This window comes from Staurois parvus, unplaced genomic scaffold (assembly GCF_062004578.1).
Source record: "Staurois parvus isolate SC_StPar_1 unplaced genomic scaffold, SC_StPar_1.0 ptg000439l, whole genome shotgun sequence".
Lineage (NCBI taxonomy): Eukaryota > Metazoa > Chordata > Amphibia > Anura > Ranidae > Staurois > Staurois parvus.
The window spans coordinates 2492892-2559804 of record NW_028318235.1 but is presented as its reverse complement, the minus strand read 5'-3'; the positions used below and the strand labels follow the sequence as shown (position 1 = coordinate 2559804).

General features: G+C 43.4%; 1 protein-coding gene and 1 pseudogene across 2 annotated transcripts in view; both read left to right on the top strand.

The window, feature by feature from the left end:
• The first annotated feature begins 10592 nt into the window (after positions 1 to 10592).
• LOC149454037 (axin-1 pseudogene) lies at positions 10593 to 18913 on the top strand (annotated as a pseudogene).
• A 21830-nt stretch (positions 18914 to 40743) lies between these two features.
• The window catches only part of YJU2 (YJU2 splicing factor homolog), a 71723-nt gene continuing 45553 nt past the window's right edge, over positions 40744 to 66913 (top strand). The window contains exon 1 of one of the 2 annotated variants that reach the window (XM_089687873.1): positions 40744 to 40912. In XM_089687873.1, coding sequence (XP_089543999.1) covers positions 40889 to 40912 — 24 coding nt within the window. In that variant the 5' untranslated portion in view covers positions 40744 to 40888. The remainder of the gene's footprint in view (positions 40913 to 66913) is intronic. The other variant, XM_089687874.1, reaches the window with a different exon arrangement.

Genomic DNA, 66913 nt, shown 5'->3' with positions numbered 1-66913 from the left:
TTTTCTGCTAGGATGTGGAGAGGCATAATGGCCTTTGCAAGAGCATACTCACCAGTCCAAATCCCTTCCAATCTGATTCTAATCTTTTGGTCCCCAGTAATCATCCATGACACATATGTATACCTGGTCACTACTATCGGAACATGCTCGTTGTGTCAAGATCATATGAATCATGGTCATAGCACCCCATGGAATCTATACTACAGAAATCAAAGGTGAAAATAGCTACATGAGTGTTGGATGAGTTGTACCAAAATATAGTGGTGTCACCTATTTTGGTGATAGCCACCTGTTGAACCTCTGTCAGACTCATTAGAAAAAGGATATACAACATAGTTGTCATGGTGTAGATGACCCCTTTTCCTCAGGGTTTGGGACTTTCTTGCATTGGGAGGCGTGTATCCAAGTGTTCGTCCCGGCCACCTTGACAGAAATGGCTGTGGTCAGCAGAACTTGGAATGGACCATCATATCTTGACTCAAGGGAATGTTTCCTCATAAATGTCTTTACTAATACCCAATCTCCGGGTAATAGGCTATGAGTTCCTGTATCTGACTCAGAATCTGGAATGGAGAAAACACTTGGACATGGATACGGGTTAATTCACGTGATAATACAGTCACATAATCAGTTAAACATCAGATTGTAATTGCAACTGTTGTGGAAAATAACAACCAAGTCTGGGAGCTGAGCTAAACAAAATCTCATAAGGGGATAGGGAGTGTTCTCCCCTTGGTGTGTATCTGATACTAAATAGGGCAATAGGCAGACTGTTTGGCCAACTCATGCCAGTCTCTTGGGCTATTTTTAGCATTCTTTCTAGTTTCCCACTACTTTGGGGGTGATAGGGGGTATGGAACGCCAGAGTGACTCCTAATGCAGCCCATATTTCTTTGGTTACTGAAGCTGTGAAAGCGGGGCCCTGGTCAATCACCTCTGGAAGCCCATATCTGCATACAACCTCAGTGAGGAGCTTCTTCGCAGTTGTTTTAGCAGTCATGCTAGTTACAGCAAAGGCCTCTGGACAACTGGAAAACATGTCCAACACCACTAGGGCGTACTCAACCGCCCACTCTTTGGCATCTGGATATGGTCAATTTGTATCCTTTGAAAAAGGGTATAGGGGTTTGGCCAAGTGTTTCTGTGGTGTCTTCTCTGTGCGTCCCGGATTGCATTTTGCACAGATGGCACATGTTTTGCAAAAATTATTTGTCAATGTGGTGATTCCAGGCGCTATATAGTACTTGTTGATGAGAAAGTTCATGAGGCTCTTTGACAGATGGGCTGCTCCGTGTGCCCACTGGAATACAGCTGGAAACATATTCCTGGATAAACAAAGCCTCTTATTACACTCAAACAGACCGTTTTTGAGAACAGCTCTTCTCCGGCTTCCTTTTTCTTCTGAACTTGCTGCTTCTTGGAGTTCCTTGAGGTAGCTTCTATCCACAGATAAGGTCTGTAGGGTGAATATTTGTTCCCACTCTCCGGTCACCTCTCCTTCCATTTTTGGTGGTCCCATGGTGGTCGTTTTGCCGCCAAATCTGCCAGATTATTGTCTTTGGCTTCTCGGGAGTTTAGTTTCCCCTGAGCTTTTACCTTCAGAATAGCCACTTGAGTGGGCAGAAGGATTGCTTCCAGCAATCGTCCAATGGCTGTTCCATGTCTTATGGACGTACCTGCCGCAGTCATAAATCCTCTTGCCTTCCATATGGGTCCGAAATCATGGGCCACCCTGAAGGCGTATCTGGAGTCTGTGTAGATATTGGCTCTCTTACCTTCTGCCATCTTACACGCTGGAGTGAGGGCTTGAAACTCTGCTTCATGGGCATATAAAGTTGGTGATAATGCTCCTGCTTGTAGAATTTCAAATTCCGAGGTCACAGCATAACCTGTGTGGTACTTGCCTCCTTCATCTGCATATCTGGAACCATCAACAAAGAAAGTGAAGTCTGGATCCTGCAGAGGAATTTCACTCACTGTAGGGAGATGTGTGGTTTCCATGCGTATCATTTCAAGGCAGTCATGTGGAGTATTGCAGGGGTCTCCTTCTTCACCTTCGCCTTCTTCTACCCCCTCGAATAATGGCAGAAGGGTGGCTGGGTTGAGGGTGAGACACCTTTGGAGGGTCACATTGTCAGGAATGAGGAGGGAGATTTGCAACCATAGATGTCTGGCCGTGGACAGGTGTCGGGTTGTACCCGATTCAGGATGGCAGCAATGTCATGCGGCGCCAGGAGGACAAGTTCATGTCCCAGAACAATATCAGAGGTCTTATCCAGCAGAGCTTGAGCAGCGAAGACAGCTCTTAGACATGAAGAACCACCCCTAGCTACGGGGTCCAAATGGCAAGAATAGTACCCAATGGGTTTGGTTTGCCCTCCATGTTCTTGAGCTAGGACCCCCGTGGTGTGGCCTTGCTTTTCTGACACAGTTTGAAAGGTTTCTCATAATCTGGAAGTCCCAAGGCAGGAGCGGTGGATATTGCTTACTTCAGCAGAATAAAATTGTCCAGGGCCTCGCTTGACAAGGTAAATGGCACAGACTTGAGAGCATCATAAAGTGGTTGCATAAGGACCGATGCATCAGGGATCCATGCCCTACAGTAGAATATGAGGCCAAGAAAGGCGTGGAGTGGCTTCTGGCCTAGTGGCAGTGGCAGGTTCTGGATGGCCTTAACTCTTTCCTTCGTAAGATGCCTTGTTCCATGTGAGAGGCAGTGGCCCAAGAACATGACTGTTGTAGAGCACCATTACAACTTCGTTTTTGAGGCCTTACAGCCTTGGTATGCCAAGAAACATAATAAACTCTCTGAGGCTTCTTCAGCCATGGGCAGGTCATCAGCTCAGAGGAGAAGGTCATACACATATTGAAGTAGGACCACTGCCGAATGTTCCTTTTGCCACGTGTCCAGTATGGTGGTCATGGCTTTGGCGAACTGGCTCAGAGAATTTTACACCCCTTGTGGCATAACTGCCCTGGTTTATTGCTGCCCCTCATGGGTAAAAAACAAAGAAGTATCTGCAGGAAGGATACAAGGGAACGCTGAAGAATTTGCCAGGTCCACCACGGTGAAATACTTTGCTGTTGGAGGTACCCCTGTGAGTAAAGTGTGGGGATTTGGGGCGATAAGTGTCTCTAAGACAGTGGCTTCATTCACTGCTCGGAGGTCCTGTACCATCCTGTACTTCTCTGGTTCCCCTTTGGGTGTCTTCTTTTTCACCGGGAACAAAGGTGTGTTGGTAGGTGAGGTAGAAGGTATGAGTGCACCATTTGCCACAAGGGACTTGACCTGCTTTGAAATGGCCTCGGATTGCGCTGGTTTCAGTGGGTACTGTGGTTTCCTGGGTAGGGGGGCTCCTGGCTTCAATTCCACCATTTTTTTTTCTGTTGCAATACCTGTTCTGTCCACTGCTCTTTGTGGATAACTTTGGCTACATTATACCAAGCTTCTTGCTGTCTTCAGCAAATTTTCGTCAACTAAGACATCTTTCTTCTCTTTTTTTTTTTTGACCATAGCCTAAACCTCCTTGTCTTTAATTCCACATACTTTTCCTCTTCTCTCTGTGCAACCAGGTCACATGGTAACATTCCTTTCTGGGGGTCTTATCAGCGTCTGACCCATCTCCTCCCCCCTTCTCTGTCCTTCCTAACAGAAATCTAAGACACTTCACAGGCTGCTGTCCAGACTTTCCTTAACCCTTAACAAACCCCAACCTTCTGTTAAGAATGGCAAACATTAACTCACAGACACACATTTAGGACATGACATAGCAGTCTATCTTGGTGGGCTATGAGTACAGATCACTGAGTAACTCTTCCTAGCCCCAAACATGGCTAAGGCACCCCGCTGCCACACTACCGTGACGAGTACCTGACACCTCCTCTCTTGTGGTCAACACACAAGGTTACCACACACCCAAGAGAAATTATGTGTCAAAACCCTCAGTAGGTCCACTCCTCTTCCACCTCAAGACTGACACATAAAAACAAACACACAACAGAGAACCAGGCAACAGATAAGCAATGCAGGTAGATTTAAATAAACTCCGGGCAAGCAAGGTTACCTGCCTTTAGTGACCTTTAGCAGCCGTACTAGGCACAGGAATGAATCAACAACAAAGACAGGATAAGCACTGGTAAGATAGCAAAATATATCTTACCATGTTCCAGAGCTGATTAGTCTCTGTCCCGTCTGGTTTGATGGATTTTACCATATCCATCACAAGTACTGTCCAGTCAGTGGCACCAGTCAGTGCTGCCAGTCAGTGTCGCCCATCAGTGCACATCACTTGCCGCCTATCAGTGCCAACTATCAGTGCCCATCATTGCTGCATATCAGTGCAACACCATCAGTGCCTCCTCATTAGTGTCACCTCATCAGTGCAGCCTATCAGTGCCCATCAGTGCTGCCTATCCTTGCCACCTCATCAACGCACATCAGTGAAGGAGCAAAATTACCTGTTTGCAAAATTTTATAATACAAAGAAAAACTTTTTTGCTCTTTTTTTGTTTATAGTGAAAAAAAATAAAACACCCAGTGGCGATGAAAAACCACCAAAAGAAAGCTCTATGTGTGTCAAAAAAATGATAAAAATGTCATATGGGTAAAGTATTGCATGACTGTGCAATTGTCATTCATAGTGCAACAGCTCTGAAAGCTGAAAATTGGCCTGGGCACGAAGGGGGTAAAAGTGCAAGTGGTTAAACAGGACCATCACAAGCCTTGGTAAAATCTAGAAATCAATATTAAACTACACACTATGTAAATGGATTTCCTAGGCCGTATTTTCCAGTGGTCCAACAGGACAACCAGTAAGTCTACGGGTCCACTTCTAACTTAAAATAATGAATCATTAGGCACATTTTTCCATTTGCAGATACAGAACCTGCTTGGCTCCTAATAGCTGTATGTGCATAGTACACAGTGTTAAATCACTCTTACTAGGCCACATTTTTAAAAAGGACCCCAACACTGATTTTGAACACTAGAATTCAGCTTTGGAGTATCAATTATTCCCAGAAAAAGCCCGCAAAAGATTGTTTTGCCTATGTTTGCAGTAATTATTTGCAGAAGTTTAAACAGGACCCATTGTAAAATCTACAAATCAACATTTGAATGTTTCTTATTCCCACATAAAAAGCCCACAAAAGATGTTTTTTTTTTACATTCACAGTATTAAATTATGTGGGCTGGATCCCAATGTGAACAGGTCCTGTTTTAAAATCTAGAAATCAGCATTTTAATATTATTTATTCTCACATAATGTTCACAGTATTAAACTATTTGAAAATAGTTGCACTGTCCTTTTAAAAGTCAAACAAAAAAGAAACAAAATTGTGAATGATTGAACCATCAAAAACAATTATCTAAGTGCAAAAACATGTGAGAATGCAATGTTGCCCAATAACTGCTCCACCTTAAATATACAGTATATATATACACACTGTGTGTATATATGTTTCTATACTGTATTTATATATATAATATTATATAAATTCTGCTCGACTTAAAATAAACCATGTACAGTATATATATTAAAAAAATGACAAATAGAAAGAAAGTCCAGCCACAATAAAGTACATATATCGTGTTACCAAAAAACATATGCACTCTTTGAACAATATCAATATCTTTGTGATAAAAAAGATTAAATATATATAACACAGTAGTGCAAAAATGCAGTAAACTGAAGCATTCGAAAACATCCATGTGTTCAGTGAAAATCAAGTAATAGCAATCCACTGTGTAGACTTCAGTGCTCCAACACCACAAGTCTACACCACCTCTTGACCAGATAGTTTGACCTCCTAATGCTGAGGTCAAATGGCACTTGTGGATAAAACCATGCACAGGTGCAAGGTCACCAGGCAGCCATACGTATGGATATCATCACTCCACAACACTCAGGCATCAGATTGTGACAGCAGTTTAATAGAGTGCTCAATCCCTTTTGGATGATGTTGCCAGTACCCCCACTTTCACAATTGTGTTATGGTCCCAAATGACATGGAGGAAAGTACAGCTATAGTGTTACTTTTATAAAAACGCTTTGTTTAATTTAAAAATCCTCACAAATATCATAACAGGAACTGCATGTTTCTGTGAAAACACGCTGCTTAGCTGAAAGCATGTGCGAAATTACATCACAACCAAGTTGCAACTCTGAATGATGGCCTTAGAATTATTGCTTTCAGATGTGGGGCTGTAAAAATGTGAAATAGACTCCCTCAAATTGGAGTATGTTTTATTGTTTCTTTTGCCTTCTTCTGGGCCAACTATGGGAATAGTATTTTATATATGCACTTCTTCTGGGATAGAACAGCTACCCACCTACTGGTAGATGAAACCCTTCGCCATATTGTGTCAAACTCCTGGCAGTAGGCCCACTCACAACATCCCTGGCTGTAGAAATTCATACTGAAGCATTAAGGAATGTCCACACACGAAATGTATTTTCCGCACTTCACTGTAACTTCTCAAAAATGGCTGTGACATCTGACATCGCATTGACATACTGACAGAATTCTTTGTCATGGAACACTATACACAGAAGCAGACATTCTGTAGCTGTCATTTAGGCACAGAATGCCAGCATATAATCTGTAAGGCATCATCCCTTTGCACCTCTCTCCTTTGGAGCACCACAGAGTTTGGACTACATTTCCATGTGTACATACAGCTTCCATCACTGAGTAAAATCAAGATGCCCTTATTAGTATATGGTATCTCCCAATGTCACACTATATAGTTTTGCCCAGCCGGGCATGCCCCTAGATGGCATTCTCACACTCAGGTGTACTAATACTTGTCACGGATCCACGGTCGCCGCCACCAACATGCGACAATTGCACAACCGCGTGACACGCTTAACAAGGCCCCACCCAGCTGCACCCTGCACAGCGATTGTCCAGCTAATGGGCTACAATCGGTGCCTGCAGCCTGAATGCGCTTGTTACTGGGTTGGGTTAATTACGCAACTAACCCTTCTACTGCCACCACCGTCTTGAAATGTACAGAGAAGACGGACTCTGTCAGAAATACACTATAATGATTGAAAAGTCACCTGTCCAATATGGTCAATTGGGCAGGGAGTAAACAAACACAGTAGAGTCTCTTCAAAAGGCAGGAATTCGTGAATTGCAGGTAAGCGCTTAAAAACAGTTTAACACTTTCAGAAAGAAAGATTTATTACTAAAAGAGTCAAACAGGTGCAATAAAATATTTACAAAGAGATGTCACAAAAATATATATATATGTATATAAAGACACAGCAAAGAGATAATTAGGAAGGAAGTTACAGGGTTAAGTTACTTGCCCTTAGCCTGGGTTTGCAGATCCAAGTTGCAGAGCAGGACGATTCTTTATCTCCTCCTTCAATGTTAGCTGGAAGATCTGTGTAAAAACTCAAAACTTCCAGGCTTGCAGCCTGTCCTTTTTAAAATCCCTCTGCCAGGGTGGGGGGTGGCCTTGAGTCTGCCCAATACAATATGTTGGGCAGGATGTCAGTGGACTCTCAGTTAAAACTAACAGCTTCATAATCCCTGACATGAAACATAGGGGAAAAAAACTTGAGAAATGTGCAACTTTCTTTCAAGCTACCTTATCTGTTTTATGATGGGTGAACCTACACAGTTTTGGGTCAGTGCTTGCCAGTTCTCTGAGAAATGCTGGCCTTATCAGAACGTAGGTGAGAAAGGTTATATTTTCCCCAGACTGCTGGCACTAAACCAGGGATGCTTAACCTGGGCTGACCCACACCATCTGTCAGGAGATAACGTTTGCCTCTCAGGACTGCAGGGAAGTAGGGAATGAGGCTGAGGAATGAGAAATATCTCGGATAAAAAGAAAAAAAAAGGGAAAAGGAGAACTCCGCGTCCAACTCTGATGAGCAAGTTTGCTACAATACTCACTTCAGAGGACTCTGGCCTGTCCTGAAAGGCCTTTGCATCCTGCTTACAGTTCACAGAAGATCGTAAAATCGTTAGGGGGACTACAGCCGTTCCTACTGAGTGTTAAACCACCTCTCTTGAGGTTTCAATCCTGTTAAGGGACCTTGACAGTAGCAGACTACATCTGAAAAGCTTTGGAGTGTTTAGCTCCCATGCCCCTTCTCACTAGGCACCTCTCTTTCTGGCACTTATATGGACACTAACATCACAGAAAGCATCACTAGAAAAAGGTTTTCTCTAAAAGGGACCTAACACCCTATTACCACTTTCCCTATACCATGCTATCATGTGGAAGTCATTGACCTTGAACATGTATGCAGATCAATATTTGAGAAGTAAGAGAAAAGTTAGATGTCCACATCGGCATACTTAATTCAGGCCACTGATACAACATTTTGCAACAAGATGGTCAGGATGACAGTTGGTAGGCCAGGGTACCCCATCTATAGTTATATAGGAAATCTAAAAATAAGAAATAAAATAACTATATTTAAATTACATAAAAAAAACTACCTCTAAAAGCTATTACTTCAACTCTCACTGACCAGCTACACATACAGTTCAATAACACTTATTACTTTCTGTATATGTACACCATCAAATTAAATAAAGAAAAGTGTTTTCATAGTGAGTGCTGGTGACTCACTGGCACAAGGACAATTCTATGTTTTACAGGTGACATACAGTCAGGTCCATAAATATTGGGACATCGACACAATTCAAACATTTTTGGCTCTATACACCCCCACAATGGATTTGAAATGAAACGAACAAGATGTGCTTTAACTGCAGACTGTCAGCTTTAATTTGAGGGTATTTACATCCAAATCAGGTGAACGGTGTAGGAATTACAACAGTTTGCATATGTGCCTCCCACTTGGTAAGGGACCAAAAGTAATGGGACAGAATAATAATCATAAATCAAAATTTCACTTTTTAATACTTGGTTGCAAATCCTTTGCAGTCAATTACAGCCTGAAGTCTGGAATGCATAGACATCACCAGACGCTGGGTTTCATCCCTGGTGATGCTCTGCCAGGCCTCTACTGCAACTGTCTTCAGTTCCTGCTTGTTCTTGGGGCATTTTCCCTTCAGTTTTGTCTTCAGCAAGTGAAATGCATGCTCAATCGGATTCAGGTCAGGTGATTGACTTGGCCATTGCATAACATTCCACTTCTTTCCCTTAAAAACCTCTTTGGTTGCTTTTGCAGTATGCTTTGGGTCCATCTGTCCATCTGCACTGTGAAGCGGCGTCCAATGAGTTGTGAAGCATTTGGCTGATTATGAGCAGATAATATTCCCGAAACACTTCACAATTCATCCGGCTGCTTTTGTCAGCAGTCACATCATCAATAAATACAAGAGAACCAGTTCCATTGGCAGCCATACATGCCCACGCCATGACACTACCACCACCATGCTTCACTGATGAGGTGGTATGCTTAGGATCATGAGCAGTTCCTTTCCTTCTCCATACTCTTCTTTTCCCATCACTCTGGTACAAGTTGATCTTGGTCTCATCTGTCCATAGGATGTTGTTCCAGAACTGTGAAGGCTTTTTTAGATGTCATTTGGCAAACTCTAATCTGGCCTTCCTGTTTTTGAGGCTCACCAATGGTTTCCATCTTGTGGTGAACCCTCTGTATTCAGTCTGGTGAAGTCTTCTCTTGATTGTTGACTTTGACACACATACACCTACCTCCTGGAGAGTGTTCTTGATCTGGCCAACTGTTGTGAAGGGTGTTTTCTTCACCAGGGAAAGAATTCTTCGGTCATCCACCACAGTTGTTTTCTGTGGTCTTCCAGGTCTTTTGGTGTTGCTGAGCTCACCGGTGCATTCCTTCTTTTTAGGAATGTTCCAAACAGTTGTTTTGGCCACACCTAATGTTTTTGCTATCTCTCTGATGGGTTTGTTTTGTTTTTTCAGCCTAATGATGGCTTGCTTCACTGATAGTGATAGCTCTTTAGATCTCATCTTGAGAGTTGACAGCAACAGATTCCAAATGCATATAGCACACTTGAAATGAACTCTGGACCTTTTATCTGCTCATTGTAATTGGGATAATGAGGGAATAACATACACCTGGCCATAGAACAGCTGAGAAGCCAATTGTCCCATTACTTTTGGTCCCTTACCAAGTGGGAGGCACATATGCAAACTGTTGTAATTCCTACACCGTTCACCTGATTTGGATGTAAATACCCTCAAATTAAAGCTGACAGTCTGCAGTTAAAGCACATCTTGTTTGTTTCATTTCAAATCCATTGTGGTGGTGTATAGAGCCAAAAATGTTAGAATTGTGTCGATGTCCCAATATTTATGGACCTGACTGTATATCCTGCTTCTTCAGAGTGCATCAGAGGTATCAGAAGAGTATAGTGCAATTTTTAGACATATATATATGTATATAGTTACATAGTTAGGTTGAAATTAAATCTAGTATAAGCAAAAGAATAAACAAATACAAAACCTCCATATACAGTATCCTTTAGTTCAGTGGTCACTAAATGGTGGAGCACGGTCCGGAACTGGACCGAGGGACAGTCCCATCCAGACCACAGCCAAGCCATCGCCGAGTGCCCTCCCTCAGGCTCAGACTGGCCATAGGGCACACCAGGCATTTGGGCACACGGGGCTTAAGATGAGCGGGCCACACAGTGGGAGGTAAGCGGCTTTGCTAGATGAGCTGTCTCTGCTGGATGGGCTGTCTCTTTGCTGGACTGGGCTGTCTCTTTGCTCTCAATCCAGCAAAGAGACAGCCCAGTCCAAGAAGGGACATCCAGCAAAGAGACATCCCTGTCCAGCAAGGAGACCTCCCATCTTTGCTATATATTTTCTGTGTTGTGTTAGGAGCGCTGTGTTATGTTAAGGGGTGCTGTGTTATGTTAAGGGGTGCTGTGTTACGTTAGAAGCGCTGTGTTATGTTAAGGGGCACTGAGTTGTGTTAGGGGTGCTGTGTTGTGTTAAGGGGTGCTGTGTTGTAGTTAGGAGACGCTGTGTTTTGTTAAGGGGTGCTGTGATGTAAAGGGGGGCAGTGATATGAAGGGAAAAGAGGACTTCTTTAAATAGGGGACTGTGATGTAGAGGGGACTACAGTGTGAAAGCTACGCTAAAGATCATAATGTACTAGGGGACTGTGATGTGTTATATCGCTAACGAGATTCAGACCTCTGCTGGAAGGACATTTTGTTGAACTGACCTCCGTAAATTTTATAATATAAATAATAATAATAATCATCATGTTGTGTACTAGTCCATGTGCTTTTTGCCAAAGGATTTTAGCACAAATATCCACCAGTTAGAAGCAAAAATATGGGAGATCGAAAAGTATCCTTTCAGCTCTGTATTGTACGTGAGGGACTGCACATAAGCAGGAGCGAGCATCAGGCAGAAGAATTGAGTACTGGCTGCTGGGGGAGCGAGGAATGACATAAGTAAAAGTGCTTGTTATGGGTATTCTAGGGATATAAAAATTTAACTGTTGCATTACCAGGGGAATCCCACTGCAAGGGAATTTCTGTCTTTTCCCCGAAGTTCAGCTCTAGAGACAGTATACTCAAATTTGCCGAATGCCATGTGATTTTTAATGTCATTTAATTAAACATAACAATATACACACACACACATACAGTTGTGTTCAAAATAATAGCAGTGTGTTGAAAAAAGTGAATAAAGCTCAAAATCCTTCTAATAGCTTTTATTTCCATACACACAAATGCATTGGGAACACTACACATTCTATTCCAAATCAAAACATGAAGAAAAATATATCAAATTTGTGTTGTTCCTCTAAAAAAATTTAAGAAAAGTGAATATTAGATTATTCAAAAAAATAGCAGCGTTTGTATTCTTCTTTACAAACTCAAACATTCACTATATAAACTGAAAAACGTTTGAAGATTTTGCTTTCCTTTGAATCACTTAATATTTAGTTGTATAACCACTGTTTCTGAGAACTGCTGTACATCTGTGTTGCATGGAGTCAACCAACTTCTGGCACCTGTGAACAGGTATTCCAGCCCAGGATGATTGGACTACATTCCACAGTTCTCTATTTCTTGATTTTGCCTCAGAAACTACATTTTTGATGTCACCCCACAAGTTTTCTGTCAGGAAAGGACTCGCCAATGGTCGTGGGACTCACCTGCCTTGTGGGCTGCAGTACCAGGGCTGGCCATCGGGTGCTCTCGTCAGCCAGAAGCTCACTCCTGCAATCAAGCCATCACCTGAGGCTGATTGCAGGAGGTGTATTTAAGGAATGGCCAGGCCTGCAGTCAGGGCCTTGATGAATTGTTCCCATGAGCCCCTGTACCTGCATCCTGCCTGATCCTGACTCTGCTTGAACTCTGCCTGACCTCGGCTACTCCTGACCAATCTTCTGCCTACTCCTTGTACCTTGTCTTCCCGTTTGCTACCGGCCCGCCTGACTACGTTGTGCTCCATATTTATATATATTTATATATATATATATCAGTTAAGGTTTGGGTTTGTTGCACCTTGTGGTACGTATTTGTGTTAGTTTTGGGTTTGGTTTGTTGCACTGCATTTATGTTTGTGTTGCCCATAATAAATTATATTGTTTTACACGCTATACCTGAAGTCTGTGTTTCCCTGTGTCGGGCCACACACCTCTGGTCATACCCGGAGCCCTGACATTACATCAAGGCCAATCCTGACCAGAAGTGGCTGCACAGGGAAGCAATATTGGCTTGTAGTTGGGAAGGATGCATCCTGAGGAGGTTGTGTATTTGTCTCTGCTAGTCTTAGATGAGAGATTATGCCTATCAGACTCTCATTTCCTAGTAGATCAGGGCATGGAGTTCTCTCAGGTGCAACCGTTGATTCAGGCTTGTGCGCAGTTGGCTTCATCTAGTACCCCTGAAAGCAGGGATGACTTTTTACCGCCATTTAGTGCAGACCAAGTAGAGTCACTGGTATGATTATTGGAGGATGATGCGGATTACTTCTTGGAGCATTATTCAGCATGTTCACAACAGGTGCTAGTGGATTGTATAAACGCAGTGCAGTCTTTGGTCAGACAGGCTTTGTGTAAGCTGAGCTTTGTTCAACCAGTACTGCAGTCATGGTCAGATTTGTTACACCCAGCTTCAGTCAGCTTGCAACAACCCCGTCCTACTTCTAATCATTCCTCTGCTCAAAGCTCTCTTCTTCCATTTCCCATAGCACCCCCAGTGACAGCCCAGTATACCCTGCTATCTACCACATGTCAGTCCCCTGTTCCCATTCGCTGCACCTATCCTGCCTTTAACCCTGTAAAGAAGTCATCTGTAGAAGCTGCTCCCTCTGTTTACAGACCTGCGTTTACTTACAGTGCTCCAGTAACTAAAACCAAGAAGAAGCGAAAATTCTTTCCAACCAGTACCATCCTGCCAGTATCCAAACCGGTCAGCCTGCTGTCTGAGAACCCGCCTTCTGTTATCCAGCCTGGTGCCCCGTTGCCCACTGTTCAGCCTGATGCCCGGATGCCTGATGACCCAGTGTACACTACCCAGCTGGATGACCCGATCCAGCCGGGTGCCCGCGGTCCAGCCTGACGCCCCGGTGCCCGCGGTCCAGCCTGACGCCCCGGTGCCCGCGGTCCAGCCTGACGCCCCGGTGCCCGCTGTCTTGTCTGTCCTATCTGATGACCCGGTGCCCGCTGTCGTGCCAGATGACCCGGTGCCCGCTATCGAGCTTGGTGACCCGGTGCCTGCTGTCGTGCCAGATGACTCGGTGCCCGCTATTCTACCAGATGACTTGGTGCCCGCTGCCTCGCCTGATGGCCCGCTGCCTCGCCTGATGGCCCGATGCCTGCTGCCTCGCCTGATGTGCCTCTGCCTGCTGCCCAGCCCGATGGCCCGGTGCCCGCTGCCCAGCCCCATGTGCCATTACGGACTGTTTGGAGCATCCTGAGGCCCCCCCTTTAGGGGGGGGTCCTGTCAGGGATGGACTCGCCAATGGTGGTGGGACTCGCCTGCCTTGTGGGCTGCAGTACCAGGGCTGGCCAGCGGGTGCTCTCGTCAGCCAGAAGCTCACTCCTGCAATCAAGCCATCACCTGAGGCTGATTGCAGGAGGTGTATTTAAGGAATGGCCAGGCCTGCAATCAGGGCCTTGGTATATTGTTCCCATGAGCCCCTGTACCTGCATCCTGTTTGCTTCCTGTCTGATCCTGACTCTGCTTGATCCTGACTCTGCTTGAACTCTGCCTGCACCAACCTCGGCTACTCCTGACCAATCTTCTGCCTACTCCTTGTACCTTGTCTGCCCGTTTGCTACCGGCCCGCCTGACTACGTTGTGCTCCATATTTTTATATATATATATATATATATATATATATATATACTGTATATATATATATATATATAAAATCAGTTAAGGTTTGGGTTTGTTGCACCTTGTGGTACGTATTTGTGTTCGTTTTGGATTTGGTTTGTTGTACTGCGTTTATGTTTGTGTTGCCCTTAATAAATTATATTGTTTTACACGCTATACCTGAAGTCTGTGTTTCCCTGTGTCAGGCCACACACCTCTGGTCATACCCGGAGCCCTGATATTTTCTATTGGATTAAGATCCGGGGATTGGGCTGGCCACTCCATAACGTCAATCTAGTTGGTCTGGAACCAAGATGTTGCATGTTTACTGGTGTGTTTGGGGTCGTTGTCTTGTTGTTTCAAGGGCATTTCCTCCTCAGCATAAGGCAGCATGACCTCTTCAAGTATTCTGATGTATTCAAACTGATCCGTGATCCCTGGTATGCGATAAATAGGCCCAACACCGTAGTATGAGAAACATCCCCATATCGTGATGCTTGCGCAACCATGCTTCACTGTCTTCACATTGTACTGTGGCTTGAATTCAGTGTTTGGGGGTCGTCTGACAAACTGTCTCCGGCCACTAGACCCAAAGAGAACAATCTTACTTTCATCAGTCCACAAAATGTTGCGCCATTTCTCTTTAGGCCAGTCAAATTGTAACCTCTTCAGCACGTCTTTTTTTTTTCAACAGTGGGACTTTGCGGGGGCTTCTTGCAGATATCTTGGCTTCAAATAGGCGTCTTCTAATTGTAACAGTACTCACAGGTAACTTTAGACCTTCTTTGATCTTCCTGGAGCTAATTGTTGGCTATTCTTCTATCCATTTGAATGGTAATTTTTTGCTTTCTTCCACGTCTTTCAGGTTTTGCTTGCCATTTTAAAGCATTTGTGATCATTTTAGCTGAGCAGCCTCTCATTTTCTGCACTTCTTTATATGTTTTCCCCTCTTCCCTTATATGTTTTCTCCCCTTGGTTCCAGACCAACAATATTGACGTTATGGAGTGGCCAGCCCAATCCCCGGATCTTAATCCAATAGAAAACTTGTGGGGTGACATCAAAAATGCAGTTTCTGAGGCAAAACCAAGAAATAGAGAAGAACTGTGGAATGTAGTCCAATCATCCTGGGCTGGAATACTTGTTCACAGGTGCCAGAAGTTGGTTGACTCCATGCAACACAGATGTGCAGCAGTTCTCAAACAGTGCTTATACAACTAAATATTAAGTAATTCAAAGGAAAGCTAAATCTTCAAACATTTTTCAGTTTATATAGTGAATGTTTGAGCTTGTAAAGAAGAATACAAACACTGCTATTTTTTTGAACAGTCTAATATTCACTTTTCTTCAATTTTGTTTTTTTAGAGGAATAACACAAATTTGATATATTTTTCTTCATGTTTTGATTTGGAATAGAATGTGTAGTGTTCCCAATGCATTTGTGTGTATGGAAATAAAAGCTATTAGAAGGATTTTGAGCTTTATTCACATTTTTCAACACACTGCTATTATTTTGAACACAACTGTGTATATATAGACTAAACGAGACTTCAACAGCAACGCCGAGATATTCTGACCTCGACTTGGGTTACAAACCCGAAGGCAGCGACTCCACCATATTTAAAATGGGCTGAATCTTTGCATTCTTTGTTGGATGACCAGGATGGGGTTAACTTGTTCAGAACTTTTTTGCAACAAGAGAATTGTGGGGATTTGCTCGATTGGTTTGCGTGCAGTGGTTTTCGAAAGCTGGAGCCCAGTCACTCCAAGGTGGGAAAAAAGGCTCAAACTGGCTAAAGCAATTTATAAAAAATACATTCTAGACAATAATGGGATTGTTTCCTGGCAGATCAAACCAGCAACAAAAAGTTTTATTAACCACCTTCCGCCCGCCATATAGTACAATGACGGGCGCAAGGTGGTTCTCTCGTTCTGATAGGGCGTCATATGACATCCTTCCATTCTCACCGCGCATGCACGGCTCAGGGAGCGAGCAGCGCGGCAATCGCCGGTGCACTGTGTCCCTCGGACACAGTGGATCACGGAAAGAGCCGAAGATGTCGGCTCGGTCATGTGATCAGCTGTGTCCAATCACAGCTGATCACATGTAAACACGGAAATGCCGGTTATCGGCATTTCTCTCCTCTCGAGCTGTCACGCTGTCAGTGTCGCCTATCAGTGCACATCAGTGCTGCCTAACAGTGCCAGTGAGTGCTGCCTATCAGTGTCATGTATCAGTGCTGCCTTTCAGTGCCCATCAGTGATGCCTGTCAATGCCCATCAGTGCAACCTACCAGTGTCTCCTCATCAGTACCACCTATCAGTGCCCATCACTGCAGCCTCATTAGCGCACATCAGTGAAGTAGAAAAATCAATTGTTTACAAAATTGTACAACAAAAACTAAGAAATGTTTTTTTTCAACATTTTCAGTGGTTTTGGTTTGTTTAAGAAAAAATAAAAATCCCAGAGGTGATTAAATACCACCAAAAGAAAGATCTGTCTCAAAAAAATTATAAAAATTTCATATGGGTACAGTGTTGCATGACCGCGCAATTGTCATTCAAAGTGTGACAGTGCTGAAAGCTGGAAATTGGCCTGGGCAGGAAGGGGGTATAAGTGCCCTGTAGGCAAGTGGTTAAAGATTGTGTGCTAAGGTAGCAGATTGAACCTGACATGTTTGACCAGGCCCAAATGGAAATCAAGTCCATCATGGAGGACAATACTTGCCCTGTATTCCTGAAATCAGATATCTATTTAGAATATACTACAATAGGCGGGGAAAGTCCTATAATCTACAGTGACCATAGTTCAGGTGCTGGGACAGGGAAGGGTCCAGCTGGATATTTGCCAACTCTTAACAAAGATGAGGAATGGAAGTGTGACCAATTGGTGGATAATAACTGAAAGAGATTCTGTTTCTTCTAACAAAATTAATCAGAAACTTATTTTAGAAGCTGTATCGCATTGTCCAGCACCACCTAGACATCTGAGTGATGGAAGAGAGTTTAGGCCGGGAGCATGGAGAGAGCCAGTTAACCCTTACTTTGTCAACACTGGGTATGCGGTGGCGTCAGCCACCAGTGCTAACGACAGCGAGCAACAGAGTATGTCGAGTGACACAGATACCATGTCCCTGACAGACAGCAGTGTAGATGGAGTTCCACCATATAGATTACGAAAGCACCATCGCAGGGAAATGCAAGAAAGTTGCAAAGCAAACGGATGTGTGCCACTACCTAACATTCCACGTACATATCACATGCCAAAGGATGTTCATGTTGATCCTGAAAAATTTGCTGCTGAGCTAATAAGTCGCTTGGAGGGAGTTCTGAGAGACCGTGAAGTGGAACAGAAGTTGGAGGAGCGGCTAAAATGAGCGAGAGCAGAAGAAGAAGGTGATGATGCCGATGTCTCATCTGCGCCTTCCATGGTTAGCCACAAGTTGCCTTCAAGCCAGCCCATGCATCATTTTGGTTCACACTATGCCGACATGGGTTGTGTCGGGATGCCAATCAGAGACGCCCACAAAGAAAACCCAGAGTCCATCCTTGATGAACATGTGCAGCGCGTCATTAAAACCCCAGGCTGCCAGTCTCCGGGCCCTGGGTGTCATTCCCAGAAACCACACTCTCCAGATGGCCATTTGGGCAAAGGCCTTCCTGTTTCCATGGGAACAATGCAGTCTGTTCACGGAAAGCATTCGGGCAAGAGCAACTGAACACTTGAGGCATCCAACCTTTACCGCCACAAGCATGTTTATCACCATGTTCACCACCATAGTGGTGTGAAACCTAAAGAACAAATTGAGGCTGAGGCCACACAAAGAGTGCAGAGCAACTTCCCATGGAATGTAGACCCACATAACTATGCAACCAAGTCTTGAAATTATGCAGAGAACATGGGAATGGCCCCTAATCCTATGGATTCTCTGGGCTATAGCGGAAAAGTAAGTATGCTTGCCAAAAGGAACGCTGAGAAAGTGGTTTCCGGGAAGCTTGAAAGTGACAGCTATGAAATGCCAGTTGTGCCAGAGAATGGAGAGAGAAACCAGAAAATCATGCAATAGATAATGGAAGGAGATAAGCAGACATAAAAAATCTGTCCATAGTTCGTCAGGTGCCAAGAAGTACCTGGCATATGATGTGCCTAAACCACTTTCCATCGAGCGGCCAGGTGCCGTGCACCCGTGGGTCACTGCCCAACTACATAACATCGTTCAGCCCGCTCACCCTTTCATGCAAGATCCCATCATGCTACCCAATCCTGCCCCCAATCCACTGACACAGCTGGAGGAAGCACACAGGAGGCTGGAAGGGGAGGAAAGAAAAGCAGGGAAAATTCAAGTGAAGCAAAGGTTAAAACCTCAAACGAAAGGAGGAAGTGGATCCTCTCAGCCCTGCGACAACATTGTGGTGGCGTACTACTTCTGTGGAGAGCCTATTCCCTACAGGACCATGATGAAGGGCCGTGTAGTGACCCTGGGACAATTCAAGGAGCTGCTTCCGAAGAAAGGAAATTACAGGTATTGCTTTAAGAAAGTAAGTGACGTGTTTGATTGCGGATTGGTTTTTGAAGAGGTGAGAGACAAGGACACTATTCTGTCTATCTACGAAGAGAAAATTATCGGCAGGGTGGAAAAGATCGACTAGGCCATCCAACAATGCAAATATGCTGTGTGCAAGCAGACTTGAAGATGTTTAACAAAATGCTGGAGATAGACAATGTCACAGAGGCCCCTTGCTGTCATAATCGGTGGTACCCGTTTGCAGAAGGTTAATCACCACACAGGCGATCTTGAGTCTGTTCAAGAGAACCTGTTGAAGCAGTCCACACTGTCCTCTGAGGGGCTGCAGTCCATGTAATGTTACAGTGTACAGTTAAAGCTAGAGGTTGTTATAGAACCTTGTTTATGAGAGCTGCATATTTTTGATACATTGAAATTAAAAAAAAAAAATAACGGGAATTACATTTTCCGAAGTCACAGTGCTCTTATGTAAATTCTAAATGCTGTGGTGCTGCAGTCACCGAAAAGCTTCAGCCTTTGCAAAAGGTTGATCTGCCAAAGGCAAACCAGTCTCCCCTCTCCATTGTCTGCTAATGCTTTTTTTACATTTCAGAATCATTTCCAATGTTCACTATTCCCACTTGATTTTTTTTTTTTTCTCTACGGTTCCAAAACACTAGGGCCCTGATTTACTAAGACTTGAGTCTACCAGCAGACTCTGAACATTCAGGCAGACTCAGTTAAATCAATCAAGACCTGTCAGTCTTCTGAGCGGCGTCTAGCAATCTCATTGACGAACGTCTACTTTGCTATTAGTAAATGTGGAATCGCGTCTGGCACATTTTTAGGTGCAATACCGGATATGTTCGCTAGATGGCGCACAAGCTCGGGCTTTGTCCCGTTGGCGTTTTCCTGTTAGCAAAAGAGAATACTTAGAATGTAACATAATTAGTACACCTATATTATTTTTTTTTTTTTTGCTGTTTCTCCAAAATGATCAGACAACTAATGCATTTACTAATGAATGTCATACATTCTATTTTCAAATGTTAAACATTTTCACACTTATATCTCAAATAATTTGGATAGTTCTAATTTCCCAATATAATGATATATCTTCATTCTCTTTAATCACGTAACTATTCTATGTTAAAGTCAAGTGCAGCGCTATAAATGCATGTGATCAATAATGAACGCATGTAAAAACCAAAATGTGCAAAGAATTGCAATAATGATGTAAAATGGTAAATGGTGCTAAAATAAGTTCATATAATCATTCCTGAATAATGGAATGTCCTTCGTGTGAGAGTACCAACTCAGAGAGTGCCTATGAATGGCACGTGTGGTTTCTCCGTGACGGACAGTAGTGCATGAACTCGTGAAAGATAAACCACCCTTGGGACTGGTCTACACTCACCAGAACAAAAGTATTAATGCGCATGGGTTATACACATCACACATCTGGGGGTGCAGCGGTATGCTGGCAGCTATGGGTTAGTCATCCAGCTCCATCCATCCATCCATCAGGGTGGGTGCCCAAATGGTCCTGGGGAGGAATTAGCTCAGCCACAGGAGCCAGAAAGGTACTTAATAGTGTAGTACACTGTCACAAGGGTGGATGACCTTTCACGAGTTCATACACGACTGTTCGTGGTTATATTTATCTTGTGTAATACCATTTTAGTAGTCTATATCATTTGACCAGCGCTCGCTTTATCATTTTTAAACAATGTAACTATTCTACATTGTATCTCAAACTGTGTCTCCCACAGTGGTTTAGTGGTTAGAGCTCAGAACTTACAGCACTTGGGTCATGGGTTCTAATCCCAGTCATGGCTGCATCCCAGTTTGCATGCTTTCCCTGTATGGATGTGTTTCTGCCAACACTCAAAAGACATGCTGTTAGGTTCATTGGACCTTGTTACATGGCTGAGTTTCTGTCCTTAGATTATAAGCTCCTTGACATTTATGAACATTAAAAAAATGGAGATCAATTTTCTGGGTTGTGTCAGTGCCAGGAATATTGATCAATCAATTATGATTTTGCCTAATGACTAGAAAGTGGATGAATGTTACCTGCGTCCTGTTCTTCTGCCAATTAGGAAATGTGCAAGTTTCATGCTGTGTATATTTCATTGTAACTTTTTTCTCTTCTTTTAAATCTGTCTCTTTATACAACCTGACCCCCTCCCCCACCCCATCATCACCTGTACCATATGCAAATCTATGGATAACCACCCCACTCTTTTTAACTATTTACTGATCAAGTAAATGTGTCTCATTTTCTATCAGCTACAGCTCAGATCTCACATTATTATACGATTGCTGATTGTATATCACCACTAGTCTGATTGAATTCACAATCCCTGGTCAGTCCCGTTCCCTTACCTCTAATAATTTTTAGGACCAGTTCACACTACATGTGTTTCAGTTGCTTTTACGGCATCATAAATGCACAGAAAGAAGGTTATATGGTTGTCAATGTCATAGTTCACATCAGCGCTTGCATTTTCAGTGCATTGCAGGTGCTGTAAACAAAGTTGACCACGCTGCATTGTTTCTGCACAGAACTGTACTGGAACACATTGAAACATCCTTAAATGTACTAAAACGCACATGTCCCTAATTAAATTGAATAAAAAGAAAGTAGAAAAAACGAACTGGAAGGGATACAAAAATGCAATGCAACGTGTCCAAAACGCATCCAAAATGTACTGGAACACACTAAACATGCATGCCAAAAGGGCATGCAAAAACGCATCAGGAACACATCTAGACTGTTTCTATAGTGTGAACTGGCCCTTGGTGCAGAAACGCATGCAAGAACACACATTTTCCAGCACAGCAAAGAAATGCAATGCCTTTTGCAGATGTGCGCGGTTAGGTGCAACACACTTTTAAAATAATATGCCTGCAGTATTTTTGCATGGTACCACACATTAGGCAGGCCATTGAAATTAACGAGCTGAGGAAAAAAAAAAAAAGTAAAAAATGCCCCATTCACACAGGTCCTCTGGCCTGTACAGCATGAATGAGTGGGTTGTTTATGTGGCTAGAGCCACCTGTTACACTATGGGGACACAGCAGCTGTATGAACACAGGTTTTAATTTGACAGGTGTGAAGGCGTAGGGAAGTGGCCCTGAATGCTCACTGTCTGTGTTCAGGGCTGTACACCTGCACCCATATGCTTGTCAAATTATGAGCTGCAGCAATTCCATAGTGTAACATAGGTTGCCTGCAAATGGCGATAGCCACAAAAACAAACCACTGATTCCCACTCTACAGGCCACAGCACCCATGAGCCCCAAAACATCAATTACACACACAGCTTTATTTATGAACTCAGTACAGTTTTATCATTTAGATTTCACAGGAATATGGTTGGGATTATGTCCATTAATAATGTTTTTAGTGTATTTTTACCATAAATATAATTTGGATATTTTCTCTGGCGGTGGGGGGCTGTCAGGTATGCTGTACGGGGCCCCATGATATCTAACAGTGGCCATGGGTGTATGCTTGTGTCTGTGCCACCTGTATAGTTACGAAGAACCTTGAACCTCTGCTATGTACCTCAATGGATCTAGGAATTGGACATGTTTTCAACTGAAAATACAACAATTATTAGTAATGTTTCCACAGCAAATGAGGATCAGCTCCTGGGCGGAGAACAGTGATTTCGCCATGTCCAGATGTGGTCTGGAATTCCACAAAAGAACAATTCACAAAACTAAAAAATAGACTTGCAAATTACCACTAAACTCTCCTAACTACACTCCCATCCACTCACACTCCCCACTTCCACTTCCGGGTGTGTGCAAACGTCATGACGTATTTCCGGTATGACAGCTGCTCTAGCGCCTCCTCCAACAGCCGTCTTGGCGTTTATTTGTGCACCATAGCAATTTTACATGCGGCTCCATTGTGTATATGACATTCGCAAATATATGTTTGCAGTTCTATTGTAGATTTGGCATAGGTGAACGTATGCTTGCAGCTATACTGTGTATATGACATTGGCGAATATATATTTGCCAGTAAAGGCCCAAAGTCAACATAAATTGGGGGCCCAATTTATTACTGTTAAGAGGATTGTAGAAAAAGAATAGCTAGCTGCACATTGAACACGACCTATTCATTGGTACATAACATGGTCTTGTGGTGCAATAAGGGGCTTTTGGTTTGTTATTTTCGACATACTTGCACATGTGCGATCTAACAAGGAAGACTTGGGCATATTATATAGCTAGCAAAAATAAGTGTTAGGGGTGCTAGTACATTTCAGATACTTATATAGCGCTGTCAATTTACGCAGCACTTTACATATAGATGTGGTAAATTCACACCAGTCCCTAACCCTCAAGGGGCGTACTAAGAGTCCCTAACTTACATTCATACATATACTAGGGCCAATTTTGACAGGATCCAATTAACCTACCAGCATGTCTTTAGAGTGTGGGAGGAAACACAGGCACAGGGAGAACATGCAAACTCCAGGCAGGAAGTGCCATGGCTGGGATTTGAACCGACAACCCTAGTACTGCCAGGTGGAAGTGCTAACCATTTAGCCACTGTGCAACATTCAACTAGAACATGAAATAATCCCCCCAAAAAATACATAGTACAAATGTTTATTGATCAAATACACATTCTACATTTATTTGGACAGCAACAAAAAGCTACATTCAATATCTTGGTGTGAAAAAAAAAAAGCAGGATTGATGTTGCTAAAATGGAACGGTCCTGCTCATAAGAGCAGATCGCAATATCAATATAAAAATACATACGTGCCAAAATAAAAATACCACCCACCTCCCCAAATCCCCCACACATACATTTCTCACCATGTTTGTCTGAAAACTGCATTTCATTCTAAATAAAGCAAACTTGGAAGAGCAGAGCAATGGACATGTGTTAGGTTTACAATGCAAAGATAATAAACACAATCATTGTAAAATAACACACAAACACACCTTAGAAGGAAGAACATGCAAAACATTTACATCTAGTGTGAACCAAGCAGGCAATTCAACAAAGGAAAAAAATCTTTGAAGGCATGCGGTATCTGCATGCTCAGATAAGGGTCTGTTATGGATTTGGGGGGGGGGGGGGGACTCCATGCCATTATTATTATTTTTTTTTTTAATCCATTTCTTTCGCTCACTCTTCTCATGGTTTGACAAACTTTCCCAAAAGGAGGTGGAGTGCAAACCAGCATTATCCAATCAATCATTAGTCCAGGCCCTTATCTCATCCCATTCACATTCACATAAGGTGCTACTTTAAAGGTGTTTGAACAGACAAGGCCTCATTCTAATTCACATTCTAGGGATCATTTAAACAGAAAGCAAAGATGCTGCCACCAGCACATGTATGTTAGGGTAGTCACACGGAGACCATGCAAATTCATTGCTGTGGTTGGGATTCAAACCAACAACCCTAGCATTAGTGAGACAGTAGCGCTAACCACTAATCCACGGAGCTGTTGAAGACTAATCCTGCCTGTATTTCTGTGGTGTGAATCAATCCTAGGTCCCTGGGCAAGGTCAGTGTAACTAGCCAGATATCTCAAATGCGACACAAATATTGTGCTATGTTGCCAATTCAGATGTATGTTGGTTCTATGTATCCCAATACAAAGGATTGCAATACTAATACAGGCGTACCTCGGTTTACCAATGCCTCGGTTAACGTAATTTTCGGTTTACGAATGAAAATCCATTGAAAATAATGCCTCGGTTTACACAATTGTTAATAATTTTTTTCGCAATACAAAGTGTATGTCGGCACCGATTTTCAAATGCAAATGCCAGCCTTTTTTTTTTTCTTTGCTATAGTTCACAAGCTTAGAAGTCACTTTCCCCGAAGTTACAGAAAACTTTGTATCTTTTAATAAACTCAAAGTAAACATTGTTTCCTTTAGGGATATAAATTACAAGAAAACTTTCTCTTTTAGCTGGGGGAAGTGACAGGTGAATTTCTGAGCTTGGGGCAGGGGGGCTCCCCCCAAAGCACCTTGTCCACATGTTAATGGGGACAAGGGCCTCTTCCGTTAGTGGGATAATTGGTCGGCCATTTTTTGGGATTTTAGCATATTTTGTTTATCAGTAAAGTTGGAAATTTTTTTTTCCAAATTTACTGATAAAAAAAAATGTGCCAAAATCCCGAAAAACGGCCGACCAATTAACCCACTAACGGCACGAAAATCGTTCGATTTTTCTTCAGCAACAAAATCGGACGATTTTAGACCCATCTATGGCCTGCATTAGATGGGTCTAAAATCGGCCGAAAAAAAAATCGGCTGATTTTCGGGCCGTTAGTGGGTTAATTGGTCAGCCATTTTTTGGGATTTTGCCACTTTTTTTAATCGGTAAATTTGGATAAAAAACGGCTGATTTTGCCCCGCCCCTTACCTATTTAAGAACTGTCACCCTGTCTCTCCACTGAGGCTAACTAGCTGTATGCAGGAGACAGTCTGGCAGTTCTTTTTTAGGTAAGAGGCGGGTCCAGCCGGGGACAGCAAGCATGTGACATGGGGCAGGGTCACTCGGATGATGTCCCCGGCTGGCCCCACCCCTAACCTATTTAAGAACTGCCAGCGAGACTTTTTTTCAGAACGCTGGAAGCCTCCGATGGGACCGGAACTTTTTTTTTTCTTTTTTCGGTTCGCCGCCGCCACCGTGATTGACGTTGGATCTACTTCGGGGGACATTGTTTTAATAAAGGACTTGTCAAAGACCCTGTACTGTGTTTTTTTTACACCACACTTTGTTTTTTTGTGAATGAGTCGCGGGACCGAAGGGATGGGAGGGGGGACCCCACGCTGGTTTTTTTATTATTTATTTAATTCACGGAAATAATTTAAAATTCAGCTGTCAGTGGGAAACCCCGATGACAGCTGAAACATTCCTTTTGTCCCTGCAGAGAGCTCCGCTATTATATTTGACATTAAAAAGCATAGAGACTGCAACTTTGTATCTATTTGTATCCATTTCGGATATAGATGATGTTTTTATTCGGATACATATAGATACAATGTTGCAACCTTTATACGTTTTAATGTCAAGTATAATAGCGCAGCTCTCTGCAGGGACAGACGTAATTACTTCGCTATTATATGTGCCGGCCGTAGACGGGGCGAAAATCGTTCAATTTTTTTACCGTTGGTGGTAACGTCGGCCCATTAAACAACCGGTTTTTCATTTTTTTTTTTTTTTTTTAAACGGTCAGTTATGGCCTACATTTTTCTTTTTCTTCTTTTCTTCTTTTTTTTATTCTTCTTTTTCATTTTCTTCTTCTTCTTTTTCTTGCATATCATGGCTCATGCGCAGATTTTTTATCTGTAAAAAGATCAGCCAATTTGCCGATCATTGCCGCTAAAATTGGCCAATCTGCAAAATCGGCCGATTTTTATCCAAATTTACCGATTAAAAAAAGTGGCAAAATCCCAAAAGATGGCTGACCAATTAACCCACTAACGGCCCGAAAATCAGCCAGTTTTTTTTTCAGCCGATTTTAGACCCATCTAAAGCAGGCCATAGATGGGTCTAAAATCGGCCGATTTTTCTGTCGGAAAAAAAAAAATCGAACGATTTTCGTGCCGTTAGTGGGTTAATTGGTCGGCCGTTTTTCGGGATTTTGGCACATTTTTTTTATCAGTTAATTTGGAAAAAAAAATTTCCAACTTTACTGATAAACAAAATATGCCAAAATCCAGAAAAATGGCCGACCAATTATCCCACTAACAGAAAAGGCCCTTGTCCCCATTAACATGGGGACAAGGTGCTTTGGGGGGGGAGCCCCCCCTGCCCCAAAGCACCCCCCCATGTTGAGGGCATGTGGCCTGGTATGGTTTAGGAGGGGGGGCGCTCGCTCGTCCCCCCCCTTTCCTGATCTGCCGGGCTGCATGCTCGGATAAGGGTCTGGTATGGATTTTGGGGGGATCCCCAAGCTGTTTTTTAATTAATTTCAGCGTGGAGTTACCCCTTAATATCCATACCAGACCCGAAGGGCTTGGTGTGGATGGGAGGGAGGACCCCATGCCATTTTTTATTTATTATGGTGCTGGTTTTTAAATGTAATTCTCCCTTTTTTTCTTCACTATAGCTCAGAAATTCACCTGTCACTTCCCCCAGCTAAAAGAGAAAGTTTCTTGGAATTTATATCCCTAAAGAAACAATGTTTACTTTGAGTTTATTAAAAGATACGTTTTCTGTAACTTCGGGGAAAGTGACTTCTAAGCTTGTGAACTATAGTGAAGAAAAAAAAAAGGCTGGCATTTGCATTTGAAAATCGGTGCCGACATACACTTTGTATTGCGAAAAAAATTATCAACAATTGTGTAAACCGAGGCATTATTTTCAATGGATTTTCATTCGTAAACCGAAAATTACGTTAACCGAGGCGTTGGTAAACCGAGGTATGCCTGTATTAGTATTGCAATCCTTTGATTTGGGATACATAGAACCATCATACATCTGAATTGGCAACATAGCACAACATTTGTGTCGCATTTGAGATATCTGGCTAGTTACACTGACCTTGCCCAGGGACCTAGGATTGATTCACACCACAGAAATACAGGCAGGATTAGTCTTCAACAGCTCCTTGGATTAGTAGTTAGCACTACTATCTCACAACGCTAGGGTTGTTGGTTTGAATCCCAACCACAGCAATAAATTTGCATGATCTCTGTTTGACTACCCTAACATACATGTGCTGGTGGCAGCATCTTTGCTTTCTGTTTAAATGATCCCTAGAATGTGAATTAGAATGAGGCCTTGTCTGTTCAAACACCTTTAAAGTAGCACCTTATGTGAATGTCAAAAGATGGGATGAGATAAGGGCCTGGACTAATGATTGATTGGATAATGCTGGTTTGCACTCCACCTCCTTTTGGGAAAGTTTGTCAAACCATGAGAAGAGTGAGAGAAAGAAATGGATTAAAAAAAAATAATGGCATGGAGTCCCCCCCCCCCAAATCCATAACAGACCCTTATCTGAGCATGCAGATACCACATGCCTTCAAAGATTTTTTTCCTTTGTTGAATTGCCTGCTTGGTTCACACTAGATGTGATTTATAATTGTGCTTTTTGTTGGCAATTTCACCGCGTTTTCTGTAGAATTACCAATGAGTTATTGCGTTTTCAATTGTGTTTTGCATTGCGATTTCTATTGTAGTCTATATGTGAAATCACTACAAAATGCTGAAAAAGTTAGACGAGAACTACTTTTGAAATTGTGCTGCAGCAAATCGCTTATGTTAAGACACTCACATCCACATTCATTAGATCGGATATTAGGTTCAATTTCCAAATCGCACCTGAAATCGTGCACCCTGGATGCGACTTGGCATGCGATTTGCATGGCATGCGACTTGCAAATCGTATGCCAAGTCGCACCCTATTGTCTGCTATTAGAGCAGTCACATGGGTGCGTTTCCGACACTGATTTCTAAAGTAGCACATGTACTACTTTTGTGACGATTTGCATAGATATCTGTGTCAGATGTCTTGCAAATCGTAAGGAAATCAGCATCTTCACTGTACGTCGCACAATTTCTAAATCGGCTTTGATGTGACCGCGGTGTAAGGCCTTTTTATGTTTGATTTCCTGATTGTTTTTCCGATTTATGGGAAATGCCACATACTAGCAAAAGTGAATTGACATTTTCAGTATTGCATGCGAGATGTGGTCATGTGACTGCCTTAACTCATGCAATAATCTGGAGTGAATTGTGCCCATAGGGCCAAGAAATATTTCCAATAGGGTTCCCTTTCACATCCCTGTTCAATGTTCTGTTGTATTCTGCACAGGTACACTTCACTGTGGCTTTCTTTCCGACTCTGATTTGTGGGGCCTGTATACCAAGGGTTAACGCAGGTGGGAAGAGAATTAATCAGGTGCAAACACTTTCACTGACCAAATGAATGACAGTGGTGGGTGTGGCCTACCTTATATAAAGAGACCCAGTAGTGGTGATTTTTGGCCTTGTACAGGCATATTATTTCTGCATGTCCTTGTCTGTGGTGGTTTGGGGAGGAAGAGATATTGTGGTGAATTGCCCCCAGGCCACACTCACGCTGTGTTTTGATGTGGGATGTAAATGTTTTGCATGTTCTTCCTTCTAAGGTGTGTTTGTGTGTTATTGTACAATGATTGTGTTTATTATCTTTGCATTGTAAACCTAACACATGTCCATTGCTCTGCTCTTCCAAGTTTGCTTTATTTAGAATGAAATGCAGTTTTCAGACAAACATGATGAGAAATGTATGTGTGGGGGATTTGGAGAGGTGGGAGGTGTTTTTATTTTGGCACGTATGTATTTTTAGATTGATATTTCGATCTGCAGCTTGTTTTGTGAATAAGCCCAAGTGATATTAACCATTTGTTTCCTGCTGTAACCTGTGAAAGCACACTTCATTATAAGTATATTCTTTTAGATTGTAAGCTGTTATGAGCAGGACCGTTCTATTTTAGCAACATCAATCCTGTGTTTTTTTTTTTTTTCACACCAAGATATTGAATGTAGCTTTTTGTTGCTGTCCAAATAAATGTAGAATGTGTATTTGATCAATAAACATTTGTACTATGTATTTTTTGGGGGGATTATTTCATGTTCTAGTTGAATGTTGCACAGTGGCTAAATGGTTAGCACTTCCACCTGGCAGTACTACGCTCGTTGGTTCAAATCCCAGCTATGGCATGTGAATTTACCACATCTATATGTAAAGCGCTGCGTAAATTGACAGCGCTATATAAGTATCTGAAATGTACTAGCACCCCTAACACTTATTTTTGCTAGCTATATAATATGCCCAAATCTTCCTTGTTAGATCGCACATGTGCAAGTATGTCGAAAATAACAAACCAAAAGCCCCTTATTGCACCACAAGACCATGTTATGTACCAATGAATAGGTCGTGTTCAATTTGCAGCTAGCTATTCTTTTTCTACAATCCTCTTAACAGTAATAAATTGGGCCCCCAATTTATGTTGACTTTGGGCCTTTACTGGCAAATATATATTTGCCAATGTCATATACACAGTACAGCTGCAAGCATACATTCACCAATGCCAAATCTACAATAGAACTGCAAACATATATTTGCGAATGTCATATACACAATGGAGCCGCATGTAAAATTGCTATGGTGCACAAATAAACGCCAAGACGGCTGTTGGAGGAGGCGCTAGAGCAGCTGTCATACCGGAAATACGTTATGATGTTGGCGGAAGGATGTTTGCACACCCCCAGAAGTGGGGAGTGTGAGGGGATGGGAGTGTAGTTAGGAGAGTTTAGTGGTAATTTGCAAGTCTATTTTTTAGTTTTGTGAATTGTTCTTTTGTGGAATTCCAGACCACATCTGGACATGGCGAGATCGCTGTTCTCCACCGAGGAGCTGATCCTCATTTGCTGTGGAAACATTACTAATAATTGTTGTATTTTCAGTTGAAAACATGTCCAATTTCTAGATCCATTGAGGTACATAGCAGAGGTTCAAGGTTCTTCGTAACTATACAGGTGGCACAGGCACAAGCATACACCCAGGGCCACTGTTAGATATCATGGGGCCCCGTACAGCATACCTGACAGCCCCCCACCGCCAGAGAAAATATCCAAATTATATTTATGGTAAAAATACACTAAAAACATTATTAATGGACATAATCCCAACCATATTCCTGTGAAATCTAAGTGATAAAACTGTACTGAGTTCATAAATAAAGCTGTGTGTGTAATTGAGGTGTAATTGATGTTTTGGGGCTCATGGGTGCTGTGGCCTGTAGAGTGGGAATCAGTGGTTTGTTTTTGTGGCTATCGCCGTTTGCAGGCAACCTATGTTACACTATGGAATTGCTGCAGGTCATAATTTGACAAGCATATGGGTGCAGGTGTACAGCCCTGTGAGACAGTGAGCATTCAGGGCCACTTCCCCACGCCTTCACACCTGTCAAATTAAAACCTGTGTTCATACAACTGCTGTGTCCCCATAGTGTAACATGTGGCTCTAGCCACATAAACAACCCACTCATTCATTCTGTACAGGCCAGAGGACCTGTGTGAATGGGGCATTTTTTACTTTTTTTTTTTCCTCAGCTCGTTCATTTCAATGGCTTGCCTAATGTGTGGTACCATGCAAAAATACTGCAGGCATATTATTTTAAAAGTGTGTTGCACCTAACCACGCACATCTGCAAAGGGCATTGCATTTCTTTGCTGTGCTGGAAAATGTGTGTTCTTGCATGCGTTTCTGCACCACCAATGGTGTGAACAAGTCCTAAGGGCCAGTTCACACTATAGAAACAGTCTAGATGTGTTCCTGATGCATTTTTGCATGCCCTTTTGGCATGCATGTTTAGTGTGTTCCAGTACATTTTGGATGCGTTTTGGACACGTTGCATTGCATTTTTGTATCCCTTCCAGCTAGTTTTTTCTACTTTCTTTTTATTTAATTTAATTAGGGACATGTGCGTTTTAGTACAATCAAGGATGTTTCAATGTGTTCCAGTACAGTTCTGTGCAGAAACAATGCAGCGTGGTCAACTTTGTTTACAGCACCTGCAATGCACTGAAAATGCAAGCGCTGATGTGAACTATGACATTGACAACCATATAACCTTCTTTCTGTGCGTTTGTGATGCCGAAAAAGCAACTGAAACACATGTAGTGTGAACTGGTCCTAAAGATTATTAGAGGTAAGGGAACGGGACTGACCAGGGATTGTGAATTCAATCAGACTAGTGGTGATATACAATCAGCAATCGTATAATAATGTGAGATCTGAGCTGTAGCTGATAGAAAATGAGACACATTCACTTGATCAGTAAATAGTTAAAAAGAGTGGGGCGGTGATCCATAGATTTGCATATGGGACAGGTGATGACGGGGTGGGGGAGGGGGTCAAGTTGTATAAGGAGACAGATTTAAAAGAAGAGAAAAAAGTTACAATGAAATATACACAGCATGAAACTTGCACATTTCCTAATTGGCAGAAGAACAGGACGCAGGTAACATTCATCCACTTTCTAGTCATTAGGCAAAATCATAATTGATTGATCAATATTCCTGGCACTGACAACCCAGAAAATTGATCTCCATTTTTTTAACGTTCATAAAAGGAGCTTATAATCTAAGGGCAGAAACTCAGCCATGTAACTAGGTCCAATAAACCTAACAGCATGTCTTTTGAGTGTTGGCAGAAACACATCCATACAGGGAAAGCATGCAAACTAGGATGCAGCCATGACTGGGATTAGAACCCATGACCCAAGTGCTGTAAGTTCTGAGATCTAACCACTAAACCACTGTGGGAGACACAGTTTGAGATACAATGTAGAATAGTTACATTGTTTAAAAATGATAAAGCGAGCGCTGGTCAAATAATATAGACTACAAAAATGGTATTACACAAGATAAATATAACCACGCACAGTAGTGTATGAACTCGTGAAAGGTCATCCACCCTTGTGACAGTGTACTACACTATTAAGTACCTTTCTGGCTCCTGTGGCTGAGCTAATTCCTCCCCAGGACCATTTGGGCACCCACCCTGGATGGATGGCTGGAGCTGGATGACTAACCCATAGCTGCCAGCATACCGCTGCACCCCCAGATGTGTGATGTGTATAACCCATGTGCATTAATACTTTTGTTCTGGTGAGTGTAGACCAGTCCCAAGGGTGGTTTATCTTTCACGAGTTCATGCACTACTGTCCGTCACGGAGAAACCACACGTGCCATTCATAGGCACTCTCTGAGTTGGTACTCTCACACGAAGGACATTCCATTATTCAGGAATGATTATATGAACTTATTTTAGCACCATTTACCATTTTACATCATTATTGCAATTCTTTGCACTTCTTGGTTTTTACATGCATTCATTATTGATCACATGCATTTATAGCGCTGCACTTGACTTTAACATAGAATAGTTACGTGATTAAAGAGAATGAAGATATATCATTATATTGGGAAACTAGAACTAGACATTCCAAATTATTTGAGATATAAGTGTGAAAATGTTTAATATTTGAAAATAGAATGTATGACATTCATTAGTAAATGCATTAGTTGTCTGATCATTTTGGAGAAACAGCAAAAAAAATAAATAAATAAATAAATAATATAGGTGTACTAATTATGTTACATTCTAAGTATTCTCTTTTGCAAACAGGAAAACGCCAATGCTACAAAGCTCACGCTTGTGCGCCATCTAGTGAACATATCTGGTATTGCACCTAAAAATGTGCCAGACGCGACTTCACATTTACTAATAGCAAAGTAGACATTCGTCAATGAGATTGCTAGACGCTGCTCAGAAGACTGACATGTCTTGATTGATTTAACTGAGTTTGCCTGAATGTTCAGAGTCTGCTGGTAAACTCAAGTCTTAGTAAATCAGGGCCAGGGTGTTCACACAGTCCAAGATCACACAGATTCTTTCTCACCACAGGATGGTTTGGTTGCTCCCCAGCCTGCCCTGCACAGCCAACTGGTTCCAGGTTGGAGCATTCTTTCTATGCAGCCTGGGAGTTTTATAGAGCCCAGAGCCCTTAACTCACTACACCTGAGCTCATTAACTCATAAGTGAGCCACACAGGCTCACTACACAGCACAACAGGAGAAATAGTCTGTGTAGAGCAGGAACCTGGGACAAATATATCTCCCATCCTGAACACATCCCCTATTTCTTCCTGACCCCCTGTCACTATATATATATTAAGTTTTACTTCTCAAAACGTTTTGTCTCTTTGTTTATTTAGCAAGAAATAAAAAACCCAGTGATGATGAAATACCACCAAAACAAATCTATCTCTGTGAACAGAATTCTAAAAATTTAATTTGGGTACAGTGCTACATGACTGAGCAATAGTCATTCAAATGCAAGCTTTTATGCTGTTCTTGTTAATTGCTCTATTTTACTCATTAAAATATTTTTATTATTACTACTACACTCAGAAAAGAGCTTCTGTGTTTCCCCTTTTCTTTTTTCCACTCCAGAGGAGCTTCTACTCTGACAGCTGACATCTTTTGAGAGAACCTCTCACATTTATTATATCTGGACTATTTATAAGCACTATGGGCATTAATATTAATACTATTATTACTACTATTATGAGATACTAATTTACCATTTCCCCTTGTGACTCCCTGAACGCCACTGCTTTCTCCCCATCTGTTCTTTCATTTGAAAATATTATTTTGCAATAAATAATTTTTATGCAAAATAAAGGCAAAAATATGCAACAAAATCAATACAAAACAAATCTTGTTTGACCAGTGACAGCTTTAAATGAGTAGTTTTACTGTAGATAAAAAGTGTACATTCTAGCTTGTCTTCTTTGTAAGAACATTAAAATTATGTTTCTTGTACATAGCATGATGAGGTTATATAAAATTAAAATAGATTTTTCAAAAACCTTTTAATGCTATGCTATGAAAACAAGCATACAAAGGGAACAAAAGAGAAGAGAGAAGAAAAGAGGTTACCTATTTTTAGTAAAATAAATAACATAAAATAAATAACAGTACAGCATTATACATAGGAACACTTGCCTAACATCCCTGTTACTGGTCTGAGTTAACAACAGTTCCTCCATGGGGACATATGGGTTTAGCTCCACTCTATCTAGTTCCTTGTTCTGGGGTTTTCAACCCAACAACCCAGAGACAGGAAGTGACATAAATAATTAAATATGTGAAATATGGCACAGCTAGGTTATTCACCAATACAAACAGTAGAAGGCAGCAGACCCCTACACCCTCCTAATCAATCAATCTGTGAATATCCATCTACACCATACTTGCCCATACTACAGGTTTTTCCTGGAAAAATATTACTTTTTTCTTCTTCATCAAACAATGCATATATTTGTATACTCGACATGACATATAACATTTTTCAAGGTAATTAGTTATACATCAGTTCATTTTCTACTTTTACTTTTTACTACATATATAATTAAAAAAAAACTATTTAAACAAAAGATTAAAAAAAATATATTTTTGGGGAGAGTGACAGCTTGAAACATACTTTTGCGCTACTTTGCATTGTGGTAATCCATGTGTTACTGCAATGCATATTATACAGTAGATATAAAAAGTCTACACACCCCTGTTAAAATGTCAGGTTTCTGTGATGTAAAAAAAGTAGACAAAGTTAATAATTTCAGAACTTTTTCCACCTTTAACCACCTCCCATCCGGCCGTTGTATATAAACGGCCGGACAGTGGCAGTGCAGGGTCGGGTGGCTGTTTACAAACGGCCTCCCTGCCCCCTGCTTGTGCATGGTCCCTGGGAGCGCGCAGCACCACGATCCAGTGCCTGCTGTGTCCTCCAGACACAGTGGAACACCAATCGGCGGACGGGACCTCCGTGTGAGTAGCCAACCAATTGGCCAATCAGTGATCATATGCAGAGTAGTAAGCAAGATGTTACATCATGCCAGAGGAATTTGGTCATGGCTTTAGTTTACTTTAAGGTATCCCTGTGGTGTAATAGGAGGGAAATAGTTTGAAGAGGGTAAAGAAGTTTAGGAAAACTAACCATTTTGAACAGATGTGATCTCCCAAGGAGCCAAAGCGGTAGATCCCTCCACATTTCCAGCTCCCCTATAATCTTGGCTATTATTAGTGAAAAGTTAGGATGGTAAAGAGAGGAGGGAAGCTGTCCTATTTTAATGCCCAGGTATTTTGCAATAAATAATTGGCGGTCATAGCCAAGTCAGGGCAGGACAGGGGGAGGATGCGGTCATGGAGTTGATCAACTGCGGAGTGGAGGGAGGCAGGGTTAAGGTTGCGGACGTTACGGCTGGTAGTAGTGTGACATTTGGAGGGGTAGGCGTTGGAGGATGAGGAGATAGAGAAAGTAATCAGGTTGTGGTCAGAGAGAGGGAAGGGGGTGTTAGTGAGGTTGTGGGGAGCGCAGCGGTTGGAGAAGACAAGATCAAGGATATTACCGTCGGAGTGGGTGGTGGATTGTATGCACTGTGCAAGTGCAAAGGAGGAGGTTAAGTGGAGGAGACGGGCTGTGTCTGGGTTGTCGAGGTTGACAGGGATGTTGAAATCCCCAAGGATGATAGTGGGTAGCTCAGAGGAGAGGAAGAAGGGTAGCCAGGAGAAGAAGTCTTCCAGGAAGCGGGGTATGGATCCAGGAGGCCGGTATATCACAGCAATCTTCAGGGGGGTTGGGGAGAATAGTCGGACGCAGTGGGCCTCGAAGGAGGAGAAGGATAGGGAGGGGGGGTTTGGGAGGACTCGGAAGGTGCTCAGCGGTGACAGGAGCAGGCCAACCCCACCACCTTTACGACCGTTGGGCCTGGGTGAGTGGGTCCAGGTGAGACCACCGTAGGAGAGTGCAGCAGGGGAGGTAGAGTCAGTGGGCTGGATCCAGGTTTCCGTAATCGCCAGGAGGTTGAGGGAGCGGGAAACAAAGAGGTCGTGGATGGCGGTAAGCTTGTTGCACACCGATCGGGCGTTCAGGAGTGCACATGAAAACGGGGGGGAGATTTTAGGGAGCAGGGGGACAGATACTAAGTTGCGGGGGTTGCGACAGGACATGGAGGCAGGAGGGTTTTGTGCGGGTGAGGGAGGTGGTGGAGGGCCAGGATTCGGGGAGATGTCCCCCGCGGTTATGAGGAGGAGAAGGGTGAGAAAGGTGGCATGGGAGCGGGATGTGCAGGAGCGTGAGAAACTACTAGTGGAGGTGTTCGGGTCAGTGGGAGAGTGGAGTAATAGGAGGAGGTGGTGGGTGCCATAGAGGGGTGAGGGAAGCAGTGAGGGCACAATATACAAATGTTTGGGAGGAGCAGAGGGATATAGTGAATGGATTTTGGGAACAGAGGAGAGGAAAATGAGAAGGAGGAGTGGAAGAGGCATTTTGGGGAGGTGATGAAAGCAATAGTAGGGAGATGTTAGCAATGAGGGGTAGATGTACAAGTTTTGGGGTGGAGCAGAGGGGTAAAGAAATGAGATTTGGGAACAGAGGATATGAAGAGGAGAAGAGGGGTGTATTATATAAAAGGTACACGGAGTGGGACTCAGGTATGTAAGAGATGTTTCCCAGGGTGTTTCCTTGCAGTCTGTCCAGCATGCAGTAGAGTTTCTTGCTGTTGTTGTGTCTTCCTGCTGCTTAAGTTCTCCTGCTTTAGTTCAACTGCTGTGTTTAACTGCTCTGCACTCATTCAAAGCCGCACTCCATCATAAGCAGCACCCCCATCAGAGACTGTGCCCCCCATCAGAGATCTCCCCCATGAGCTGAACTAAATTTATAGGGAGATGCTCAAATGAGCATTCAACTCCACCCCAATTAGAAGCTGATAAGGCTCACATGAATAGGGGGGGATGTTTCTTAGGAACCAGGCCACAGTCATAAACCTGAGTGCGCCTAGAGGTGAGGGGTACCCTGATGAAGTCACGACGCACGTGACGCAACGCGTCGGAACGCCATTCCCAGTTCGAGATTACGTCACTTCCGGTCACGTGGGGACGTTTTGTCCGGACGCAGCGGCCATATTTGTTTCCCTCCCTGTATGTGAATACACCCATGATGTGAGGTGGAAAGCGCTGTTTACAAGGATTACATGTGAGTGGGAAAAATATGTTATGCCAAATTACTCCTATTAAACGGTATTACACTATGGGAAGCTTTTGTTTGTGTCCTATATGACGTTTGAGAGGAGGTGGAGTGGAAGTCCTGAGGTCCCTTGCTGAGCTGCCTGGAATAAAGGATTGCCTTTGAGGGGAGTTTTTTTGCCTTGTGGCCCTGTGTGGGTCGAGGAGGGGAGGTGAGCAGGCATTGCTGCCATTGGAGGATTCCTTTTTGAGCACTAGAAGTGAAGATCACAGAGTGTTTTCACAATTTGCATGGACTTTTTTGAGTATATTTTGGACACTGAGTTTATTTATTTTTTCACAGAATTAAGTAGTTATCTATTTAATTTAAATTGTTATAGGGTTTTATCACAGGATATATGTATTGCATATTTATTTATTTATCTATTTATTTTTTGAAGAATCACTATTTATTTGATTTATAGGTTTGTCACAATTTATCACGATTTGTCACATGAATTAGTATTATTATTATCACTAATATTTGAGAATTTTTTATGAATTTCATATTTGTTATTTTCCATCACAGATTAATTATGAGGCATTATTAATTGATATTAAGAGAGGTGTTTATGTATTTTCACTAATAGATTTAGTTTTTATGTCTTTCATCACCTTATGGTATCGATTACTTTTAATTTCATTTGGTATTTATGGTATGTATAGAGGGATTTTTCTTAGGTAGAATGACGGCGCAGGTAGGGCAGACGTGAGGCTTCCTTGTGCCCCCTACCCGGAAACGTAAAATCAAGTATTTATACATGATTTCCACACCCCTGTGCCCTGTAGCAGTATATCTGCTATAGGGCGGTAGGGAAGCGGTTAATGCCCAATATATGATAATAAATAATCACTATTAGTCCCCAATTTCTATTTAAGTACACTTCACCCCTACCCTTAGAGGTGTACAAATATAAACAATGATATGCTCAGTGATAAATAAATAACATAAATCCTTTCCTCAAATCTGTGAATGTAATAAAGTCCCAAAAATAAATCAAAAATCTCACAAAAATCATATGTCCCTTTGGAATAACCTTTCTGCCATCACAGATCCAGGAGAGTCCAAACCGCCTATGACAGTCAATATTCCCCTCTCCAAGATGGCCGCCGCTCCACTTCCAGTTCCTCGTTAGCGTCTGACGTCACTTCCCTTTAACTATACATTGTGTATATGCACATGTGCTTGTATATATTTTTTTATGTATACACTTTTTTTCACTTGGGTGAAATATCACTGGATGGTTCTTATGCATTCATTTATTTAATTAAGGATAATGCACTATGTGGTTTTTATGTTTTTGTTTTTGAGGTAAATCAAGTTGCTGCAAGAGGCTGAGGATTTGAATCAAACTTTGGACACTTGGATTTATTTATTTATTTATTTATTTTTCCAAAGGGACATATGATTTTTGTGAGATTTTTGATTTTTGATTTATTTTTGGGACTTTATTACATTCACAGATTTGAGGAAAGGATTTATGTTATTTATTTATCACTGAGCATATCATTGTTTATAATGCCCAATATAGTTCCTATTTACATACAAACTTAAAGTAGTAGTAAACGCGTTAAAAAAAATAAAATTTTAGCTGCAAGGTAATATTATAATGTGCTACTAAGCAACAGGAAGAAGGGTCAGCCGCACTCTGGAGGATTGATGAATATAGTATATATTTATTGATCCATAGGCACAAAACACCAGGACATGAATATAGGACCTATTAACGCATTTCACACAATCTCATGCTTAATCATAACAATGATTAAGCACATGATCATGTGAAACGCGTTAACATGTCCTGTATTCATGTTCCGGTGTTTTGTGCGTCCTATGGAACAATAAATATATACTATATTCATCAATCATCTGGAGTGCGGCTGACCCTTCTTCCTGTTGCATCGTGTGGGGATTGATCTGGATTGTTTGCCTGAGCGGTATACCTCTGTTCTTTGGATAATGTGCTACTATGCCTTGCTGTCACCGCTGCAGAAGGCTTCCATCTTCACCCTTGAATGGCTGTGCATGTGTGTGGGAGTTTCAGTCATGGCAGACAGCTCTGAAGGAACGGCATGGGTATGCCATTCTTTAGAGCTCATACGCTGGTATTATCACCAGCTGCTGCTCCATAGAATATCTCCTATTGAATATTTAGGAGATATTCATTTTACCTACAAGCAAGCTTTGTTATAAACTTACCTGTAGGTAAAAATATACAAAGCGACTCTACTACCACTTTAACCATTTCCCGACCACCCTATAGCAGAAATACTACTACAGGGTGGCACGGGTTTGCAAAACCACGTATATATATGCCCTACTTGCACCGCCATTCGCGGCCGCAGCTGTCAATCACCGTGTCCCGGTCAGTGATTGCTCGTCGGCACCCGGTGATTACCGAGGATCTCCGACAGGGAGAAGGGCTGTTTTGTTTACTAACAGTTCTCCTCCCTGTAAGCACACTGCTTTGGATGGCTGTGCACAGTACAGCCATCCAAAGCAGTGTGCTTACAGTGAAGCACACTGACACCGCCCCCTAGTAAAACACTCCCTGCACACAGTTAACCCTTTGATCGTCCCTCATGTTAACCCTTTCCTGCCCAGTGCCATTAGTACAGTGTCAGTGCTTTTTTTTTAGCACTGATCACTGTATTGGTGCAACTGGGGATGTCAGTGACACCAAGTGAGTTCCTCCCAGTGTCAGAATGTCCGCTGCAGTTCCACCATTACTAGTAAAGAAAAAAAGAAAAATTCCAGTATCTATACCGCCATTTGTAAACAGTATAACTTTCATGTAAACCAATTAATTTACACATATTGGGATAGTTTTTTAGCAAAGACGTAGCAGAATGCATTTTGGCCTAAATTTATAAGAAATGTTTTTTTTTCACTGGACATGTTTAATAGCAAACAGTCGAAAATATTTTTTTCTCAAAATTGTCGATCTTTTTTTTTTGTTTTACTGTAAAAAATAAAAAATGCACAGGCGAACAAATACCAGCAAAATAAAGCTCAATTCGTGGGGAAAAAAGGACGGAAATTTAATGTGGGTGAAGTGTTGCAGAACCGCGCAATCGTCAGTTAAAGTAATGCTGCGCCGTAAAGCAAAAAATGTTCTTGTCAGGAAGGGGGGAGGGGATTAAATCCTTAGGATGGCAAAAGCTTGTTTGGAGTTGCGTAAATTAATGCAGTGACGGTGACGTGAGACTTTAGCAGCAGGGGGCGCTGTTTGTGTGCCTATCTGCCTGCGAAATAGATCCTGAGCTGCCGTGCTAGACATACAAGGCGCATCATACAGAGCGTTATGTAGGAGGGAATGCAGTCCCTTCATAGAAGAAAGCACACGTACTTCGGCTCCAAAAAAATGGCGGCCGGCCTAGCCTTTCTCCCCAGTGTTTGGAACATCTTCTGCGTGAAAGCCAATAGTAACAAGGACGGCTTCGTGTAGTAGACGTATACTGTGTGCGACATCCTGGCTGCACCTGAGAGGTCTGAAACATGTCTGAACGGAAAGTTTTAAATGTAAGGTAACAAGGATAAGCTGACAAACGGTAACAATGCTGTTTAATGTTCGCTAATAACTTTATAATTCGGTTACAGATATCTTCTATTATCCAGGTGGTTGGTAGCTTACCCTGAGGAGGGCTGGTTGTGTATCCCTACCTATAGGATCCATTAAAAAACTGAGTGACACTGTATTAAAGCCCAGTCCATGGCAAATAAAAAATGATCCTTTGTGGGGCTGTGCCTGCACTACGATGGTTAATTGCAGCTTTTTCCTAGGAGAGGAAAAAAAAAAGATGTATTTACCAAATCCTCCACTCATCCCCACAGCTAGACTGGTCCCCCGTAGCATCGGCACCCCACACTCCCCTGGTCTAGGTTCCTGACTTTGCCAAGGCTGGGCCAGGGTCCATAGCCCTGCCCTGGACGTAAGGACGCCAAGGGACAGTCCACTGCCGGATTGTGGGGGAGTGATAAGACAGCACATAGATGAGTCTGTTTTTTCATTCCAGCAGCATGTTGAATGAAAAAAAACAGACTTGATTCCCCCATCCACACATTTGATGTAGATGGGGGGATCCTCCCCTCTGTGCTGTTGTATTGTGACAGTGGGGAGACTTAATTGCCGTCATATGGGCAGCACAGTGGCTAAATGGTTAGCACTTCTGCCTAGCAGTACTAGGGTCGTTGGTTTGATTCCCAGCCATGGCACCTCCTGCCTGGAGTTTGCATGTTCTCCCTGTGCCTGCATGGGTGTCCTCCGGGTACTTCGGTTTCCTCCCACATTTCAAAGATATGCTGGTAGGTTAATTGGATCCTGTCTAAATTGGCCCTAATATGTGTATGTATAAATGTGGGTTAGGGACCGTAGATTGTACGCCCCTTGAAGGTTAGGGACTGATGTGAATGTACAATATATATGTAAAGCGCTGTGTAAATTGACGGCGCTATATAAGTATCTGTAATAATACACTGATCCGTATTGCCAGCTATAGTCTGCTGCACTGATGGAGATGGGAAAATCTGAAGGGCCAGTTGTACAGAAGGTGAGTGGTAGATATGTGTTTGCCTTTGCACATGAGCATGGGAGGGGGGGGGGGTAGAGGCTCTTTAACCTCCCTGGCGGTATTCCCGAGTGTAGCTCGGGGTAAAGTTTCAGTACCACAAGCGGTAACCCCGAGCTACACTCGGGAGTACCATGCGGCGCTGCTCCACGATCCCTCGATCACTTACCTTGTCCTGCACTCACGCGATGTCCCTCCTGCAGTGTCCCCGGCAATGTAATCCGGCGGATGCCGGCATCTGTCATCTGGGTTCCGTCCCCTGTGAGCGTCAGGACGTACGGGGGACGGAACGGCGGGAAATTCAAAAATCACAAAAAGTGACATTCACTAAAATCACATAGTAAAACATTACTGTATCAAAGCATTTCACATACATTTTGTCCCTAGTGCTTTGCCCTGTGCCCTGCCTGCATTTTTACTGTTCTTTCTGCCTGGAAACTGAGAAACGTCCATGGCGTCCAAAAAGTGTCCCTTTAGGTCAAAAGCGGTTTTAGACCAGCTAGAGAATAGCGATAGTAAATTAGAACTACTTGCAGAATTGAGTGATAATGATTTGTGGGGAAATTCGTCATCAGACACTGAAAACGATTTTGTGACTTTGCTCAGTGATGTGCGAACTTGGCGCTATATTTCAAATTTCAATGTTTTTGGTTTGATTATATTATCGAATTAAATTTATTATTATATTATTGTTTTTATGATTAAATTATAATTTATGATTTTGTGTTTCAAATTTTATCATACCCGGGATGTTTACTAGACTCTTGTTCGGACAGATTTCAGTGAGTTATTCCTAAAAATTACAGGCCTACAATAAAAAAAAACATATTTCCATGCAAAAAAATGGTACCGCTTTCAGCACCCAAAATCTGAAATAATCATAACTAGAGATGAGCGAATCGAACTAGGCGAAGTGGAATTCGTTTAGAATATTAGGAAAATTTCGATTCGCGACGAATCCGAAAATTAGCAGACTTCGGATGCGCGAATCGAAATTTTTCCTAAAATGGCGGCGACATGTGCGGCGACGGAGCGGAGATGTCTGGGAAGGCGCGCAGACAAGGCTCGCTGACCCATAATGCATTCATTCATGACATGTGAGCGCATTAGCCAATCAGCAGCCAGCCAGCCAGCACTGTGTAATGGTCGAGCTATAAATGGCGGCCATTTTAGAATTCTCCATTTGCCTCCAGTCATTCAAGAGAGGCAGAGCTGTCTGTATTGAGGGAGAGAGTTAGGGACACCGAAACGTTACTTAGGGCCAGAGAAACGTTACTTAGGGCCAGAGAAACGTTACTTAGGGCCACAGAATCGTTACTTAGGGCCACAGAATCGTTACTTAGGGCCACAGAAACGTTACTTAGGGCCACAGAAACGTTACTTAGGGCCACAGAAACGTTACTTAGGGCCACAGAAACGTTACTTAGGGCCACAGAAACGTTACTTAGGGCCACAGAAACGTTACTTAGGGCCACAGAAACGTTACTTAGGGCCACAGAAACGTTACTGAGGGACAGACACAGAATTGTTACTGAGGGACAGACACAGAATTGTTACTGAGGGACACAGAATTGTTACTCAGGGACAGACACAGAATTGTTACTCAGGGACACAGAATTGTTACTCAGGGACACATAATCGTTGAATTAAAGAGTATGTCAGACAACATGCAGAGGAGTGGCAGAGGAGGCAATGTTTTAGGAGCGAGCAGACGTGGCAGCAGAGGAAGGGGTCGAGGCAGCACTAGTCGCAGCCAGAGGCCATTGCTCCCGGTGTCATCCAGCGGTCGTGTCTCCACCGACAACCCTGCCGTCATCGATTGGTTGGCTCGGTCGTCTTCCTCTTCCCAGGTCACCTCTGACACCTACAGCCAACGGTCGGTGGGTACGTCAGACACAACCGTTAGTTGGCATGGCCCGGGAGCAAGCCCACTGAAATCACGTGTCCTCGACCTGCCCCTGTCCTTTGGTGTTCCCTCACCAAGCGAAGTATCGCATGCTGTGGGCTCGGCCCCACTGTACAGTGAGGAAGAGCTAACAGAGGGCGGTCAGGAACGGGGGGAGACATCCGCCTCTTCAGCAGCCAGGCGAAGAAGTAGTGGCGAGGAGAGTGGCTCGGTAGCCGGTCTAGAGACAGGTCTGTCTCCTGACCCACACGCAGCCGAGGGGGCTAGTAGTGAGGCGGAGACCCTAATTGATGATGATGAGGCTGATCGCACTTGGTAGCCTTGTCGTCATCAGGCTATTGCTTCCGCATCATCCGGAGAAGAGGGTGGCAGCTTGGCAGCGAGCAAAACAGTCGGTGGGTTGCCCAGGAGGCAGCAGGGTCGCAGCAGTGTCAGTGGAGGCAAACGGCCACGGAGTAGAGCACCAGCTCCACTGCAGCCTACCACCACGGCCAGTAGTGGTGCCGGTGTGCACGGAGGAAGTAGCAGTCAGCCAGTGAGGAGTATCGGGGGCAAAGTTTCCTACTCGGCGGTGTGGCAATTTTTCGTCAAGCCGCCCGAGGAAGTAAACGTAGCCGTATGTCGACTATGTGGCCAGAAAGTCAAGCGTGGCCAGGGGGCCCATGTTGGGACTACAGCGTTGGGCAGCATATGCAGCGTCGCCATTTGGTGGCCTGGGAAAACAGTGATAAAGATACGGCGGTTCTGCCTGCCCCAGCCCCCGCTCCATCACCCGCTCCGTTACTTGCTCCGTCACCCGACGTCAATCGCCCTCTATCAGCCAGTCAAGGCTCCAACACCTCTGCTGAGGGGAGTTGTCGCTCGTTGGCATCTTCCGCTCGTTCAGATGCTCCTTCTCCTGCTACTCCTCTTCACGGATTCCGTCAGCAGTCTTTCTTGGAATCCGTTTCCAAGAGACAACAGTTTGCGAGCACGCACCCGACGGTGCAAAAGCTGAACGTCCTCCTTTCCAAGTTGCTGGTGCTGCAGTCCCTCCCTTTCCAAGTGGTGGACTCAGCACCTTTCCGAGAAATGATGGCTTGTGCCGCGCCGCGGTGGAGAGTGCCAAGCCGTCATTTCTTCGCCAAAAAGGCAGTGCCAGCCCTGCATTCACATGTAGAAGAGATGGTGGGCCAGTCTTTGAGCATGTCGGTCTCTGCCAAAGTGCACGGCAGCGCCGACGTGTGGAGCTGTAACTACGGTCAGGGACAGTACATGTCATTTACGGCCCACTGGGTGAACGTGGTGCCGGCACAGCCGCACCAGCAACTTGGACAGGTCACGCCGATTTTGCCTCCACGTTTGCACGTCCTTGGTCCACAAAAGATGTCCGCCTCTACCACCTCTTCTTCCGCCGTGTCCTCAGCCGCCACCCCCGTGCCAAGTCCCATTACCCGACCGGCATATCACATGTGCAGGGCGCAACGGTGTCACGCTGTGCTGCACCTGGTATGCCTTGGCGAACGTAGTCACACAGGGGAGGAACTTCTGAGTGTAATGAACAGAGAAATCGACGGATGGCTGTCTCCGCGCAAACTGAAAATCGGAACCATGTTGACCGACAACGGAAAGAACATGGTGTCTGCTCTGCGTCAAGGAAGGTTGTGCCATGCGCCATGCATGGCTCACGTGTTCAATCTGGTTGTCAAGCGGTTCCTAAAATCCACCATCCCACTGCAAGACATCCTTAAAATGTCACGTAAACTTTGCATGCATTTCAGCCATTCCTACACCGCAAAGCACACCCTCCTTGAGCTGCAGCGGCAGAACGGAATTCCACAGCATCGCCTGATCTGCGACGTTGCAACAAGGTGGAATTCAACCCTACACATGTTAGACCGCCTTTACGAACAGCGAAAGGCCATCACCGATTTCCTGATGTTACAAGCGGATAAAGGTACTCCCCTGTGTAACTTCGATGTCAGCCATTGGCAGCTCATGCGTGACACCTGCCGCTTGCTCAGGCCCTTTGAGGAGGCCACGCTATTCGTGAGTCGGCAGGACTATGGGATGAACGACGTCATTCCTCTGTTGCACGTCCTGGAACAAATGCTGTTAACAATGGCTGGTCAGGGTGCGGTAGACGTGGCGCACAGATCTCAACGCCACATGACCCCTGTGGGGGCAGGACAGGAAGAAGAGGAGGAGGTAGAGGAGGACATTTGTGCTCAGGAATTATTGAGTGAAATGGGTGGTTTTTCCACTCAGCGGACAGGAGTGGAGGAGCAGGGGCATCTGGTAGAGGAGGAGGAGGAGGCGACAGAGGACCCAGACGCACCGTGGCAGTATGCTGTGGAGATGGAGGCAGGGAGTCCCCCGCATTCCTTGGCACAAATGGCCCATAGCATGCTCGCTTGCTTGCGTAGCGACAGCCGAATAATAACCATCAGACAGAGGGATGACTTTTGGCTGTCCACCTTGTTGGACCCTCGCTACCGTTCAAAAATGGTGGCCTTTTTCACACCTGCTGAGAGGGATTCCAAAATAACGTACTATAAAACCACCTATGTAGTCAGTTGGTCTCTGCCTTTGTGCGCCAACGTCCATCCTCAGACACTGTGGGCCCTGTGCGCTCGCGTTCCGCTGCCATAGCAGCAGGGGAGGGGAGGGGTGGGGTGGTAGGAGCAGTGGCAGCTCCACCAGCAGCGGCTGCCTCAGTCTGCAGTCGATGATGAGTAGCTTTCTTCACCAGCGCAGTGAGGAAACTACTAACCAGCCGCAGCAGCAGCATCAGGTGGACCTGGAGCAGGACCTCAAACAACAGGCTTGGGCCTACTTGGACAGCACCCTGCCAACCGAGGTAGACAATCCCCTTGACTACTGGGCAACGAAACTTGACCTTTGGCCCCAACTAGCTGAATTTGCCCTTGAAAGGCTGTCATGCCCGGCCAGTAGCGTGGCATCGGAGCGCGTGTTTAGTGCGGCAGGAGGTATTGTAACTCCGCGGAGGACACGACTGTCCACCCAAAGTGTGGAGAGACTCACGTTTGTGAAAATGAATCAGGCGTGGATTAGTCTGGATTTCAAACCACCAGTTCCTGACACAACTGACTAAATCCGCCATGAATCATGCCCCAAACATGTGCCACTTTCAGGTCTCCTCACACTGCTGGTGTGTTCCATTTTTTGTCATAGGGTGCTGGCAGATTACGGGCCTCCCATTGCTGCTGCCAGGCCCGTAATCTGCCGTGGGCCCCTGTACCGCCTCCTCATGCTGCTGCCAGGTCCAGAGTCTCTCATGGGTCCTTGTACGGCCTCCCATTGCTGCTGTCTCCATCACCACACTCTGCCATGTGCCACTTTCAGGTCTCCTCACACACTGCTGGTGTGTTCCATTTTTTGTCATAGGGTGCTGGCAGATTACGGGCCTCCCATAGCTGCTGCCAGGCCCCTAATCTGCCATGGGCCCCTGTACCGCCTCCTCATGCTGCTGCCAGGTCCACAGTGTGTCATGCCATGTGCCACTTTCAGGTCTCCTCACACTGCTGGTGTGTTCCATTTTGTCATAGAGTGCTGGCAGATTACGGGCCTCCCATTGCTGCTGCCAGGCCCCTAATCTGCCATGGGCCCCTGTACCGCCTCCTCATGCTGCTGCCAGGTCCACAGTGTCTCATGGGTCCCTGTACGGCCTCCCATTGCTGCTGTCTCCATCGCCACACTCTGCCATGTGCCACTTTCAGGTCTCCTCACACACTGCTGGTGTGTTCCATTTTTTGTCATAGGGTGCTGGCAGATTACGGGCCTCCCATTGCTGCTGCCAGGCCCGTAATCTGCCGTGGGCCCCTGTACTGCCTCCTCATGCTGCTGCCAGGTCCAGAGTCTCTCATGGGTCCCTGTACGGCCTCCCATTGCTGCTGTCTCCATCGCCACACTCTGCCATGTGCCACTTTCAGGTCTCCTCACACACTGCTGGTGTGTTCCATTTTTTTGTCATAGGGTGCTGGCAGATTACGGGCCTCCCATAGCTGCTGCCAGGCCCCTAATCTGCCATGGGCCCCTGTACCGCCTCCTCATGCTGCTGCCAGGTCCACAGTGTGTCATGCCATGTTCCACTTTCAGGTCTCCTCACACTGCTGGTGTGTTCCATTTTTTGTCATAGGGTGCTGGCAGATTACGGGCCTCCCATTGCTGCTGCCAGGCCCGTAATCTGCCGTGGGCCCCTGTACCGCCTCCTCATGCTGCTGCCAGGTCCAGAGTCTCTCATGGGTCCCTGTACGGCCTCCCATTGCTGCTGTCTCCATCGCCACACTCTGCCATGTGCCACTTTCAGGTCTCCTCACACACTGCTGGTGTGTTCCATTTTTTGTCATAGGGTGCTGGCAGATTACGGGCCTCCCATTGCTGCTGCCAGGCCCGTAATCTGCCGTGGGCCCCTGTACTGCCTCCTCATGCTGCTGCCAGGCCCCTAATCTGCCATGGGCCAGGAGGCAGCAGGGCCGCAGCAGTGTCAGTGGAGGCAAACGGCCACGGAGTAGAGCACCAGCTCCACTGCAGCCTACCACCACAGCCAGTAGTGGTGCCGGTGTGCACAGAGGAAGTAGCAGTCAGCCAGTGAGGAGTAGCGGGGGCAAAGTTTCCTACTCGGCGGTGTGGCAATTTTTCGTCAAGCCGCCCGAGGAAGTAAACGTAGCCGTATGTCGACTATGTGGCCAGAAAGTCAAGCGTGGCCAGGGGGCCCATGTTGGAACTACAGCGTTGCGTCAGCATATGCAGCGTCGCCATTCGGTGGCCTGGGAAAACCGTGATAAAGATACGGCGGTTCTGCCTGCCCCAGCCCAGGGTTCCATTTTGTCATAGGGTGCTGGCAGATTACGGGCCTCCCATTGCTGCTGCCAGGCCTTAATCTGCCATGGGCCCCTGTACCGCCTCCTCATGCTGCTGCCAGGTCCACAGTGTCTCATGGGTCCCTGTACCGCCTCCCATTGCTGCTGTCTCCATCGCCACACTCTGCCATGTGCCACTTTCAGGTCTCCTCACACTGCTGGTGGGTTTCCATTTTGTCATAGGGTGCTGTATGGCCTCCCATTGCTGCTGCCAGGCCCGTAATCTGCCATGGGCCCCCGTACCGACTCCTCATGCTGCTGCCAGGCCCGTAATCTGTCATGGGCCCCTGTTGTCGTTTGTTGGCATATTCCGCTCGTTCAGATGCTCCTTCTCCTGCTTCTCCTCTTCATGGATTCCGTCAGCAGTCTTTCTTGGAATCCGTTTCCAAGAGACAACAGTTTGCGAGCACGCACCCGACGGTGCAGAAGCTGAACGTCCTCCTGTCCAAGTTGCTGCTGCCAGGCTCGTAATCTGTCATGCGCCCCTGTACCGCCTCCTCATGCTGCTGCCAGGTCCAGAGTGTGTCATGGGCCCCCGTACTGACTCCTCATGCTGCTGCCAGGCCCGTAATCTGTCATGGGCCCCTGTACCGCCTCCTCATGCTGCTGCCAGGTCCAGAGTGTGTCATGGGTCCCTGTACGGCCTCCCATTGCTGCTGCCAGGCCCGTAATCTGCCATGGGCCCCCGTACCGCCTCCTCATGCTGCTGCCAGGTCCAGAGTGTCTCATGGGTCCCTGTACGGCCTCCCATTGCTGCTGTCTCCATCGCCACACTCTGCCATGTGCCACTTTCAGGTCTCCTCACACTGCTGGTGGGTTCCATTTTGTCATAGGGTGCTGTATGGCCTCCCATTGCTGCTGCCTCCACCGCCACACTGTGGCTCCACACTCTGGTTTTGGCCCCGTGACTGCCCAAATGAGTGAAGTGTGCGGTGATTCTAAGATCGACGGCACTCATCTGCATGTCATACTGACTGATAGTATTATTTCTCTTCCCCAGCAGACTCCAAGGGCATTTAAATTAAAGGTACAGTGTTCTGCACTAATATAAAGGCTCTCTGAAGCCTAGAAACACCCTTTTATAAGTTAAATTCGCAGCGAATATATTCGACTCGAATCAAAATTTTTTCACGAATTCGCCGAATCAGTCGAATCGAATTTTTTAATAATTCGCTCATCTCTAATCATAACGCCAGAGAGGTTAATTTTTTTATTTTTTTTTTTCAATTTTACATTTTCCCTTTAGAGTATAACTAAAGGCAATTTTTGTTTTCTAGTTTTGAATAGAGAGGAGAGGGATTAGAACACCTGTCCATTTTTATTGCGGTTTGTGTCCCTGTTAGGCCCCTTTCAGATGGGGCAGACCCACCAGTAGATCAGTTTGCTCAGTGGGGAATCTCTCCGCTGACCAAGTGAATGACAGGTCTGTGTTCACTCCGCTGCTGCAGAGCAGACACAGACACAGCGTGCTTTTTCCTATAGGGCAGTCAGATGGAAACGGACCACCTGTCTGTTTCCACCCGACTGTCATTCAATCCGATTCGCTGGATGGATGGCGTACAGGATCAGATTGGGTGTTGGTGGGTGTTGGTGGACACTTGTCCGCTGGCACTTGCTGGTCCATAGAGGTCTATGGATGGTCCGATCAGACCATCAGTGTGAAAGGGGCCTTTGGGATATTCACCCTTTCTATTTTTCCTGTTTACCATTATCATTGAAAGTGAAAGTAAAAGAAAACCCAAAATTTTGGGTTGTCCCCAGCAAAGTAATAGAGGGAATTTTTTCCAATGGGGACACTAGTTCTGGTGACCTGGGAGTCCCCAAGGGATTCCTTTCATTTGTAGGGATTTTCCCTCACTTCCTGTCTTGGCTATGGGACGGGAAGTTAAGGTAAATCTCCCCAATGGGACACAGTTGGCAAAAATTAAAGTGACAGGGGTTACAACCCTCCCTTGCTCTATCCAAAGTGAAAATAAGTTCTGCCTATAGTTCTACTTTAAATTTTACACTGCCCCTTTAAATTTTTTTAAAGGGAGACAACATCCCTTATAGCATGGACAGTGACAGGTACTCTTACTGAGACATCTAGGGTCTGTTAGGCCCCAGTTCTCTCCTCCGCTCTTAAAAGCATAAGACAAAACCAAGATCATTTAATTCAATGCTTTCAAAGGCTGGTAACAGCTTGTTTACATTAGCCAAAACCAGAAGTGACAAAATCCTTGTTGCATCCAGTTTCTTAGACCATAGATATGATCGGGAATATTCCAATCCTCGGTCATCTCTATAGTAAGGCTCCTTTTCTAGTGGTGCATTGAAATGAAAATTCTGGACTGAAATCGAAAATTCAAGATGCACTTGGCCGAACACCGAAATAGACAATTTAAAAGAATTTTTTTTTAAAGCAGAGTTCCGCTCAAAAGCGCAAGCTCCGCTTATTTTCCTGCTCTCCCCCCCCCCTCCACTGTCATATTTGGCACTTTTTTTGGGGGGGAGAGGGGAGCGGATACCTGGTTTTGACAGGTACCCTCTCCCACTTCTGGCTCAGTTCGCCAAGGTAAAGTGAGCTGGAAGTTCAGCCCCCTCCTCCCTTTCACAGTCTCCTGGGAACATTCACAGGTTCCAGGAGACTGCCAGACCAATTAGGAGGCGCAGAGAGCACCAGGCTGTGAAGCCACTAGCTGTCACAGCCTGGTGCCCACAGTTGAGATCCCAGGGCCGCGGAAGCGAGAAGGGTGAACATTGCTGGACAGGTGTGTGTTTATTAAATAAAAAACTGTAGCTGCTGAATTTTAATAAACACAAAAATGGCTGGAACTCCACTTTAAGTTATACTTGTATTATGTTCGACTTTTTAATTCATATCATGAATTTAAATTAATATGAATTTAAAAAATACAATCCAGCAACGTAAAATAACTTATTGAAAGTAACACACAAAAATTGGACATAAAATGAAATGTATGTAAAATTATTAAACTTTAATAGAGGCATTTTTGCATTGAAATTAGCGGGGGCACGATTTTGCATTGAAGGCAATGGTGCGCGATGTTGTATTGAAGTCAATGGGACACGATTTTGCATTGCAGTCAATTATTATAGGCGCTTTTTTTTTTTTTTCCTATCGACAAAACACAGATAACCCTATTTTCGGGTGATCACTGCTGCTTTCACAATCATCCATTTTTATTTCCGCTTTTGCGTTAAAAAAGCAGAAGAAAAACGTGTGACCGCATATTTCTATGGAACTCTTCACACTGATCTATTGTAGGTCTGTTGCGGTTTTTTTAAAATCCTGCTTTATGCATTTTTGATGCGGTAAAAAAAATACACCTCCCTATTGAAATGCATGGAAAACGCAGCAAAACTTATGTTGTGTTTTTTGGTGTTTTTGAGTCACGTCCTATAAAAAAACGCACCAAAAATACGGCCAGCTTCACTCCCTGGCTCCTTTGTGGGATGGGAGAGCCCAGAAAGGTGGCGGGGTACCCCCTTCTGCCGCATATAAAAGCAATCAAGTGGCTTTTTTTAGTCACTTGGATTGTGGTTACATCTTGCAGAATTGCCAGTTGAAAAAAAAACAATACTGGGGTCATGACTGCAGCCATGGCCCTGGTATAACCCCTTTAATCAGAGGAAATATCGATACATCCTTTTCGGGGAAGGAGTTTGGAGGCCACAATGCTGAATTAGCTTTGGTTGTTTTTCTGTTAGGAAATTACGTTACCTGGGCTTCTTAATAATCTTTTACTGTTAGGCCTCATTTACACTGGCACTCTTGTGTTTAGCTTTTCTAAACAAAGAAGTTGTCGTCTCTGAGTTGTAAATAACTTTTATGCTTCCTAGATCAACCGGTTCCTGCTGTAAGGTTTAGTTGTATTTACATACATTTACATACTTTTAGTTATGTTACTTACAGTTTCTAATCGGATCCTAGAATGTGCAGAATTCTGTTTTCTCTAAATAAGTGTTTAGGTATGTCCTGTAAATGCATATAAACATAAGTTTGATAGTACCTGTGTAAATGAAGACTTAAAGCGGAACTAAGACAAAGAGGAGGGGGGCTGAACTTCTGCTAGGATTGCTTAACCCCTTGGCACTGGTGCCTCAGCACATATGTATTTTTTTAATAGAACGCAAATGTGCAGCCGCTCTGCGTCTAGGCCCAGATGTCGGGAGGCCGCACATTTGCGTTCGGCTGGCGTGAAGAGGTTAAGTGATCCAAGCGGAAATTATTGTATTATTATTCTACAGGATTTATATAGCGCCAATAGTTTGCTCAGCTCTTTACAATATAAAGGGAGACAATACAACAACAATACAGTTCAATACAAGAGGGATAAGAGGTCCCTGCTACTTGGAGCTTACAATCTAGGAGATGGGAGTGGGTACCTGTCAAAACTAGGTACATGTCCCCTCATAAAGTGCCAGTTGTGTTAGAGGAGCGAGGGAAGAGTAGATAAACCGTAACTTCCCTTTTGTAGGTGAAGTCCTGCTTAAAGGAGCACGTCGCTTTCAGGAGGCATTGCCACTTGTCAGCCGCCTTCATTCATTTCAGTGGTATTGCATTGTAACCAACAGTTTGCAACAGGTACATGAATTTGGAGCAAGCACAGGCATTTGTCTCACAAGGGCATGGAGTGTCATAGACACTCTTTATGAATCCGCAAACACTCTCTGAGAACTACAGAGCCCCTACCATCTATGCTGTAGAGAAGCATAGAGGGATAGGTGTTTTGTAGTCCTTCCGTAGGGGACTGCTCCTTCATAAGTACAGTACTATGAGTGACTGCTGTCACCCTAGGACTGGACATAGTGAACAAGGCTCATTCTACTGGTATATCTAACACTTCCCTTGCCTCAAACTGACAATGCTGCTGTCCAAAGGTGTCCCTGTGCGTATTCATCCAGAGTGGGGACACTAATACAGGAGGTATGTTACTGGCCAGATCACTAGGTGAAAACAGAGGGGAAAAGCCTAAAAAAGAAAACAAATACATATCAAATACTTCCTGTCTCCTGAAGGAGAGCTTTCATGATGGTATTAAAAATTTTAAAAATAACCAGCTTTCCTTTTTACTTTTTGCTACTGGTAGTCTTTACCTAATAAAATTTTATGACACATAAACATTGTATTTTTAATAAAAAAAAAAAATGCTTGTATACATGTTGTAAAAGCACCCCCCCGAAAAAACAGTAGGGTACAATTGTTGCATTTAAAGGATAAGTTAACCTTTTAGATAAAAATAATAAATGCACATTTTTTTGCAGGTAAAAAAAATTAGCATTTACCGTATTTGCCGGCGTATAAGACGACTTTTTACCCCTTGAAAATCTTCTCAAAAGTCGGGGGTCGTCTTATACGCCGGTATACTGACACTTTTTAGGGGGGCGGTGCCGCCGCCGCCCCCCCCCCCCTTCCAACATAAGGGACACTAAGTACAGGGGTGGGCAGGGGCTGTTTCTTACCTGGCTCCGGTCCCACGACGATCCGGTCCAGGAAGCGCAGCTGCTCCTTCAGTTCGGCCACTGGATGTTCGCGCAGCTGCTCGGCTCCGCCTCCTCACCGGTGATTGGCCTCCAGAACTGTAGCTCAGGAAAGGCACACAGGCAGCCAATCACCGGTGAGGGGGCGGAGCCGAGCGGCCCCGCGAAAATCGAGTGCAGGAGCAGCAGGTAAGTGTTCAGTGTAGAGGTGCTGCTGCAACCACTTATGCTGGCTGCAGCAGCACCATACTAGAACAGGGTCATTGGTGTCAGTGGGAGGAATAGTGCCCCATTATTGGTGTCGCTGATACCAATGATGGAGCACTATTCCTCCCACTGACACCAATGATGGGGCACTATTCCTCCCACTGACACCAACAATGGGGCACTATTCCTCCCCCCCCCCCCCACTGACAGCAACGATGGGGCACTATTCCCCCCCCCCCCACTGACACCAATGTTGGGGCACTATTCCACCCCCCACTGACACCAATGTTGGGACACTATTCCTCCCACTGACACCAATGTTGGGACACTATTCCTCCCACTGATACTAATGATGGGGCACTATTCCTGCCACTGATACCAATGATGGGGCACTATTCCTCCCACTGATACCAATGATGGGGCACTATTCCTCCCACTGATACCAATGATGGGGCACCTATTCCCCCCACTGATACTAATGATGGGGCACCTATTCCCCCCACTGATACCAATGATGGGGCACTATTCCCCCCACTGATACCAATGATGGGGCACTATTCCCCCCACTGATACCAATGATGGGGCACCTATTCCCCCCACTGATACCAATGATGGGGCACCTATTCCCCCCACTGATACCAATGATGGGGCACCTATTCCCCCCACTGATACTAATGATGGGGCACCTATTCCCCCCACTGATACTAATGATGGGGCACCTATTCCCCCCACTGATACCAATGATGGGGCACTATTCCTGCCACTGATACCAATGATGGGGCACTATTCCCGCCACTGATACCAATGATGGGGCACTATTCCCCCCACTGATACCAATGATGGGGCACTATTCCCCCCACTGATACCAATGATGGGGCACCTATTCCCCCCACTGATACCAATGATGGGGCACCTATTCCCCCCACTGATACCAATGATGGGGCACCTATTCCCCCCACTGATACCAATGATGGGGCACCTATTCCCCCCACTGATACTAATGATGGGGCACTATTCCCGCCACTAATGCCAATGATGGGGCACTATTCCTGCCACTAATACCAATGATGGGGCACTATTCCTGCCACTAATACCAATGATGGGGCACTATTCCTGCCACTAATACCAATGATGGGGCACTATTCCTGCCACTAATACCAATGATGGGGCACTATTCCTGCCACTAATACCAATGATGGGGCACTATTCATGCCACTAATACCAATGATGGGGCACTATTCCTCCCACTGATACTAATGATGAGGCACTATTCCTCCCACTGATACTAATGATGGGGAACTATTCCTCCCACTGATACTAATGATGGGGCACTATTCCTGCCACTAATGCCAATGATGGGGCACCTATTCCCCCCACTGATACTAATGATGGGGCACCTATTCCCCCCACTGATACTAATGATGGGGCACCTATTCCCCCCACTGATACTAATGATGGGGCACTATTCCCCCCACTGATACTAATGATGGGGCACTATTCCCCCCACTGATACTAATGATGGGGCACCTATTCCCCCCACTGATACTAATGATGGGGCACCTATTCCTGCCACTGACACCAATGATGGGGCACTATTCTTCCCACTGACACCAATGATGGGGCACTAGTCCTCCCACTGATACTAATGATGGGGCACCTATTCCCCCCACTGATACTAATGATGGGGCACTATTCCTGCCACTGATACCAATGATGGGGCACCTATTCCCGCCACTGATACCAATGATGGGGCACCTATTCCCCCCACTGATACCAATGATGGGGCACTATTCCTCCCACTGATACCAATGATGGGGCACTATTCCTGCCACTGATACCAATGATGGGGCACCTATTCCCCCCACTGTTACTAATGATGGGGAACTATTCCTGCCACTGATACCAATGATGGGGCACCTATTCCCCCCACTGATACCAATGATGGGGCACCTATTCCCCCCACTGATACCAATGATGGGGCACTATTCCTGCCACTAATGCCAATGATGGGGCACTATTCTTGCCACTAATACCAATGATGGGGCACTATTCCTCCCACTGACACCGATGATGGGGCACTATTCCTCCCACTGGTGTGCATTGGAAGAGGGGTAGTCTTATACGGTGAGTATAGCCCAAACACTACATTTTAGCAGGAAAAGTAGGGGGTCGTCTTATATGCCCAGTCGTCTTATACGCCGGCAAATACGGTAATATTTTTGTCTACAGGAGCCTGGAAAGCATTGCACCAGCGATCAGTAGTGATCTGCATGGCTAATGCCATGCAGGTCTCCTGCAGACCTGTCCGAATATCTGCTTGCTGCACGGGATGTACAAGCAAGCAGATATATTGACAGGAAGCTTCAGTTAACTACGACTCTCACTCCACAATGCCATGGTACTTCATTAAAAACTACAAGTGTCAGCCCCTGAGGTAGTGAGCTCTTTAATCCACAACTTGGGGTTCCCCAGGGCGCGGAGTCTAAGCCCCAGCTTGCTTGTTCATCAGGGCCCCTGATGGTGGGGTTGGACTTGCAGCAGGCTGGGACCAGGTCGCGGCCCCCAGGTACACCCAGCTGAGGTAGAGGAGACCGCTAGCGGGAGCAGAGTATAACAGGAGAAGACAAACGGAATCCAAAAGGCAAGCTGAGGTCAGGACAGGTGGAAAATTAGCAATGTCAGGAACAAAGCTGGGGTCGGTACACAGACTTTAAAGGATTCTCAGTAGAAACACAAGGGAGCTTGAACAACAAGACGGTGCTCAGGCAAAGTGGGACAGACTGAGCATGTCTTAAATAGACAAGCCAGCTAGGAGGTGGCCCAGGAAGTGATGAAAGGGAAGGACATAAAACCCAGGGAATAGCAGACGACGCCCACAGGTGAGCACAGACAAACACACATGTGAGGAATCAAGAGCAGCAAGGAGGTAAGAATAAACACACAAGAGGCAGCTTGTGACAACAAGCTGACAGCTGCTAAGGCTGTCGGCACTTGTAGGCACTCATTCACTGAACTCTGTGAATGAGTGATGCGGCCGTGCTGTCTCCAAATCTGACAGTTCAAGGAGAAGGTTCCCCGTATATATAATAAGGTTTGCTGGAGTTGATGAAATTTTATGTATGTGGATATGAAACATGTTGTATGAGTGGATCCAGAGAGTAGTGATAAATGACCCGTTCTTTGAATGGTCTAACGTTGTGAGTGGTGTGTCTCAGAGTTCTTACTTGGGGCCAATGCTATTTAATTGGTTTATTAATGATAGAGATTGGAATCAAGAGCTCAAATTCAGTATTTGCTGATGATACTAAATTATGCAGGGATATAACTTTGGCAAAGGCTATACTGTATGTACATCATTAGAGATACCTCAACAAAATAACGGTGGGACACCTACATGGCAGGTGAGGTTCAACATTTAGAAATGTAAAGTTATGGACTGGGGTACCAAAAATACACATACAAACTACACTTTAGGAGGGGCTTCCTTTGGGAGAAACAGTGATAGGAAAGGTTCTGGGGGTGCTTGTAAATCAGACTTGGCAATAGCATGTAATGCCAAGCTGCAGGATACAAAATACTATGCATTAAAAAGGGACACATTCTAGAGATAAATCAATAATTCCACCACTATACAAAACATTGGTTTGATCTCATCTTGAATATTCATAACTGAACTGCGTATGCAGTTCAGTTTTGGTCACCAAGCTACAGGAAAGTCATTGTTGAATTAGAACAAGTTCAGCGACAGGCAACAAGATTATGAGGACTGATAACATAGATTACAGTTGTTTACTAAGAGGGGATATCATTACAAAATACAAATACTATATCAAAGCTGACTTCAGTGATTGTAATAAGCTTTTTACTCTAAAGTCCCTGAAGAAGACCACAATTGGAGGTTAGAAGAAAGGAGGTTTAACCTTAGATTGTGGAAAGGGTTCCTTACTGTTAGAGAAACTAAAATGTGGAGCTCTTTCCTTCAAGAAGTAGTATTAGCTGATAGTGTCGGCAACTTCAAAAACTGTTGTTGGAGAATAAAAATCACACACATACACTCATAAGTTGAACTGGATGGAATATCTTTTTTTTTTCAACCTGTAAACTACAGTGCTCATCGTAAATGAGTACACCCTAACAAATTTGTCAGAAAACCTTCCCTTTCATTTCAGAATCAACATTTTCTATGGGACAGCATGCTACAAAATATTCCCACAAATGTGGGTCATTGATTGCAGACAAGATTTGTTAATTTGCACACGCAAAAAAGTATTTTTCCTAACAAATTATTATTAGTGAATACACCCCAATGAAAGCGTTAGGAGCAAAGCAAAATTTTAGACGACAAAATCCTAATTAACAAGAATTGACCTTCAGGTTAGTCTAATTATTCATTAAACAGGTGTCCAGCAGACAGTTGATTATAAAAGGGAATTACTTAACAAAGAAAAACCCTTCCCATTTCATGTTGTCAGCAATGGCACCACATGGAAGAGAAATGTCACAAGGCCCGAGAAAGAAAATAATTTCTTTACAAAAGAAAGGTGAAGGCTACAAGAAGATCAGCAAAGCTTCACTTATCAGTCAGTGTTGGATTTTAGACACATATAATACTTATTTTAGTGTCTTGAGGCGATTATGAATGAAAGAGCTGTTGAAATAAAAAATAAAGTGTGATTTTATTCTATCACACAATGGCTTAAAATAACAATGTAAAGCGTATCATGAACAGTTCCATGTAGATAAAACTACTGTAGAAATATCAAGCAGCAGTTTAAGAAAAAGTCACCATTCTTGTCATAGATGTCCGGCCATGTGCTGTTCTGTCCTTTATGCTCTCCTTGTCCTTCTGGAGACTTTGTGAAGAAGCCGGAAGTAGACTGAAGTGACGATCTTGTCTTACAGCAAGCACCTGTTCCAGCTTCTCAGACTGTGTGTGTGAGTGCGTGTGCGCGTGCCTTCGTCCACTGTCCCTTATGGACCTTTTATGAAGCGAATAAGCGTCATAGTTTGAGATTCTTAATACCTTGTATGGCAGTCAGTCCTGCTTGGCAAAGTCATTTCATAAAAGGGAGTGGACGATACATAATGTTTTTGATTGACAGGTACATATGCTGATATACATGATACTATAAGCTATTCATGTTTAAATAATAATATAACTTACGTACGTATCTCAGCTTACTTTACTGAAGAATTAAATAATATCATTGGCGTAAGGCGTCCATTCAATCATATTAATATTAATTATGATTAATCATGAAAACCAAATATTTTGCAAGCTTGCCATCAATATAAGTGCCGAATCATGAATTTGATTAATTTCTTTCAAGTCCCCCTTATTATGATTAGTCCATAATTAATTTTTTAACCAATGCACACTTCATTCATGGCCCACACACACAGCCTTGTACTAAATGATCGTACATACTCTTCATAACTAGACCAACCAAAAATAACTTTCCTTCTAAATTCTATACCTTATCTTCAGTTTCTCTTACTATAAACATTCTTAATCATAATTAATATTAAATGATATATGATAATAGTACTATTACAATAATAATAATTAAATGATGTAATAATAATTAAATAATGTAGTATATTTCCATATTTGTATAATAATTTAACTCTCCGGAAACATACTTTCCATACTAAAATGTATCATAAGTTTCTATTGCTCCTATAAGAGTAATATGTTTCTTAACCTTTTAACAAAAGATATTCTATTAACTGGAATAACTCTGTGAAGTTTTAACCAAAAAACATTCAGTATATGAATATGTAAAAAATAAAAATAATTTCCTAATATGGATGTAAGTATCAGAATAAGAAGATCATTAAAATGTATACGTGACCTAAAATAATTTTCAATAATAAATTATGTTATCGCTAATAGTAAATAGATTTCCTCTTGATGAATCTTTTCTTCATACAATGTCTATAAAATATCTTCTTTAAGTTCTGTAAAATTAGAAAAATTTTTGTTGAACATGATAAAGCAGTCATATGTATGAAGTTTTAAGCTCTTGTTCATTCTTCTTCCCATATGAAGATCTCTTCTTTAACATCCGAATTCCTTAACGTTGGCTTGTGGGAGATTGTTACGCTTCATATTTGATTTTAGATGCCATTTCCGTAAAGAAATGCAGTATCATTACTTTGACACAAACATTACATTATTCTTGCACCTTTTTTCAACAAATATGAAAGATTATGGAACAATCAGTTTGAGTTTGGAACACATATGGGAAGTAACATTACTTTCTATTTCCTTTTACACAAAACTTCTATATATCAATCAAAATACTGTCCTTGTCCTGTCTAAAATTACCTAAACTAAAATACAAAAGTAGTGTGATATTTAGGTATGACAAGACGCAATATTTCATCATAGGTCATGACCCCAAAACCACGTTTTACTAAACAAAGAAAAAGGTTTTGTATCACCCTAGAGATGACAATGGACTATGCCTTTGTTCTCATCTCTATAAAATTAGAAATATGCGTAACTGTTTTCTGTGCTGATGTCATTATTCTGGTGTTAACTATATAAACCTGTGTTGGTGTGTTTTCCTGAAAATGTTTTCCTGTTACATCTATCACAATGTGTTTGGCTAACAGTGCTAACAGTGCTCTTATCCACTGAGGATACCTTTCACGACATTCTCTGAATGTATCTTTCTCAAGAATTCTTCTTCGTGAACGGTCAGGAGTGTGTAATATGATACTGTTTGATTTCACTGTGCTTTCTGATGCTTTGATTGTATAAAAGACACTTAGTTGCTGTACCTCAGATGTAAAAGTTTTTTCCAATGGTGATTAATTTCTGGAGAAGTAACTAATTAGTCTCTCATTACCTTTTTAATTGAGACAAAGTTACTGAAATTGCATTGTCAGATACATGAGTTTTCACAAAAGGAGGATTGTAACAAACCTCAATTGTATCTAATGCTGGCGCATTCTGCAAATCCTTTTTCAACACTTTTAAAGCGTTATTCTCATTTGGACCCCATAGGTCAACTGTTATTTTTACTCCTCAAAAGATGATATAATGGCTTAACTTTCTTTGCGAAACCATGTGTAAGCTCTTTGCAATGATTTATGTTTTTCAAAAATTGTTGCAATGCTTTATGAGGTGTAGGAACTGGAATGGCAGTGATAGGTCTGACTGTTTCCTGCAATAATTGTCGCTTTCCTTGACTAATCTGCATGTGAAAGTATTTCACCTGATTTTTCATCAGCTGAAATCTTTCCGGGTTTAATTTTAGGCCTGCATCCTGTAACAACATAAATAACTCAGACAAAAGAGCAATATGTTCGTTAAATTCTGCGTACTCAGCATAATTGTATTTACATGCTGAAAAATGCGTTCTGGCCTTGAAAAGTTTGATAGAATTTTTGTTATAGATTCATGGACTACACCATCACTGATGTCTAAACCAGCTACTAATCGAGTGAATGCATAAGTTTCTTTCTGGAACTTGAAAGCTAGCTTGTACTGACAACTTTTAGCTAAGGGGATCGAAAAATGACTGTTATCGATTTCCAAAACAGAAAACACTTTGGACTCGGCCTTCAAATGTAACTTGATATTAGAATGATCAGGAACAACTACTTTGTTTGTGATATGTTTATTCAGTGACCTGAAGTCCACTGACAAAGAATATGAATTGTCAGCATTTTTGATAGGCCAAATACAGTTATTTACCACAGATTGTGTTTTCTTTAAAATGCCAAGTTGTACAAACTCTTGAATAATAGCAGAAAGTGGTCCTATTTATTCTTGTGGTAACTCATACTGATTATGGGGTATAGGATCTTTTCCCTCAATATTCAGTTCTGTATTTTTCAAAGTTCCTATGTCATTTTTAAACTTTGACCATAAACTTGGAAAACGTTGTACCAATTCCTTTAAAACACAATTACCATCAGTATCAGGCCATTTTTGTGCTGTAGACATTTTAGAAATGAAACCAACATCACTATATACAGAAGGATCAATTAACATTGATTTGGGCCCAGATGAATTCCTCCAAATAACTTTGGTCATAATATCAATAATCCACTTCTGCTTATTGATCACATCAATGCCAAGAATATTTTCTGTGGCGTTACAGTACCAAATATCAATGTTAGTTTTCACTAGCCCAGGTACTTCAAATGTTACATTAAGTACCTGTCTAGCAGTGGAATGACCTGTATTATTAAAACCCTTTATATTACACATGGGTGAATTTGGTTTCACAGGTATGTTTTCTCTACTTCTCAGATCCGCTGTCAATCAAAAATGTAATCTTTTTACCATTCAGTAAACCTTGTACAAATGGTCTTCCATTGTCATCCAATACAATTGGAGCGTCAAATTCTAATGGTATTGGGGATGAATGTGGACATGATTCTATTTTTGAAACTGGTAATAAACCATTTGTGTCAGTGACAGCCCTTCTCACCATGTTGTCTGAACACTTATTGCTAGTCAAATTATCAATCTGTTTAACTGTTGAGGCATAAGGCAATTCAGTTAAACCTTTATCATTACACAACAAAGCAGGTTGTACAAAAGCTGCTTTTTCATTTTTTATTTCCATATTCTTTATTTGTGAGTCAATTTTAAACTTCCAACAATGCCATCTAATATGTCCTTGTTTATGACAGTGAAAGCATGTGGTATACTCTTTATGACTCGCTTGCATCTGTCGTTGTCATTCTTACTGGGACTTGTGGTACCTGGCATGACTGTCTGGCTATTTTTGTCACTTTGAATCACAGCTACCTCGTAAGTGAGATTGCTATTTTTCAATTCTCTCCGGATTTTGTCCATGAAACTTACTATGTCATTCAGATTTTGTTTTTCCTCTGCTATGGCAACTGTTACTGGGTCAAGATACTTGAATTTCTTTACAAAAGCTTTGATCATAGCTGAGTCTTCCTCATTTTCTACTCCAAATATAATTTTATATGCTTTGGAAAACTTATTTTTAAACTCAAAAGGGTCGTCTTCTGTAGTAGTCTGAAGTAAGTCTAGCATTTCTACAGAAGGTACGTCCTCACCAGTTGAACATAACAGCAATTGTCGCAGTCTGTCGCGTCACTGTTTTTTACTGATCTTTATTGTTAATAACAGAATTTTCTATTCGAGTCATAAATTTAATTGGTAGCCATAACGGAAATAAATTATTTATTTCAATATTTGAAAGCTGATGACATTTGATGTGCATTTCATACATTTCCATGTTGCTGTAGATGTCTTTATTTGAATCATAAGCAGGGATGTCTTTCATTAATTGATTATGTATTTGCAACTTAAGTTTTGCAGTTTTACATAACAATTCTTTATGTTTAATTTGTGTTTCATCATCAGAGTCAATATCCAAACTTTCAGAAATATCAGACCGTCGTGGTTCTGATCTTGAATCACTCTGTTTGTCATCTGTGTTTATCATGGCAACCTGTTTACTGTCATTCTGCAGTCTTAACAAAAGATTTGTTTTTGAGTCAATTTGTTCCTCAAGGTTCTCTATGTAATTACACAAAATTACAAAAAATTTCACAGTTTGGGCAATTAAGAGCATTTTGAGACAAATTGTCATGCATTTCTGTGTTCTGTACAATGCTACATTCTGTCTGCTTTAATGTACAAGATTTTTTAACAGGTAAATCAACATTCAAAATCATTTTGTTGAATATTCTTACTAAATTTAAGACATTGGATATCTTTTTACGCTGTCTGTGCACAGTAAATCTAGATTTATCTATCTGAACATTGGCCTGTAAACATTCATTGTACGTGTACTTCCATAAGTCACTGTCATCAGGATATAAAGAAACATCTTTAAACTCTAGCTTGCTTTCTATAGCTAACTCATCAATAAATTCCATAATTGTTACTCACCGTAATCAGAAGATTTTCTCGTTTGACCCGGCTCAGTCACTGGACCTCTTGTCCACCTCTGTTTAATCGCCTTTTCTGCTAGATTCTTTTCACCGTGTTTTTTCAAGACTTGAAAATCACAGAATTGTGCTTTCTCCCCCTTATCAAGGAATGGAAAACTGGAGAAAACTGTGGCGGAGGCTGGCTCACCAAAATGTTGGATTTTAGACACACATAATACTTCTTTTAGTGTCTTGAGGCGATTATGAATGACAGAGCCATTGAAATAAAAAATAAAGTGTTATTTTATTCTATCACACAATGGCTTAAAATAACAATGTAAAGCGTATCGTGAACAGTTCCATGTAGATAAAACTACTGAAGAAATATCAAGCAGACGTTTAAGAAAAAGTCACCATTATCGTCATAGATGTCCGGCCATGTGCTGTTCTGTCCTTCATGCTCTCCTTGTCCTTCTCGAGACTTTGTGAAGAAGCCGGAAATAGACAGAAGTGACGATCTTGTATTAAAGCAAGCACCTGTTCCAGCTTCTCAGACGTGCGTGTGTGTGTGCGTGTGTGCGTGTGTGTGCGTGTGTGTGCGTGTGTGTGCGTGTGTGCGTGTGCGTGTGCGTGTGTGTGTGCGTGTGCGTGTGCGTGTGCGTGTGCGTGTGCGTGTGCGTGTGTGTGTGTGTGTGTGTGTGTGTGTGCGCACGGTCGTCGTCCACTGTCCCTTATGGACCTTTTATGAAGCGAATAAGCGTCGTAGTTTGAGATTCTTAATACCTTGTATGGAAGTCAGTCCTGCTTGGCAAAGCCATTTCATAAAAGGGAGGGGACGATACTCACATAATGTTTTTGATTGACCGGTACATATGCTGATATACAGTCAGGTCCATAAATATTGGGACATCGACACAATTCTAACATTTTTGGCTCTATACACCACCACAATAGATTTAAAATGAAATGAACAAGATGTGCTTTAACTGTAGACTGTCAGCTTTAATTTGAGGGTATTTACATCCAAATCAGGTTAACGGTGTAGGAATTACAACAGTTTGCATATGTGCCTCCCACTTACTAAAAGTAATGGGACAATTGGCTTCTCAGCTGTTCCATGGCCAGGTGTGTGTTATTCCCTCATTATCCCAATTACAATGAGTCGATAAAAGGTCCAGAGTTCATTTCAAGTGTGCTATTTTGCATTTGGAATCTGTTGCTGTCAACTCTCAAGATGAGATACAAAGAGCTGTAACTATCAGTGAAGCAAGCCATCATTAGGCTGAAAAAACAAAACAAACCCATCAGAGAGATAGCAAAAACATTAGGCGTGGCCAAAACAACTGTTTGGAACATCCTTAAAAAGAAGGAACGCACCGGTGAGCTCAGCAATACCAAAAGACCCGGAAGACGACGGAAAACAACTGTGGTGGATGACCGAAGAATTCTTTCCCTGGTGAAGAAAACACCTTTCGCAACAGTTGGCCAGCTCAAAAACGCTCTCCAGGAGGTAGGTGTATGTGTGTCAAAGTCAAAAATCAAGAGAAGACTTCACCAGAGTGAATACAGAGGGTTCACCACAAGATGTAAACCATTGGTGAGCCTCAAAAACAGGAAGACTAGAATAGAGCTTGCCAAACGACATCTAAAAAAGCCTTCACAGTTCTGGAACAACATCCTGTGGACAGATGAGACCAAGATCAACTTGTACCAGAGTGATGGGAAGAGAAGAGTATGGAGAAGGAAAGGAACTGCTCATGATCCTAAGCATACCACCTCATCAGTGAAGCATGGTGGTGGTAGTGTCATGGCGTGGGCATGTATGGCTGCCAATGGAACTGGTTTTCTTGTATTTATTGATGATGTGACTGCTGACAAAAGCAGCAGGATGAATTCTGAAGTGTTTCAGGCAATATTATCTGCTCATATTCAGCCAAATGCTTCAGAACTCATTGGACGCCGCTTCACAGTGCAGATGGACAATGACCCAAAGCATACTGCAAAAGCAACCAAAGAGTTTTTTTAGGGAAAGAAGTGGAATGTTATGCAATGGCCAAGTCAATCACCTGACCTGAATCCGATTGAGCATGCATTTCACTTGCTGAAGACAAAACTGAAGGAGAAATGCCCCAAGAACAAACAGGAACTGAAGACAGTTGCAGTAGAGGCCTGGCAGAACATCACCAGGGATGAAACCCTGCCTCTGGTGATGTCTATGCGTTCCAGACTTCAGGCTGTAATTGACTGCAAAGGATTTGCAACCAAGTATTAAAAAGTGAAAGTTTGATTTATGATTATTTTGTCCCATTACTTTTGGTCCCTTAACAAGTGGGAGGCACATATGCAAACTGTTGTCATTCCTACACCGTTCACCTGATTTGGACGTAAATACCCTCAAATTAAAGCTGACAATCTGCAGTTAAAGCACATCTTGTTAGTTTCATTTCAAATCCATTGTGGTGGTGTATAGAGCCAAAAATGTTAGAATTGTGTCGATGTCCCAATATTTATGGACCTGACTGTACGTGATACTATAAGCTGATGATGTAACCTCAACTATTCATGTTTAAATATTATAATTTACGTACGTATCTTTACAACATATCAATGTATAATCACTAAT